The sequence below is a fragment of the Mauremys mutica genome, chromosome 3, assembly GCF_020497125.1.
Source record: "Mauremys mutica isolate MM-2020 ecotype Southern chromosome 3, ASM2049712v1, whole genome shotgun sequence".
Classification (NCBI taxonomy): domain Eukaryota; kingdom Metazoa; phylum Chordata; order Testudines; family Geoemydidae; genus Mauremys; species Mauremys mutica.
The window spans coordinates 89833911-89905999 of record NC_059074.1 but is presented as its reverse complement, the minus strand read 5'-3'; the positions used below and the strand labels follow the sequence as shown (position 1 = coordinate 89905999).

Below are 72089 nucleotides of genomic sequence, written 5' to 3'. Positions count from 1 at the left end.
GTTTAACAGGAAGGGGCAAAAGGGAATGAACAAAGGAAAATTCACACATCAAGGGCCTGATTCCTATTTCAATGTAAATCAGGAGTAACTCTATTAAGTCTATGGCGTTACCCAAGTATAAAATCTGTGTTAGCAAGAAGAGCATCAGGCCCTATTTTCCCTTCCCATTTGGGGGTCCATTTCTGTGTTCCTGGTGTTGACAAGCATCATACTCCATGAAAGGTCCCACTGAAGTCAATGGGGAGAAATAGCATCAGAACTGGGCCCAGAATTGGCAGCACTTTTGTTGAGTGGCATGAATCTGATTCCCTTTTCACCAAACTGTTGGGCATATTTATCACACTCATGTGGTATTAGAGCAGTACCTCATGGAGTGTGTATAATGTGAATGTAAATATCCTATGATATGACATGGCAGGTGCAGATACGACAAGATTGTAACATGAAGCAATTCTTTGCTGTACTGGCAACTTCTGCCTATTCTGGCTTCATATACAAGGCTATAGTAATAATCAAAAAGCTGGGTGCCTCTATGTGTATAATGTCCTCTGCAATTGATAAGGAAGATGTATGGTATGTATATTTGATAGTAAAGAACAAGACTATAGGTTCTCAGCTATTGAATTTAGCACTATCGTATCTGGACTAAACTCCTCTAGAATGTGTTGTTCAGGGTCCCTCTATACTGCTTTTTCTGGGGGAATGAAATACAATTCCTGCCGTTTAAAATAATTCCAAAAATTTTCCCCTCTCTTTCTTCCTATATCTTTTTTTTTTCCATCGGAATCCCTAGTATGAAATAAATCAGAACTTTCTTAATAGTCATTTTAATTCAAAATACCATGTTATGTTTTCTTTAATATAGCTAGAACTTTATCATATGATGAGTCTTAAAATACTTGCTAATTTCTCCTTCTTTAATAATTCCCAATTCCATTTGGGCCCTGATTATTATCTGAATGTCAAACCATCCTCAAATTGTATGCCCACAGTTCTGGAAGATGGAGTCCATTTTTTAGAAACCGGGCCTTAGCCTTTCTTTAAAATTACAATCTGGCTATTGCGCCTCACGTTTCAGTAAAGTCTCTCCATTTGCCTCAGGTTTGTTTGTTACCCTTTAGCTGCCATGCCTTGATACTAAAGCAGAGATGGTTAACAAATATAAACTGGGAAAAATCAGTTGATCGTCAGTTTGCTAAAGGCCTGATGGAGAGCTATAGCTGCAGTAGCTAATGCAAAGTTCTGGTTAAACATTGTCCTACCGTTTGCACTTTGCCGTCTGTTGTTTTTACACAAGAGCCTTAGCAGAGGTTGGAGGCAGTATTGACTTTGTAATTAAACTATTTTAACTTCAGGATTTTGTAATCGCCACATTTAAACCATCTGTTGTAGTACAAGGGTGATTTCCCCCACCCCCATCCCTTTTAAAGTACAAAAACTCCATAATGCTTTTAATTGCAAAGAAGTTGATTTCACAGCCTCTTGTTTCATGGGGCTAGTATGCCACCATCGATAGGGAAAATGAGGATAATTTCCTCTCTCTAGGACAACAAGCCAAAGCTCAAACAGTGTATCAGGAGACTTACAGTGGTGTTGAGGAAAATGCCTTTGGCTGGATTATGCTTATAACCACAAATCCTGGTTCCTGCTGCCCCCTAGTTTAAGGACAGTAATAAACTGTGCCAGCCCTTTTGTTGGCATGGGTTACTTCCCCCACTGCCTTGGTTCAGTTGTGCTGGCCAGCACACGGTGAGGGTGGGGATGAAAGCTTAGCTCCACCCACTCCTGTGCTTCCCCCTTGGCGCTGGCATGGTGTCTGGCAATGAGGGTAACCCTCACAGAGGAGTAAAGGACTCTGTATGCTTGGTAAAAGAATAGAGAAATTGAACCTGGGGTAAGAATGACAATAACAATAATAGTGTGCATATCTATCTGTCTGTCCAGCCAGTCAGCCCCATCACCTTACTGTCTGAGTAGTCTGTGCACTACCTTTCATCTTAGGCTCTCAACACTTCATAAACATTAACACCCCTGTGATTTCCTTGGACAAGTCATTTAGGGCTTGTCTACACATAAAAGTTGTGCTACACCAGTAAAGTTAAAGCAATACAACCCCCTATTGTAGACACATTTATTCAGTATAAAAGAGCTAGGCTGGTATCACTTATTCCTATATGGGAAAGGGAATAAACTACACCAGTCTATGCACTTTTATACCAATATAACCATGTTCACACTAGGGTTTTTTACCCGTGTAACTATTTCAGTAAAAAATCACACCCCTAACCAACATAGTTATACTGGTATAACTTTTAATTGTAGACCAGAGATTAAGATCTCTCTGAGCCTCTGTAAAATGGGTGTAGTAGTCTTTTCTTTCTCCCATTCTTTGACTTATTTGTTTAGATTGTACCCTCTTCAGGTCATGGGCTGCCTCTTATTGAGTATATGTTCTGAAATAAAGCTATTATTATTTCAAAGGGTAGGCCTGTGCATCATGTGTGATAACTAAATAATAATAATAATTACTAAAAGCAGGTAATATAAATATCCCCCCACTCTGTTTTACAGATTAGAAGATATCATCCAGAAGGCTGGAGTCTTGATTCCTAGTTCCCTGCTCTGACTGCTAATCACTACTGCTAGACCACACCATTAAATGTAAATAAATATTTTATATTCTTGCTTACAAATATTTGTCTTTATTATTTATTCATTCAAACAACTTTTTGGAGCCCTCCATTAGAAATTCTCTTTAGCCCTACTTTACTGTCCCTCATTTCAAACCCCAGGTCTTGTGTTTTACTAACCATCTTCCCACTTCCAGGAAGTTGGAGGGAGCTCCTTCAGCCCATATCCTGGCTACTCTGTCACCTCTCAATCATTAGTAAAGCAAAAATGTATTTTATAAATCAGAGCAAAGTTCAAAAGGAATTATTGTGGGGTTCCATGCTCTGTGCTACACAGGAAGCCAGACTAGATGATCACAGTGGTTCCCTCTGGCCTTGGAATCTATCAGGTGCAAATGTCCTGTGGTTTATAAAAATGGCAGAGTATCTTTAAAGTTGTACTTTAACAGTGCTCACTTTGTGCTGACGTTCTACATTGTCTGGTACAGAAGCAGTTGCTATCAGCACAGATAAAAGTGGTGATATCAGATATGTCACACGGTGTATGTACCTGAATATCAGGTATCCAATTGTTCTTCTGTATGACGTGCTGATCACACATGATGCACAGGCCTACGCTTTGATCTCAGCCCAGGTTTGTTTGGCATTTTTGTCTCAGGAGCTCTTCTTGAGGACAGCAGATAAAGTGGTGCTTAACAGAGACAGGTTTTTTTACTGTTAAACAATGCAACCATGCTAGAAGTTGTAAGTTTGTATTTGTGTGTGTGGAGACATAGAGCTGGTCAATCTCTCATCTATCTTCAGTTGCCTGGCCATAGATTCACTTCACAAAATCGCTCACCAAAAGTGGAAATGTCTCCACAATTCTTGGAGGCTGATGAAAAGTTGAACAGTGTGACTTGAATGCAAATATGTGAGAAATTCCATCTAAATTAATTTTTAAAAAGCCTCCAATCCCCACATAATTAGTTCTTTATGAGCCAGTTTTCTTCAGCTAACATTCAATATACTATGTATGTGACCTATTTAATGATACTGGGATTAAAATGCTGATACTGGGCTTTAATAATCCTTACTGCTTTTTAAATCAGTGGCAGTTTTTTGACTGATTGACTTTCACTGGGAGAAGGACTGAATCCAATGTGATGGTGGTGGTATTACTGTTGTCATGATGAAAATCAAATTAAAGCATTTTAACAATGATTATTATGAGAAAATGGTAAGTAATATGTGTGCAAATGAACATGTCATAACAATTATAAGGAAAATAACTGCTGTTTGTTTTGTTTATGGTCCATGTAGCCCTTCAGCATTTGCTACTTGATAGTCATTTGAGTAATAGAAGTCAGTGAGAAATGCTGGGTGCTCAGAACTTTAGAAAATCAGGTCATTTATGTAGGAAGTTAAATAGAGACTTAGGCACCTACTTTAGTGTCCTATTTTTGAAAATCTTGGCAATTGTCAATTCATTGAATCAAGGGAACCCTTTTCAGGCACTGAGCCCAGATTTGTAAAGATATTTAGATGTTTTTCTGCTCAGAATTGTAAGACCTCAATTACTTAGCTGGCTAAGTCCTATTTTCAAAAGAAACACAGGCATTTAGGAGCCTGAGTCCATGAGTCTGAGGCTGCTAAGTGCCTGAGTCACTGTTGAAAATTGAACTTAGCTGTCTAAATCACTTGGCAGAGCAGAGCAGTGCCTAAATACCTTTAAAAATCTAGGCCTTGGTACCTAGAGTTAGGCACCTAAATTCCTGTTTGCCCATAGAAATATATGATTTTCCATGATGCTGAATGCCTGTATCTCCGTTGACCTTATGAAGGTTGAGAGTGCTCAGCACCTCTGAAAGTCAAACCACTTATCTAATAGACTCACAGATTATAAAACCATAAGGGTCCATTAGATCATCTAGTTGACCTCATGTGGAACACAGGCCAGAGAATGACATCCAGTTACTCCTGTATTCTGCCCAGTAACTTGTGTTTCTTCTTCGAGTGCTTGCTCATATCGATTCCAATTAGGTGTGCGCGTGCCGCGTGCACATTCGTCGGAAGATTTTTACCCTAGCAACACTTGGTGGGTCGGCTGGGTGCCCCCTGGAGTGGCGCCGCCATGGCGCCTGCTATATACCCCTGCCGACCCAACCGCCCCTCAGTTCCTTCTTACCGCCCGTGTTGGTCGTTGGAACAGTGGAGCGCGGCTTAGCTGACCTGCACTTCCCTAGCTACTCGTAGTTTTCTCATTAATTCTTGTGTATATAGTTCAGATTTATATAGTTGTAGTTAACTTTATTCGTTTATAGTATAGTTAGTGTATATAGTTCAGAGGGGTTCGGGGATTATCCCCTTCCCCGCACCCGGTCCTGGGGCCTATGCCCGATTCACCGGGTTTCAAACCGTGCTTGGCCTGCCACAAGCCGATGCTGACAGGAGATCCCCACGACTCCTGTCTTAAGTGCCTCCGGGAATCTCACCTAACAGATAAGTGCCGCATTTGTAAGGCCTTTAAGCCGAGAACAAAAAAGGAGCGGGACTTTCGTCTCAAACAGCTCCTGATGGAGGCAGCTCTTACTCCTCCGCCCTCGGCACCGAGTGCTGGACAGTCTTCAAGAAGCGCTCCATCGGCACCGGATCGCGCCGGTACCGCCAAGGCCTCTTGGCACCGGCCATCGCTGGCACCGATGTCTGCTTGGCACCGATCCCTCTTCCCGAGGGCGAAGAGGCACAAGACTCCTGCTGCGTCCGCACCGCCTGCTTCGCAGCCCGAGCGCTCTACTAAGTCGGACCGCCCGGCACCGATACCTGCCATGGCACCGACAACATCGGCACCATCGATTCTGGCCACGCAAGAGCCGTCGAGTCCGGTGCCTGAAAGCTCCCCGGTGCGAGCCGTGGTTGAGCCCACTATTCCCTCCACGCCGGAGACATTTTCCACGGCGAGGGAGTTGATTGCAATGATGGAGTCTGCGCTGCCTCAACCCCTGGCACTGCCGGTGCGGGTTATACAGTCGATTGGCAAGCCTGCCTTGATCAGACCACCCTCCATCGGCACCGCAGAGCGGCACCGTTCACGATTGCGGTCCCGCAGACGTTCTCGGTCCCGTTGCCGATCCAGGTCCCGACGCCGCTCGCAGTACCGGCACCGTTCTCCATTTCAGTACTGGTCGTACTCGCGGCACCGGTCAGCGTCCCGTTCGCCGGCCTGGTACACTCTGCACCGCTCCAGCTCCCGGCACTGCTCCAGGCACTGTGACTCTTGTAGCCACTCCTGACGTTGAGCCTCGAGATCTCGGTCGACCTCCCGGCACCACTCCGGTTGCAGGTCCCGATCTCGCTCCCGGTACCGGTATGCCTCCCGGTACCAATCCCCAGTGCCACGTCGAGCGACGTCAGCTAGAGAGGGAGACTCTGCCCAGGACTTTTCAGCTCCTTCATGGCCATCCAGACATGCATCAGTGTCGTCCCACGTGGGCAGTTCATACGCGCAGGACCGTGATTCGGATGTGCCCACCAGAGTCTTCCAAGAGACCCAGGCTCAGGACCAAGGCCCCCATCAGTGGTCATTCTGGACACCTTGGGCTTACCACCAGGCACAAGGCGTACCAGTAGTGCCGTCCCGCTCTGTCCCATCAGAGCACAGAGTGCCAGAGGCGACGGTTAGCCGTCCCCCTCCGACTGCTACAGAGGAAGCCCCAGTTCACCCACCGGACTCCCAGGTTCCACTGGAGCAGGAGCTTGCCCAACAGCAAGATGCCGCACAGGACCCGCTCGTCCCCGGCATCTCCTCTTCCTCTTCTCCGGATGAGGCGGTGGCAGGAACATCCTCCTCAGGCCCTCCTCCAATAGACCTGAGAGCCCATCAGGACCTCCTCAGGAGGGTAGCACTCAATATGAACCTCCAGGTGGAGGAGGTCCTGGAGGTAGAGGACCCGGTAGTGGACATCGTATCAGCGGATGCCCCCACTAGAGTGGCCTTACCGTTTATTAGGACCATCGAGGCCAATGCCGATACTATATGGCAGTCTCCAGCCTCTATCCCTCCTGCGGCCAGGGGAGTCGAGCGCAAATATATGGTGCCCTCTAAAGGGTATGAGTACTTGTATATCCATCCTCCTCCCTGCTCACTAATCGTCCAGTCTGTTAATGAGAGGGAATGCCATGGCCAGCAGGCGCCAGCCCCGAAATCGAAGGAGGCTAGGCAAATGGACTTACTCGGCCGCAAAGTATACTCTGCAGGTGCCCTACAGCTCCGGGTGGCAAATCAACAAGCCCTGCTTAGCCACTATAATTATAACACCTGGGCAGGGGTGGGTAAGTTTACGGAGCTTCTCCCTCAAGACTCCCGCCAAGAGTTCGCTGCCCTCTTGGAGGATGGGAAAAAGGTGGCCAGAACTTCCCTCCAGGCTTCACTGGATGCAGCCAATTCAGCAGCCAGGACTCTGGCCTCGGGTGTTGCCATGAGGTGCATCTCATGGCTTCAGGTTTCAAGCCTCCCACCGGAGCTGCAGTATACCATCCAGGACTTGCCGTTTGATGGTAAAGGCCTCTTTTCGGAAAAAACTGACCCCAGGCTGCAAAGCCTGAAGGACAACAGGGTCATAATGTGCTCTCTGGGCATGCATACACCGGTGACCCAATGCAGGCCTTTCCGTCCCCAGCCTCACCGCCCATACTCTGCGCTTAGACAAAGACAGGACTTTGGCAGGCGGCGCGGCTGAGGTGGTCGCAGGTGACCTTCAGGAGCCCAAGGGGGCCAAAATCAAGGTCCCTCGGAACCACCACCGGGACCAAAGATGAACTTTTGAAGATGCGCCCGAGAGTGGCGTACCAGTTACAGGCCAGGATCCCTCCCTCCAACCCTGTCCCTCTTCAGGGACCCCTCTCATGAGCAATTCCTCTTACAAGAGGTGCGGACGCTCCTCGCCATGGGAGCTATAGAGGAGATACCAATAGTCGAAAGGGGCAAGGGGTTTTACTCCCGTTATTTCCTAATCCCCAAGTCGAAGGGAGGTCTCAGACCTATCCTAGACCTGCAAGGACTCAACCAGTTTATGATAAAGTTGAAGTTCTGCATGGTATCCCTGGGGACCATTATCCTGTCCTTAGATCCTGGAGACTGGTACGCCACCCTCGATATGAAGGACGCGTACTTTCACATCACCATTTTTCCTCCGCACAGGAGATTCCTCCGCTTCGTAGCCAACCGTCAGCACTTCCAGTTTCCGGTCCTGCCGTTTGGCCTTTCTACAGCCCCAAGGGTATTTACAAAGTGTATGGCCGTAGTCGCCGCCTACCTCCGCCGACGTCGGATACACGTTTTTCCGTATCTGGATGATTGGCTCATCCGAGGGGCCTCCGAGACTCAAGTCACTCAGCATGTGGGCATCGTCAAGGATCTATTCACCTGCCTAGGCCTGATGATCAATGTAAACAAATCCACTCTGGTTCCCACGCAGAGGTTAGACTTCATAGGAGCTATCCTGGACTCCAGTCTAGCCAGAGCCTGCTTACCACAGCCATGCTTTCAGACGATGGCAACAATCATCCAAGGTCTACACAATTTCCCGACAACTTCGGCTGGCACTTGTCTCGTTCTCCTGGGTCATATGGCGGCCTGCACGTTCGTAACCAAATACGCCAGGCTCCGCCTCCGCCCTCTCCAAGTTTGGCTCAAGTCGGTATACCGCCCGGGCAGGGACCCATTAGACATGATAGTCACCATTCCCCCGAGCACCCTAGGCTCCCTGGACTGGTGGCTAACTCCCTCCCTGGCGTGAACAGGGCTGCCGTTCCATCTACCCCAGCCCTCGATGTCCCTGGCGACGGACGCATCATCTCTCGGCTGCGGTGCTCACCTCGGACACATTCGTACTCAAGGCCTCTTGTCACCTGAGGAGCTGACATTACACATAAATGTCCGAGAACTGAGAGCAAGGCGTTCCAGCATCAGTTACAGGGCCGTTGTGTCTCAGTGTTTATAGACAACACAACGGCCATGTACTACATAAACAAACAGGGAGGGACACGATCCTCCCCCCTTTGTCAGGAGGCCATCCAACTCTGGGACTTTTGCATAGCCCACTCGATAGACCTGGTAGCGTCCTTTCTCCCAGGGGTTCGGAACACTCTGGTGAATCGACTCAGTAGGTCCTTCCTGTCTCACGAATGGTCGATCCGCCCAGACGTTATTCATTCTGTTTTCCAGAACTTATGTCTCCCCCATTTGAGCCGTTAGCAACCTGCTCGCTACTCTACCTGTCTTGGAAGACAGCTTTCCTTGTAGCCATTACATCGGCCAGATGAGTCTCCGAGCTTAGGGCTCTTACGGTAGACCCACCGTCCACTGTGTTCCACAAGGACAAGATGCAGTTGTGACCACACCTGGCATTCCTCCCTAGGGTGGTTTCAGCCTTGCATGTTAACCAGGACATATTTCTCCTGGTCTTCTTCCCGAAGCCACACTCAACGCGACGGGAGCAGCAATTGCACTCCCTGGACGTCTATAGAGTGCTCGCTTTTTATATCGATCGGACAAAATCCTTTCAGAAAATGCCCCAACTCTTTCTCGCGAGAGCAGACCGAATGAAAGGCCTACCTGTTTCCTCTCAGAGGATCTCATCTTGGGTGACGGCGTGCATCCGCACTTGCTATGATTTGGCTCATATTTCTCCAAGCCACATCACCTCGCATTCTACCAGGGCTCAGGCTTCATCTGCCGCCTTCCTGGCTCATGTACCTATCCAGGAGATATGTCACGCAGCTACCTGGTCTTCGGTCCACACCTTTGCCTCACATTATGCTCTCGTTTAACAGTCCAGAGATGATGCAGCCTTTGGCTCAGCAGTTTTACATTCTGCAACATCTCACTCCGACCCCACCGCCTAGGTAAGTCTTGGGAATCACCTAATTGGAATCGATATGAGCAAGCACTTGAAGAAGAAAAGACGGTTACTCACCTTTGTAACTGTTGTTCTTTGAGATGTGTTGCTCATATCCATTCCAAACCCGCCCTCCTTCCCCACTGTCGGAGTAACTGGCAAGAAGGAACTGAGGGGCAGTTGGGTCGGCAGGGGTATATATCTGGCGCCATGGTGGCGCCACTCCACGGGGTGCCCAGCCGACCCACCGAGTGTTGCTAGGGTAAAAATCTTCCGACGAACGTGCACGCGGCGCGCGCACACCTAATTGGAATGGATTTGAGCAACACATCTCGAAGAACAACAGTTACAAAGGTGAGTAACTGTCTTTTCATTAAAGCCTATCTTCCAGAAAGGCATCCAGTCTTGACCTGAAGACTTCAAGATATAGAAAATCCTCCACTTCCTTGATAGTTTGTTCCAATGATTAATCACCCTGACTGTTAAAAAAATATTGTGCCTCATTTCCTAACTGAATGTGTCTGCCTTCACTTTGCAGCCACTGGTTCTTGTTACACCTTTTGCTGCTAGATTGAAGAACTCTTTAGTGTGTGGTGTTTTCTCCGTGTGAAGGTACGTAAGTGCCTAAATACAGATTTACAATACATGAGTAAGTTAAAAAGTCACACCAAAGTTTGAACATTTGGCCAAATCCTGTAAATTCCTTTTTATATTAATAGTTGTTATTATTATTACACACCTACCTCGATATAATGCTGTCCTTGGGAGCCAAAAACTCTTACCGCGTTATAGGTGAAACTGTGTTATATCAAACTTGCTTTGATCCACCAGAGTGTGCAGCCCCGCCCCCCCGAAGCACTGCTTTACCACGTTATATCCAAATTTGTGTTATATCGGGTCGCGTTATATTGAGGTAGAGGTGTAGTTGTTTAGCAATCACCTACAATATATTATGCATTTAGGGTGGAAATTCACCTTTCAGATTAGGACTTTAGAGGGAGTTAAACACTGATGTTCTGCATAGAGGTGAATGTTCTGGAAAAATCATGGAAACGTGATTTAGCTTTGTTCACTATGTCAAACACTAATAATTGTCTCTAATAATGTTAAAAAAACACAGAGTCTTCTAATGGAAACTGAAAACAATTAACTTGGGCTTTTACAGGACTCCAATAATAAACATATTGGCAACTTCAAAAATAGATATGAAATAGAACTGTAATGACAATGGCACCCAAAGGAACACCATGTGAGCAGCTTTCCAGGATCATGAGGTCTGTACCTGTGGTGACTATGGTATAGGATGGACCAGCTCACTGCTAAAGCTATACTGGCATTAGAAGATATACTGGCATTGGAAAAGGTTCAGAGAAGGGCAACTAAAATGATTGGGGGTTTGGTCTCACCCAGTATGGCCATTCTTATGTTCTTAAAGCTAAAAGTATGAATATGAGCTCAAGATTTAGATCCAGTAGCTGAGGGCTAGAAAATCATATCCTCCATAGGTTGGCACAGTGGGGACCATGTTCTACACACTAGCCAGTGGGCTACATACCTACTCTATATAAAAAAGAGCAGATTCAATATGAAGATTCCACTAAAGGATGCTAAAAGTCTCAGCTAGTCTCTGAGACCTGCTCCTGCTCTATTAAAAATGAGAGCAGGTAGAGACTGTATTAGAGAGAACTACATTCTGGATTAGATAACTACATTTGCCATTTGTGTGGCAAGGGCTATGATTTGTCCACCTCTCTTTAACAGATTTTAATCGGACTGTTGATTGTCTAAAAGATGAAACTTTATACATTAGATTTAATTGTTTTTCTCTGCCAATTGATTCAAGAAGGTGACTGTCTTGTAGAATAAACCTTCCACACAAAGGTGAATGATAGGATGGGAGAAATATGCTATTAATTTACCATTATGAATGTACAGTAAGGAAAGAAACAAAAAAACATAGAATATCAATCTCTTTTTAAATGCAGAATTACACTGTATGTCTCTTTTTACTATAGCAACCAGGGCATAAGGGCAATGTGAACATGTGGCTCTTTATTTGATCAAGGATAATAATCAACTACGCCCAGAGAAAGGGAAGTAGATTTTCCTATTTCAATCGCTTAATATAATCTTTTATGTGTTTCCAAATAAGTGTCTATCTGTGTTCCCATTGTACGCGGGAAAAACCTGCACGTAACAAGAATCTGAATTTGATACACATGAAGGCTTTTAAACATATGAAATATTACTGAGCCTATTCAATAGCATTGCTTATTCTGCCTTTGGAAATGCACAATATGGGCCTGATTTTTCTGCCTCCTATCACCCTCATTCCCAGACCCGCTACTCACCCAGAAGTGAAAGGTGGGCTGAAGGCCCCACTTTTGATGATTCAATGCCTTTGGAGAAGCTGAACCTCGCAGATGCCCTAGCACCGTGGAGAGTGGCAGTGGGATTTGTGGGCAGGATCTCCCACCTGGATATGCAGCTTTCACCATTTCCATTTCCATTTCCATTATCATCATTATGTCAGTAATGTTGAGCTTTGAGCAGTTTCTCCTGCTGTATGCCAAGCTGTTAGAAGTGATCCACCCAAGCTTGCAGACATTTACCAACCTGGGACATCATGCCGATCCCGGGTGCAGACAATGCCTCTATTTCCCATTGAGATCTAGCCTTTCCAAGTGTATGTGGTACTAATGACCATTGAGACAGTGACCAGTTGCCTCCTTCGCCAATTCAAAGTCAATAATCAGCATAAGGGTATCTATGTACTGCTGCTTTGTGCACTGGACCGTCTCATCATTCTCCAATTGCATCTGCTGATCATGCGCTGCGCTATTGCGAAAGCAGGCAAAGACATTTTATTTATCTGGGATTCCAAAGGTACCAATCTTCGCAATAGGACAGAGACATCTTGCACAACTCACAATAGCATGGAGGCTTTTTATATAGTGCATCAGAGGTGCCGGAGTCCCAGTGGTCCCCTCAGAACTACATTCATTTGAATTTTGATTTTCTTCATGTCCATAGCTGATGTCCATCTTGGAAATTATGCCATTTTTGAGCAGCAGTATTCTCACTGATAAGTTTTCCTAGAAAGTGTCTGTCATCCACGAGTGGGCCAGAAATTTTAGGCTCAAGACCTGTTTGGAAATTTTTTTTCCACCAAAAATTTCCACTTTTCATTGGAAAACCAAAACCCCCAACCCCAACATTTTAGGGGTTTCAACCGAAAAAAAATTAAGTTTTTGGAAGTTTGTAGCCAAAATTGTTTGTCTGAAAACTGCCAAAAATAGAATATTGTATGTCTGGTGGTTTTGCAAAGAAAAGGACATGGGGCGGGGGGTGGGAGGAAAGGAGGGTAATGCCCCATTTTCTGGCCAGCTTTAGAATTTATATTTCTGGCTGACTCCAGGGTGGCAATAATAATATTTGAAGCCTTATCCAGGTTTAGATTCCATATTCTTCTGTGGGGGTATTTGAACCCAGGTTTTGGGCACATCGCTATAATTTTCCTTTTTGTGATGGTGATGCTCTGGGGGACAATGACAGGGCTCTATTTTTCTTAGGATAATTCAGCATAAGCAAAAAAGCCTGCTTCAAAATCCAGGAGGAATGTATCTGCCTGTAATACCTTGATGTATACAACCAGAAAGGATCTGACTCTTCTGTGGGGCAGGGTAGTTCAACGGAAAAGGGACCAACCAGGGAGTGACTGGTAGGTGTGCTTTTTCTAGTGCTAATGTTCTTCTGCTAATTGGTATGCAGAGTATTTCTTCATGTGAATGGTGAAGCAATAGGAAATATTGCTTATCATTTCCATGTATGTTAACCCCACAGAGGTAACAGTGTCTGTGTGTTCTGGTTTTGGCCTGCCCAGTCCTGTCAGCTCCCAGTTCCTGATAGTTCTCTACCCCTAGTCTGTCACTTTATTAACTGTATCCCAGGCATTCCTTTCTTTCCCACCCATTCATCAATGTTTTTGTATGTTTGCAGTCCTTATCATCCCTGTTTTGTTACAATGGCAGATCATGGGACTTGATATCTGTGAGTTGAATATTTATGCTGTCTGTCTGTGTCCTCTGTACTATCTCCCTCTCCAAGCTAGTTGCTGCTGTCTGCATGCATTTGTGTAGTGAAGGGGCTGTCTGGCTTGGCTTTCTTTGGCCTGCCTCCCAGCCATAACTGTTTTCTGGCTCTCTGTATTCTTGTTTGAGCGGGGACCATTTGTGTTGGCAATTGGTTGGCAGTGGCACTTGTCACACTTGTGACCAGATGTCCCGATTTTATAGGGACAGTCCCGATTTCTGGTTCTTTTTTTTATATAGGCTCCTATTACCCTCCACCCCCTGTCCTGATTTTTCACATTTGCTGTCTGGTCACCCTAGTCACACCCTTTGTGAAATTCCCCATCTGATGATAATGTCTATCATTCTATTTCCCAGGACCAGGCCAATGGTGACCCGAGTTGATGACTTTCTTTTTTCTCCCAGGTTCTTGCATTTCTCTGCCCCATCTTTAATTCTTTTCCTAACAGATTGTTGCTAGTGGTGCCAAATAGCTGTGACACGGAGAGGTGTTGGCTCTGCTGTACCTCCACCTTTCCATGAGGGTCTCTGACAGTGGTCTTGGCTTGTGAATTTGCAATTATGCCTGCTCTGGAGATGGATCAGTTTCTCCACAAGCCCATGGCCCACAAAGCCATAGAGACAGGCCCATTTCCTTGCAGTTCCATCTTCTTTTGTAGTTTCCCTTTAGTTTCCATAGTGCATTTGTAGTGAGGGGCAGACTCTGTTCACTGGTACTGAGAGTGGAGCAAAATCCCACAGTCAACTTATTTTCAGACTACAAGTAGTACACCTCTCTATCAGTTCTGGAGATACATTCTTTCCAGGCCCCCACACAATTAAGGACAGCATCAGGGCCCATATCTATGAACTCTCAGCTACTTATCTGGTATTAATATTGCTGCTTGGGTCTCTGTTACTTGTATTTTTATCTGTTTTATTGTTGAACAGAGAGCAGAATCGAGGAATTCATTCATCCACCCACTCGTATACTGCACAGTCCAAGTTCACTGTCATTTCTCAGCTCTCCTTTTTTGAGGAGTGGCTGTCAGATTTTGGTTTTTGGAATATTCTCATTTGCCAGTGAATAATTGTGTCACATGCAGTCTATACCTGCAAGTTTTTATCACTTTGAATTGACTTTCTGGAATATACATACTAGAAATGACACATGAATTTATATACAACATATGCTCATAATAAATTATACAGTATTTCCAAATGATCACTCTCCATTGAGTCTATTGTTTACTTGTTTAATGATGCTACAATACCAAAAATAAGAATGTTAAAAAGTTCTGAATGATATGAATTCACATAAGCAAACTTTAGATTGATATTAGAAGGAAATTCACATTAAGTGATGTAGCATTAAATATACCAAACCACACTTTTGATTAGTCTATAAGGCCATAAAGGCACCAATTGCTCATTTGAATTGCTAGGATATCGAATCCAATGCAATTTGCCCTGTTTTTAATTAAATAACAAACTCTGAGTCTTCTGACCAGATAAAGGTCCTCTTGATTGGTTGAGCCATTTAGATGATTATTTAAATATTAGAGGCTTGTTTTTTTACTGCTTCTGCTGTCGGTAATGAATTACACCTTACAATAGTTTAATATTTTAGCTGGCCTGCATCCAGTGTCCATTATAATGTTAATATTTGCTGATGGGTATTGGGATATTGAGTCTTGTCTTATCCAAAGATGAATGGTTTAGATGAAGCACTTTATGACAAAACCTTTAATTAGCATCCGGATGTGAGGGGGCCGGTATGAGAAAATGAATGTGACAAGAAGTTATGCATGTAAATCATAACACGCTCAAATGAGACACTGGGTACCACTGCCTGCCTAATAAGAGCCAATTCCTACCATTATGGGCATGCACATGCAGCATATGTAAGCCCCAGTCACCAAGAGCACAACCATCAAAGAGACATCTTGCCTTTTGAAGAGAGGATGTCCCAAGCTGTGCTGTCATGTCATAGGGTAAGACATTGTTTACCACTTTCCTGACATATACTATTTATCATTGCTGGCTAGTTGCACCAACCAGCTGCTGATAGCAATACATGTGCTCATTAGATTGTGGACTACGCATATCCTTTTTCTGGATAACATTCCCCCACTTGGGTAAATATAGTCTCTAGACATTAGAGCAAGTGGGTAGAGACACTCTCTCTCTTATTTGGCCAATCCCCCCTGTGGTGCCGCCTCATGAGACTTTTACCTTTGTTGCACCATATATTGAGCTCGAAATCTGTGTTTAAGTACTTCCCCTTAACTGCTCACTGCCTCCTGTATGAAAGGAAAGAAACCTAATATAAAATACCAATTTATAAACTATAGTAAATCAGCACAATGATGGGGCAATACCATAGATGAGATTGCAGCTCTACTTTCTTTGTTACATGTTCATAGTCTCATAGATTTTTATGGCCAGAAAGGACCATTATAGCCATCTAATCTGATCTGCTGTTTAACAAAGGTCAGAGAATTTCACCCAGTAATTCCATAGCTTCTGGTTGAACTAGAGCATATATTTTAGAAAGACATCCAAACTTGAGTTAAGTTTTTCAGCATGGTGTGACATCATTTCAAGTCTCTCATCTGTCTTACAACATTTGTATAGTGCAGTGGTTCTCAGCCTATTTATCATTGTGGGGGTGTTACCTGGGCCATCAGTTGAGAACCACGGCACCCCCCCCAATTGCCCTATGCCTAGCACCCCAGCCCCCACCCAGAGAACCCCTCCACAGAGTGGGGCCAGGAGTGGATCCCACTGTGGGGGTTGGGTGGCAGAACAGCCCTGAACCCTGTGGCATAGCAAGGCAGGGCAGCCTCAGATCCTGCCATGTGGGGCAGTGCAGCCCTGGCAGACCTGGACCCTGCTGCACCTGCGGGGCAGCCTGGCATCCTGGACCTTGCCATGTGGGCCCTGACACCTTTAGCACCCAGCTGGGCAACAGCTGAATGCTAATTGGGCCACATGAGGCCCATGGGTTGAGAACCACTGGTATAGTGAGACTAGCATCGCTACCATTAGCAGAGATGACTTGAAGCCATAGCACGATATTTTTCTCATTTATTGCAGCCAATACATGTATAATCCTGTCTCAGCTTGTCTAGCTCAGTTGCCATTATGGAATCCGGTGCTGGAGGGGGGTGTGCTAAGTAGTACTACGACTTGTTCCGGAGGCTTATATTTTATGCACTTCTTTTTTGCAGTGTTTAAAATGCGAGGTGAGTGTTACTTTGCTCCATGATAGTTAAATGGATGTTTTTCACAAGGGTTATTTTCTATGCTGTGAAACCATAGCAGATAAATGTGCAATCACATTGACTATATTATTGCCTTTCTGCTGCAATCAGGCTTCTATGACAGAAGATATGGTTAAAAAAAAAAAGGAAATACAGTTATGCATGAGATGGAAGTAAACTGAATACTGCATCATAATCCCATTTCACCCCCACACCACCATAAAAACCCAGTGGCTTCAGCACATGAGGAAGTTCTAATCCTCAGCTGAGTTGTGTATAATGGGTTGAACTGGACCAATAAAACCAAACAGCCCCTTAAATCTGGGAAATTTGCATTTACATCCAAATCTGAATGCTGTGGCTTGAGACCCTTTCTGTAGGCTACTGTCTAGTGTTGCCAACTTTCCAGGATTGTCCTGTAGTCTCCGGGAATTAAAGGTTAATCTTTAATTAAAGATTATGTCATGTGATGAACCCTCACGGATTTCATCTAGCCAAAATGGGGGACTTTAATACTGTCTCCTCTTAAATTTATATGATGACAGGTTAGTGTTATGTGTTTATTCCCACCAGGGCCAGCCCCAGACCTAATGGTGCCCCAGGAGAGGACCGTCTTTGGCACCTCTCCTCCATTTGTTAAACATTTTAATACCTTATTTTTCATTGCATTTGTAGCCCATTTCAGGACTGATATGTGGTTTGCCTGCGTCTGCATCTGTTCTTTGCTCTGTTCATGTGTAGGAACAGATGTTCCAATAAATCCCTTCCTCCACTCACCGTTGAGCCCCCTTTCTATAGAATTTTTGAAAATGCTGTATGTAGAGGCTCATGGGCTGGGCCAACCCTAGACCAAATGGCGCCCCCCCCCAACCCCCCCAAGCCTGGCGTCCCAGGTCGCTTGCCACTAAATCCGGCTCTGCTGCCTGCCCCCTCCACAAACACTCCTACAGAATTGTGACCTTTTTAAAGGGAGAGTTATTAAAGCATAACTGGAGTTTTGCAATGTTTTGATCATCTCCACTACATTCATGTTGGGTACACAGAGCCCTAGCCAAATGCCCACTGAAGACAATGACAGTAATTCCATTGACTTCAATCAGCACTGGATTGAACCCATACAACACAAAAATTTTCAGAATTCCAGGAGATTTTGTGGCACAGTTTCCATTTAATTTCAGTTATCTGGCAACAATATCAGGCAGTGGTATGAAATATTTAGAGGATAATGTTTGCAGTCTCTAAAGGTGGGATTTAAATAGGAAAGGTGTTTAAAGTTTTATTATTACACCTCTACCCTGATATAACGCTGTCCTCGGGCGCCAAAAAATCTTGCCGCGTTATATCGAACTTGCTTTGATCTGCTGGAGCATGCAGCCCCCACCCCCAGAGCACTGCTTTACCGCATTATATCCGAATTCATGTTATATCGGGTCATGTTATATTGGGGTAGAGGTGTATTATTTTAAAAGAAAAACCTTCCCTATAACATGGCTAATTCTTGTGGACTCTAACTTTAACATAAGTAGGAGCATAAGGCACTAAGCATTTGAAATTGACATTTTAATGCACAACAGTAGAAAACTTAAGAATTTTTGATTTAGATTGATTTGAAGCAGTAAAAAATTGACCTTGTAAACATTTCCATAGGAGGTAGAAAACATACATTTGACTATTTGTCAAACAAGAGAAAGTAAACAGTGACTCTGCAATCCTAATAAATAACAAGCATCACAGGCATTAAATAAACAATTTTTATACAAAAAAGGTTTACGTGAAAGACTGAAGCGGTGTATTTAATAAATTAAAAATGGGAATAATTGTTTCTTCACAGCTGAGATGTGTTTGCAAGAATCATTGGTTCCTTCTGCTCACTTTGAAGTTATGACTTCAGAACCGCATTGATGATGACAATTTCTGAGCAATTCATGTGCAGGACACAATCTGAATACAATTTGTTTTCTGTTTGGGTGTTAATATCTTCAGGATGGGTTCCTTAAGACCAATTTTTAATACTTTTTCATCCCAGTCATTGATGGGATTTGACAACTAACAAAACCATCAGAGGCTAGAACTGGAAAAATGTAAAAAAATAAAATGCCACTCCTAATTCAAGTGCCTCCAGCAGCAGCTCCCATGAAGACAGTGTTGATTGGTGGTAAAGATGACACCATCTCTCTATTGGGCTGTCCGTGGGAGTCCAGGGTTTCCTGAGAAGGATACTGGTTAGATGTTCCGTACATGCACTGGGAGGAGGATGTAGATATTGCAGTTTGCATATCTGAAGCTATGAAAAGAAAGGTAACTGTCACTGCACATTTTCTGTTTGATTCTCTCTATCTTATTATACAGTTTACTTTAATTAGATAAAAGCTTAAAGTATTCAGACATGCCACTTCCCTAAACATGGGTAACGGGGGAAAGGAGGGAGGCTGAAATCTGAAACCACTCTGGATTCAGATATGAATTTCCCAAATGGCTCCTCTCTTTGTAAAGGGATAACCTAAAATCCCAGATCTGAAGGAACATCCCTGAATTTTTAGGATGTTACAAATCCAGCTGAACTTCACAGCAGGAGCCCATCTCTAACACAAGGCATGTAAAATGAAGCATGTTTGCTATTCCTCTTCCTCCCCCATCTAGCATCATTCATTCCAGTATTGACTCTTAAAGGCTTGTCTACACTTACAGCACTGCACCAGTGCAGCTATGCCGCTGTAACGCTTAGTGAAGATGCTACCTGCACCAATGGAAAAGGTTCTCCCGTCAGGGGAGGTACTCTGCCTCCCCAAGAGGCAGTAGCTAAGTTGACTGGAGAAGTCTCCCTGTCGACATAGCATGTCTACACCAGGAGTCTGGTTAGTACAACTGCATCGTGGAAAAGCCACACCCCGAGCAACATAGTTATACCAACATAAGGTGATAGCGTTGACCAAACCTCAGACTTCGTCACTGCCTCTAGATGTAAAAAAATCAAACCTTCCAGCTGGCAAATATCACAGGACACAAAAGGCTCTTGATGAGGACAATCCCTGGAGTGTTTTTTCCACGCTGAAATTTCTCTTAAAGAAGCCAGCCAGCAGTGGAAGTCTCCAGAAGAACCATAGTTCAGCTCTGTTTTGGGATTGCTTTGTGACTGGCACAGGTAATACAGCTCTTTAAGAAGTTATTGCAAGGAAAAGAACAAGGGCACAGTTAAGTGGCAGCTGCCCATTCCTAGATTTGGGGAATCATTTTTAGTCTGACTGTCTTGGCCAAATTGTTGCTCACGCTTATTACCATGATTGTTCTCACAATCAGGAGACTGTATGTGCCAATAGCAAATTCAGTGTTTTCAGATTTGCCGACAGGGATATCTGACTAGCATGTGCATCCACAGAATTAGTGCACAGTTCCACAAAATTTTTTGCATATTTCAAAATCATGGCCCTTTTAGTCAAAACTAGTTTAACTAGCAGACAGACGCAGCTCTCCCAGAGAAAGCGGGCAAGGAGGAGCCAGAACGAGAGATGGGGCAGTCATAGTCATATTCAACCACGTGTGGAGGACAGCCATGAGCATTTCAATAGTGTTTAGTCTTGAATATTGCTAACCATTAAAACAGGGAACATCACCAATAAAAATTATCAAGACTCAGGCTGCAATGGTTTTGGAAACTTCAAGAAAAGGCATGATCTAGTATAGAGTGCAAGTGACATGTGATTAGGGCTAAACAGGAAACAAATTTCCTGAGAGCATCTTTGAGATTTAGAAAAAAATTCCCATCCTAATCATGACAAAAAATCAAAATCTCCTCAGAAATTTTCAAGAACTGTCAGAAATATTTTTCAGTTTGGGTCAATGAAAAGATTTCATCATGATAACGTCAAAATATTTTGTCTGAATGTCAGTCTTCCCCCACCCACATTTTAAACCTTTTTAAAGTCTAAATGACTAACATTTCTAAATGAAAAGTTATTTCGACTGAGAAATCTGAAACTTTTTGTTTCGAATGTCAAAACTGGATATTTTGGCAATTTAGAAACTTTTCCCCCAAAATGTTTGTGTTGTTGTCATATGAATTCATAAATTCATAGATTCCAACGCCAGAAGGGGCTACTATGATCATTAAGTCTGCCCTCCTGTACAACGCAGGCCATAGAACTTCCACAAAATAATTCCTAATGAACATTTTTTAGAAAAACATCCAATCTTGATTTAAACATTGTCAGTGAGAATCCATCACAACCCTGGGTAAATTGTTCTAGTGGTTAATGACTCTCATCACCAAAAATTTACACTTTATTTCCAGTCTGAATTTGTCTAGATTCAACTTCCAGCCGTTGGATTGTGTTATACCTTTCTCTGCTAGATTGAGGAGTCCATTATTCAATATTTATTCCCCTTGTAGATACTTATAGATTGTAATCAAGCCACTCCTTAACCTTCTCCTTTTGAGTTGGGAGATTCATTGAAGCTTGAACAGTTTCATTTTCACCCAATTCGCATTTTTGAACCAAAAAAAGTTTTGTTGAAAAATTCCTGACCAACTATACACATGATCTGTCTAAAATAGAAGACATTATTCTTGCATCTGTTGCAGTTTATTGCACAAGATATGCAGAAAAGTGGGGAAAGGAAATCAAATAGCTGGGGTCTAGAAGCAAATACATATCATATATAGAGTATAATTATGCTGTGATTTACATCCTCCTTGCAGTTCTTCTGACCTCATTAATAATATTGAATCAAAATAAGGCCTTGTATAATGCAGCTGGCTTCCATGAAGTTAAAGGGGGATGAACTAGTCCTTTATTCTTAATATTTACCTTTCCAAACGCCTTGGGATCACACAGTTCGCACTCTGGAAAAACTCATTGACATCCGTGGATGTTTTGCCTTAAGTGAGGCCTACAGGATTTGGCGAAGGTGTACAGATTACACTGTATTAAGGTGTTACCAGGTTCATAGTGTTTGCTTGATCATCAGAGGTACTTACTTATGGGGGTCCGACAGACTATTGAAGATGAGGAATCTGTATAGTATGAGCCTGCCTGTTTTCTTCCGTTGTCATCTAAGATGTTGAGTGGGTCATGAATGTCATTGTATGGCGGCAGTGGTCGAATGCTGCTTACACTACTGATTACAGAAACATGCTGATCCACCATTGAGCCAAGTCTGTGGGATTCTGGGTAGTTTATGTTGTTTCCATAGTATCCTATTGACAGGAAAAAACAAAAAGTAAAATAAAATAACTGCATAAAAAAGAGAGGTTGTTTAACTGCATGACTGGGAGTCAGAAGATCTGGGTTCTACAGCCATCTCTGTTAGTGCCTATCAGCACGACCCTGGGCAATCCATTACCCCTCTGTGCCTCCGTTTCCCTGTCTGTCAAGTGGAAGTAATAGTACTTCCCAGGAGTACTGTGAGATTTCAATTAATTAATGCTAGTAAAGTGCTTTGAGAACTGCTGACAGTTCATGCTCTTGAAATGCAAAAATAGAGATGGGTTAAAACCAAATGCTTGCAACTGAACCCATTGAATTTTAGGTGGTCTAGGATTAGCATCTCCAAGTTGAAATACATTGTTCCAGGTCAGCTCCAAAACCAGAAGGGGCCAATTTTCTGGTTCCGGTCAGGCTGTAGAGAAAAGCTAACTAGGACAGCTGCTCTTACAAGGATTTGGTACCGTGGAATGCAAACCAAACCAGTAACTTTTATATGGCCTTGAAATCAAACTTCAAACCCTAGCTCAAATATCTGGATCTAGTTCCAAACACCACATCTTAATTTTCTACTTATCCTTGTTTTGTTCTCATGAATATGTATATGAAAAACTAAACAAGGATTATTTATAGAACTAATATAAATTAGTATTAAGTGACTGGTTGTAGTCATTATGCTACAATAAATCCATTATGTAAAATCCACTTCTTTTAAGTTTTCCCTAACTAGCTACAGTAGCTTAGTGAATTCCTTGGCACACATCTTATTAAACATTAAGGCATTATCAATGCACAATGAAGAGAGAAGAGAATCTAAGAACTTGCCCAAGGTTTTGGCACAAAGTGAATCTTTCACTGTAAAGTCAGACCTATCTCATCCACAATTAAGTAGTCAGAGGAGCAACTACTCAGCTTCATATCCCTAATTCAGTTATGCCCCTTTGAAAATTTGATCCATAATAGTAAATAGATTTTGAAATGGATGGCCAAGAAAAAATACAAGGAAAGAAAATTCTAATTATAATGGTATTGCATATGTGCTGTGCCTTTCATCCTGAAGGACCCAAAATCACTTCATAAACTGATCTACAAGTCACAGTCCCAACAGGAATCATTTCACTGACCACATCTCTGGGGTGGGATATGGCCACTGTTTTAAGTTCACAGCAATCCACACTAGGACCAAAATCCTGAATTGAATCCTTAAAGCTGTGCTTTAAGCCACTTTTGTTTTGCTACCTTTGCCTGGGGGCTGGCTGCACACTGGACTTGACCTGGTATAAAGAAGAGCAACTTGATGGTTGCTCCGTTTGATACCAGCTGCGTAAGGGGCTCTTCCAGCAGTGGAGATTGCTGAAGCACAGAGACATGGACCATGCCCCCTTTACACTCGACAGGCCAACTCTGCTCGAGGGAGGTTAGCACAGGAGCTGCGAATGCACTCTGTGCCACCCGGGGATCCCCTGGGCAGTAGGAATCGGGAAATTAATCCTCAAGTAGTTAGTTACACTGGCTTTACAGCTGCGTTGTGTCATCAAAGCAGTGACAACCAGCCAGGGTGCACAGGAGGATAGAAGTTGTGAACAGGAACTGAAGAACACCTTATAAGCAAGTATTATGATCAAGTATTGCCTCTGGATATGAATAGATAGTCCAAGATAAAGGAAGATGCTTATAAAGATTAATACCATTGGAAGCATTAGGGGGATATGTGGCTCCTGGACAGGCAGCAGACACTGAATTGCTCAGGAAATTGAAGCTCCCAGTGTTCAAAAACTGCATATTGTGTGTGTCCTGTGTAGTCGAGGAGGGACCGTAGTTGGAGGGAGACCTGGGATTGTATGGAGACACAGCACAACTGCTACTGAAGTAGTCTCTGGAGAATTGCTGCTCACTCAAGGCTGAAAATCGACTGTGCTCTGCCCTGTGGTGATAAACTCCTGAAGGGGTAGAGGTCTGGGGCCTGAACATGGCCTGGTAGTTGGAATTGCTTCCATAATAGCTCTGATTGGTTTGTGACAATGTCTGGTAAAGGGGCTCTGAATAGGAAGAGCAGTGTGAATGTGTGGATAACACTGGGCCTACACTTGGCGGTCTCCCAGCCATTGGGCCCTGGTTGATAACACTTCCTCGATTGGCCATGGTTGGGGAAATTGGTGGCGTCATCAGATGACCAGTGCTTTGAGAGAGCTCCAGCTGACCTGAAAGAAACAAGCATTTATGTTAGGTAGCGTTCATGCTGTGATATTCTCAGATGCTGACTAGAGTGGGCTTTTCTAAAACTGTAAATATAACACAGTGGTGAGTGTGTTATGGGCTCTCCACTATGCTGCTCTGCAGAGGATCTGGAGGCCCTCAGTTCAATCCCTGGTGTGTTGGCCAACATGGCAGTCATCACATTAAATGGTGAGGGGGGGCACCTCCGGTATTCAAACTGCTGTGGACCTCAAATGTTTGAAACAATGATGCTTCTATCCACTGCTCAAAGGAAGCTCCTCTTGAGCATCTGAGGTCCACAGTGGTGCCTCCACTTAATGTGACAGCCATCCCCTACTGACTAACATACCAGGACTGAACTGGGGAACTCTAGAGCTAAAAGCATGAGCTGCTCCAGCCCCAGCTCCAGAGCAAATGCACTGCAGCTAGTGACTATAACAACTCATATTCTCTGTGAACTGGCTTAGAGGGGGACCCATAATACAATCACCAGTTGATTACATAAAGTTTACACAGTATTCTTCTCCCTTTAGTAACTATAGACTCAAAGAGCAATGGTATCAGTAAAGAGAAGAGCCTGATGCATAGAATCACAGAAACGTAGGGCTGGAAGAAACCTTGAGAGGTTATCTGACCCAGCACCCAGAGCTGAGGCAGGACCAGTGTACAAGACAATCCCTCACAGGCATTTGTCTCACCTGTTTTTAAAAACCTCCAGTAAAAACCTCCTCACCCTCCCTTGGAAGCCTGTTCCAATGTTTACCCATCCCTATAGTTAGAAAGTTTTTCCTACTATCTTACCTAAATCTCTCGTGCTGCAGCTCAAGCCCATTATTTTTTCTCCTACCTTCAGTGGACATGGAGAACAATTGATCACCATCCTCTTTATAATAGCCCTTCACAGTTTTGAAGACGGTTCTCAGGTCACTCCTCAGTCTACTTTTTTTTCAAGACTAAAACATGCCTGATTTTTTTAACCTTTCCTCAAAATTCAGGTTTTCTAAACTCTTAATCATTTTGTAGTTTTCTTCTGGATTCTCACCAACTTGTCCACATCTTTCTTGAAGTGTGGTGCTCAGAACTGGACACATTACTCCAGCTGAGGCCTCACCAGTACTGAATAGAGCAGAACATCCTGTGTCTTATATATGACACTCCTGTCACCCCAGAATATTAGACTTTTTTTTGCAATGGAATCATATTGTTGAGTCATATTCAATTTGTGATCCATTATAACCCTAGATAATTTTAAGTTATTTGAGTTATTCCCCATTTTGTAGTTGTGTGATTGATTTTTTTCTTCCTCTGTGAAGTACTTTGCACTTGTCTCTATTGAATTTCACATTGGTGAAGTCAGACCAATTCTCCAATTTGTCAAGGTCATTTTGAATTGTAATCCTGTCTTCCAAAATGCTAGCAACCCCTCCTAGCTAGCTGTAATTCACTAATTTTATAAGCGTACTATCTACTTCACTAGCCAAGTCATTAATGAAAATATTGAATAGTACTGGATCCAGGAAAGACCCTTGCAGGAACCCACTTGATAAGTCCTCTGATAACTACTCTTTGAGCAAAGGTGCCAACTCTATGGGTGCTCTGGGGCTCAAGCACACACACAAAAAATATCAGAGCGGTAGCCGTGTTAGTCTGGTTCTGTAGAAGCAGCAAAGAATCCTGTGGCACCTTATAGACTAACAGACGTTTTGCAGCATGACCTTTCGTGGGTGAATGCCCACTTCGTCGGATGCATCATGACACAAAAAATAGGGGGTGCTCATCACTCACCAGCCATAGTGGCTCTGCGGCCCCAGAGCTGGCCATCGATCAGCTGTTCGTCAGGTGCCAGGGCTGGGCACCAATCAGCTGTTCGGTGGGCCCCAGGGCTGGCTGTCAATGGGGGAGCGGCTGGTGGGAGGTGCTTGGGGAGAGGCTGGAGATGAGCGAATGGTGGGCAGGGGGATGTCAGGGGAGGAGGCAGAGCAGGGGAGGGAAGAGACGGAGTGAGGATGGGACCTCAGGGGAAGAGGCCTAGCAGGAGCGGGACCTTGGGGCAGAGTAGGGGTGGAGCACCCAGCAGGAAAAACAAAAGCCAGCACTTGTGTCTTTGAGTAAGGTCTTTCAAACACCTCATAGTAATTTCATATAGACCACATGTGCTTATGAGAATGTCATACGGGAATGTGTCAAAAGCCTTACTAAAATCAAGATATATAATGGCTACAGATTTCCTCTTATTAATAACCCTGTCAAAGCCAATAACCCTATAGAAGGAGGAAATTAGGTTGGTTTGCAATGAATTGTTCTTGACAAATCCATGTTGGCTATTCCTTATTACCCTATTATTTTCTGTGTGCTTAAAAATTGATTAATACCTGTTAGCTGCATATTTTCACTGTCCCCAGTGGAGAAGGGGTTCAAACCAGAATATAAACTGCTGTGCTGGTTGGCTGACAATGACACATACGTTTGCTCTGCAAGGCACTCATTTTTGACTGACGTGTCACTAGGAAGGGTAGCAGCTTTGTTGCGGTTTGCTAGGAAGCAAGAGCTTGGTGATGCGGTAAAGGCAGCTTTACTTGCATCTGGAAAAGTATAAGAAAATTCTTGATTGTTGTTGTATACATACATAGCACGTAAACTCACTGTCCATGTACATCAGCATGTGAGAACACAAGGGGCCTGTTAGTGATTCATTAACATTGTTTGGTCACTTATTTTAAAACAAAAATCCTACAAAGCCTCCAAATTTTACATCATGGGTCGGCAACCTTTCAGAAGTGGTGTGCCGAGTCTTCATTTATTCACTCTAGTTTAAGGTTTCGCGTGCCAGTCATACATTTTAACGTTTTTAGAAGGTCTCTTTCTATAAGTCTATAATATATAACTAAACTATTGTTGTATGTAAAGTAAATACAGTTTTTAAAATGTTTAAGAAGCTTCATTTAAAATGCAGAGTCCCCAGACCAGTGGCCAGGACCCGGGCAGCGTGAGTGCCACTGAAAATCAGCTCGCGTGCCGCCTTCGGCACGCGTGCCATAGGTTGCCTACCCCTGTTTTACATGGTCAATATATGCAACTTTATTAGTGTCACCCTAGTTTTCCCCTTCCCTGCTCAAACGCCTTCCATTGTGTTCTATGTCCATAGCCCTACATCATAACAGAAGAACTGCTCTTAAATGAAGCAATACCGGTAATTATTTGGGTCAAATTCATCCCTCTGGAAATGTCATTGAAGTAAGTGGAAACACTCCAGCCATTAAGTCAATTGAGTTACACCAGGAATGAATTAGGCTCATAACATTTAATCCTTAATCATATGGCAGGGTGGAGAAGGGGAGTTCAAAAGCCCATAAAGCTCAGACATTTTATAGTGTTGCCTGGCAAAAAGTACTTGTTCTCTTCAGTACTTTTCAAGTTCATTGCACACCATGGGAAAAGCCTGGCGCCAGTGAAGTCAATGGGAGTTTTGCCTTTGTCTTCAATGAAGCCAGGATTTCACTTCAGGTCCTCAAGTCCCACCCAAGTCCCCAAGTTGAATGCAAATTTTGCATAGCACAGAACTCAGTAAAGCTGAATAATAATCATTTTAAAAGGCCAATTCTCCCCTCATATTAAATCAATGGGAACCGCTTGTATCAAAGAGCAGAATTTGACCGTCAAGAAACAAAAAGCTGAAGACTGATTTCATTTAGACTGGTGTAAATCCAAAGCAACTCCATTGAGCCCAGGACTCGGGATTTATATGGTGTAAATGAGACCTGAATTTGGTCCAAATGCAATTTCTTGAGCTTTACTCAGCTTTATTCACCTCACAGCAAACTGCCTGGAGTGTGATAAAAGTGTCAGTGTTGAAGTAGAATGATAGCTGGGAATGTTTAAAATGCTCTTTTAAAATTCCTTTTGTGCCTTTGCTCATGTTAATACTTCACCAGGGGTACATTTACACTGAAATAAAAGACCTGCAACATGGCCGCAGCTGGCCTGAGTCAGCTGACTCGGGCTTGTGGGGCTCGGGCTGTGGAGCTAAAAATTGCTGAGTAGACATTTTAGGCTTGGGCTGGAGCCTGGGTTCTGGGACCCTCCCCCCTTGCGGGGAGTTTGAGCTCCAGTCTGAGCCCAAATGTCTACATAGCAATTTTCCAGCCCCACAGCTGGAGCCCTGCAAGCCCGAGTCAGCTGACCCGGGCCAGCTATCAGGGGCTGCTCTAGACATTTCGCCGCCCCAAGCAGGGCGGCATGCTGCGGGGGGCGCTTTGCCGGTCGCCGGGAGGGCAGCAGGCGGCTCCGGTGGACCTCCCGCTTGGCGTGCTGGGGCCTGGAGCCGCCCCTGCCAGCTATGGGTGTTTAATAGCTGTGTACATGTACCCTAAAGGTGAAATAAGGCTCCAGTCCTGTAAAGACCTTACCTTTAAGCATATGGGGAGTCCAGCTGGAGTCAGCAAGACAACTCGTTTACTTAAAAGTTAAGTATGTGCATAAGTCTTTTCACGGGCAGGACTTAAATAAATAAAAACAAAAGGAATCAAACGTAACAATCAAGTTACCCAAATTCTTCATATACTTGTCCAACAGATTCTGGAGTTCTTGTTCTTTGTCATTGTTGAACTGGGTCTCCATGGCTAGCAGGATGTACTCATCTAGTAGCATACGGATCAAATGAAAGGAACCTTGTGGGGGAGGGAGAGAAGAGAGAGTGTAGCAAAATTATCTTTGTGACCATCTCTCAACACTTTACAAGAAGCAAGTGAAACAAACAAATAATTGTTGGACTTTAAATGACCTGCCAAGACCAACAAGGAATAGTGCCTAACTTCTCGCTCTAATCTCTGTTTGCACTGGCCCACCTAGCTCAATATGTTTACTGTCCTGTAGGCTATTTGGCCACTAATTACATCAAAGAAAAATACTGATGAAAGTGAGACATGCTTTATACATGAAGAGGGCACACACTGGAGGGAGATAAGGCTGCACTCCGCTAGAATGAGCCTGACTCTGCTCTATTTCTGTTTGTCTTGTACTAAATAACCAGACAATGGTCGACAGAGTCTTGGAGCTGATTTCAAGGAAACATCACATTTAAAACAGATCTCCCACTACAGCCTTTTCAAATATCCTTTGAATGAAAGATAAAAATGTAACACCCAATACAGAGATCAGTTGAGAAATGATGTGCTAACTGTAATGTGATTTTTCACTTCATGCTGAAAAAAAATCTAATTTGGAAATAGCCATTTTGAAGGACGCTAAAATGTTAAAAGCTTCAAAGTATATGAAGTGTGAACTTGAGATCTTAAAGCAAATAGGAGCAAGATGTTGTGTTTGATGTCTATTATCCCAGAGCTAAGCCCTAAATATATTTTGCTAAATTCTTTGTAAAATGGCTTGATGTGAAAAACAATTATTTTTGCCAAACTGATTCAGATGTATTATTCTCATTTAAAATCACTTATCTGGACCTCTTATCTTGGGAAATATGATTGTGTAGTTTATTGCCGAGTTAAATAATCATAATATTACCTTGTTCTTACATAGCACCTTTAATCATTATTATTAGTGGTATTATTATTGTTATTTAGATCTCAGTACTTTACAAAGGAGGTCAGTATCATTATCCCCAGTTTACATATTGGGAAATTAACTCCTAGCACTAGCTCAAAAATGACAAAGAAATATCAAACCTTTAAAAATTGACATTAATCCTAGGGTACCAACTAATTACTGCTAAGAACGCTCTCTAAAAATGCAGTTGGCAATGTGTATAGCATAATCGTTTGGGCTCTGGTCAGAGAAACATTAGCCAGAAGACAATTCCACATGCTTGGGAAGTCTGGATAGAATGCCAAGCAGGTAGTTCATAAAGGAAGGGTTTAATAAAACCCAGAGTACCAAAACTTGATGCGTTGTTTAGGGTGAGATTATGCATGACTCGGGCACCAAAAAAGCTCCATTTGAGAAGGAAATCTTGAGCTCTCTTCTTCAGTGACCTCCCATTTTGTTTGCTTGCCTAAAAGAGAAAGGAAGAAAGAGGACTCTATAAGTAAACTATGTTGACTCCGACTCACAGGGAATCTTATTCAGCTTCTGCATGGGGCCACACGACACAGCGGGGGAGACAGGAAAGTGGTGTGTGCTTGGCAGTTCACAGGATATCTTGGCCAGTGTGGCAGGACAGTTTGGCTGCATGAGACACGCTCTGCAGTGCACATACTTAGAACTTCAGAAAAGAGCAGCGTGCGCTCTCTCTAGTGCAAGTGGGCTGGGAACCCGGCCATGCCTCCCTTTGGGCTGTGATATGCTGGATGGTGTTTCTGTTGGGCTCCTGTCCTAGCACTCATGATAGTAATACCACTCTGCACATGTATAGATAGAGAGGAAAAAACTCTTTGCACTGTATTATGCCACATACAAACAAAGAGCTGGAATTGGTCCCTGTACTTTAACTTCATCTGTATACTATTCAGTGGGCCTCCTCTCTTGCCAAACAACAAAATGGTATATCTAGTATCCTAACTCTGGGACTTTTAATACTAGCGGCTCATTGTTGTCACTTCACCCTCTCAGGGCTTTGCTCCATGTGCTACCATTATAACCTGTCACTTTTGCAAACAGAAAGAAGCGGTGTTGTGAATTTGACAGTGACTGCACTTTAACATGAACAGAAGGTAGAGGGCAATGGGAGGATTACGTGTCCTGTAAATGATTAGCTCTGACTCAACTAATCTCAACTCCTACAGAGGACTGTTGGTTGGGTTTGTTTTTTCCTAACCCTGGGAAAACAACCCTGGAAGCCATACCTGTTTGCCTTTGTATCATATTACATAATAGATGCTAAAGGGGGGATGATCTCCTATCTTTTCTGCCTTCCTTGTTTATCACTGATTGTCTAAAAGAAAATCCCGCACCACATTTTAGATTGTAACAGTCAAATTCTGCCTTCGGATAAGAGGGCTCAAACTTCACTTAAATCAGTGGGAGTTGTGCATTTGTGTATATAAGACAGTAAATATCATAATGCTACTCTATAAATCCATGGTACACCCACATCTTGATTACTGGGTGTAGTTCTGGTCGCTCTGTCTCAAAAAATATATTAGAATTGGAAAAGGTACAGAGAAGGGAAAGAAAAATGATTAGGGGAATGGAACAGCTTCCATATGAGGAGAGATTAAAAAGACTGGGACTGTTCAGCTTGGAAAAGAGATGACTTGAGGGTATACCATAGTGATCTCTAAAATCATGACTGGTGTGGAGAATGTGCATAAGGAAGTGTTATTTACCCCTTCACATAACACAAGAATCTGGGGGTCACTCAATAAAATTAACAGGCAGGAGGTTTAAAACAAACAAAAAGGAAGTACTTCTTCACACAATGCACAGTCAACCTGTGGGCATTGTTGCCAGGGTATGTTGTGAAGGTAAAAACTATAACTGAGTTCAAAAAAGAATTAGCTAAGTTCATGGAGATAGAACCATCAATGGCTATTAGCTAAGATGGTCATGGTTGCAACCGCATGCTCTGGGTGTCCCTCAACCTCTGACTGCCAGAAACTGGGAGTGGACGACAAGGGATGGATCACTGTTCTGTTCATTCCCTCTGAAGCATCTGGCATTGGTGACTGTCAGAAGACAGAATAGTGGGCTAGCGGCACCATTGATCAGACCCAGTATGGCTGTTATATTATCTGAGGGCTGAATTAATCTCTAAGGGCTCTATTCAGCATTGTACTTAATAATAATAATGCCTAGTTCTTATATAATGCTTTTTATCAGTAGCTCTCAAAGTAGGTCAATATCATTATCCCCATTTTACAGATGGGAAAACTGCGGCACAGAGAAGGGAGATGACTTGCCCAAGGTCAACCCACAGGTCAGAGTCAGGAATCGACCCCAGGTCTCCTGAGTCCAAGTCCAGTGCTCTAGCTACTAGGTCACACTACCTTCCCTTAATGTACCCACTTCCATTAAGGAGCTCAGTATGATGACAGAAGATGTTAGCATTACAAACCATTATATTTTCAAACTAAAATAACTGAAAAAAGTTCCTCTCTCACTGAAAAGGCTTGATTTGGTGTTTGATTTGAGATCACTGATCTCACTATCACCTGAAGCACTGAATTTTCCTCATCTCTCTGTTCTTCTAGATGCTTACGAGTCACAAGCTAGGATGTCATTTATTATTTGAGATATAACCTGGAACTCTGAATGCAGGTCTTGACAGGTAAGGAAGACCCAGATTTAAACTATTTTGTTTTGAAAATGTAGGTGTGTTTGGTAACAGACAAGCATACCGATCTTAATTTAACTGTACACAAACCTTGACTCTTCTTCAGGGCTGGCTCCAGGCACCAGCAAAGGAAGCAAGTGCTTGGGGCAGCCAATGGAAAGGGGCGGCAAGTCCAGGTCTTCGGTGGCGGGTCCCTCAGTCCCTCTTTTCCTCTTTGAGCTGCTGTGCCGAAGTGCCGCGGAAGAGAGAGGGGGCAAAGGACCCGCTGCCAAATTGCCACCAAAAAATGAAGCAACGCGATTGAGCTACCGCCAAAGTGCTGCCAATCAGCTGTATCTATTTTTTTTTCTCGCTTCGCCGCTTGGGGCAGCAAAAAAGCTGGAGCCAGCCCTGCTTTTATTATTTTAAATTTGCTTTGCAAAAGTTTTTTAATTCACTCTAAAAAATAATTCCCATCAAAATCTTGAGTAATACTAGTGCACTCAGCCTAAAATCACAGTGAAGCACTTTCCATGCGGTCGTTCTTTTCATACAAGAAATTCTTCTGCAGATTAGCCACTGCTGATTCCATCTATTACTTTATCTTACACCACACTTAATGTCACACAAATATCATTTAAAAAGAAACAGATATCTGCATCTCGGAGGGCCAAATCTTGCTCACACTCATTTGAGCAGTCACACTGATGTCATATATACAAAGGTAAGGGGTGTATCTCTTGTTTATTTTTACATCATTATGGAAATGCTGATTTCAATGTCAGAGTCATATATAATTGAGGTTTTCATATATAAAACACTTGAGGTGGGATTTTCAGAAGCACTGGCTTAACTCTGACTTTATTGGAGCAGATCCTCAGCTGGAGTAAATTATCATAGCTCCATTGACTTCCATGGATTGATGACAATTTACACCAGCTGAGGATATGTCTCACTGAAAAGTCATTGTCTTCAGGGAGAGCAGAGTTAGCCCAATGCTGAGTGCTTTTGAAAATCCCATCCTTGAAGTCAGTGGGACTTTGCTTACATGATTAAGGGGAGCAGGATTTGGCCTTGAATCAGACAGAGCAGTTGAAAGGTACCTTGATAACCCTTTGCTCAACCACAGTATCCAACCATTCAATAAATGATTCCACAGTGGCATTCTTCTTTAGCAGGTCCTTCAGTTCTTGGAACACTGTAATAGAGTCATCTACCATGTAAAAAGGAAAACACATCGTTGCTCGCTCCTCTGAATATGAGAGAAAGCCACTCACCAGTCATTGACAATTTTGTAGCATGGAAAGGAAAGGAAAGAATTAGAGCATTGAAAGAATGGAAAATTCACCAAGGAAGCAAACATTCTCGTTTGTTAGCTTTTTGTTTTTGTTTGTTTGCTTGTTTTGTTTTCCACATTGCATATTATGGGAGACTTTAAGAAAATAGAGAATTTTCCCATAAAATAAAATTACACATTGAGATACTGACATTTGTCATGATCTGTTCAGGATCTGTTCTTGGAACTATGTCTCATTCTAAATTTAACAGGACAAAGAACAGCTTTATCATACTGTAATATGGATGATTGAAACAATGGATGACTTTCACTGTGTCTTAGGTTTCTCTGACTTCTTAGGTTCTCAACAGCAAAACTAAGCTACTAGCCCTTCCAAGGTTCTCCTTTTCTAGAAAGTGTCTCTTTACCTGTCCAGTGAATTCCCAGCTAATCTCTCTTTTCACTCTGCTAGTAGAGCAAGAACAGAAAGGAAAATAATAAATAAATAAATAAAAAGAGAACAAGAGAACAAAAGAGCAACTAAAGTGAAAATATGACTAGATTGTGAGGCTTTTTTTAATAAAAGAAAGAACAACATATACTTCGTTCAACCTTTCAGGACCAAAGTAACAAAATGTAGAAGAACACAGATGCTGGTGCTCTCAGTTCTGCCAGTTTTTGACCAACATGTTCCTTAAGTGATTAAAAAGTATCTTTTTGTCACCACATAGTATATTCAGGCACTGAGAAGGTGGCTAAATCCCTTTATTCTGAGCCAGTAGCTATAAGAACAGGTAAAAAAAATAGAAAAATGATTTTGTGAAAAAATTCAAAATGTTGTAGCTGTTTCCATTATCTAGTTTTTGTGACATTGTCTAGGATATATTTACTGACATTTTTTATTTTAGAAAAAAGGCCATTTTCAACAACAACAATGTAATCTAGCTCTAGTAGCTATTAAATAAAGCTACAATTAAGTATTAAATATGCTTTTAGATGTGTTTCTTTAGAACCCTTATGCCCTATCTTCACAATCAAATGAGCTGTTAAAGAGACATTTTTTCAGAAACTAATCAGCTGTGTTGACCTGTGCAGATGGTGGCTAACTTTTAAAAAGAGTTCTGACAATTATCAGATAACATAGATATAATTTTCTCAACAACCATTTTAAAAATGCCCAGTTGGGATGCCAATAGCTGACACAACTGTGTTAAACCATTTTCAAGACTGAGATTTGCATGCAGAATTTGGTAAAAGCTTCTCCTTTTGTTGGACACATTGGGACCATTTAATGGCTTTTTTTTAAATTCTGGAGGTGAATCCTGAATTAGCATAGACATTTTCCTCAGTCCATCTTCACACTAATTAAGCATAAAATGCAGATTTTTTTTACAAAATATCTTACCACAGACTTACATTCAGTGTAGACTTCCCCATCAGATTCCATGCTGCCTGAGACTGTGAGAAGAGCTTGAGACCCAATGCTATTCAAATCTACCTTCTCAATATCAGCCACCATGGAATTCACCACATGCTGATCAAAGAGGGCTGGTCGGGCAATCTGCAAGAGACCATAGGGTTAAATACTAAAATCTGCACCAGTGGAAAGAACTGAATAATTTGTGGAAGAGGAAGGATCGTGAGCTCTTTCCTTCCTTTTTTCAAGGCTGAGGAATGATGTGGCTTTTTCATAATTAGATACCGCCACAAGAATACAATTATTTCAACGTTGACCAAATAGAACTGCCATGACTGAGTGAGAATTGATTCAAACTCCATATTAACTAACTCTTAGCCTTCCCTTTTCTTAGTTACATATACATTATAATACTTTGTTCTACTGAAGTGTCTTCCATCAGAGACTCTCAGAACTTTTACAACTCCACTGTGATGTTTCTATTGTCTTCATTTTACATATGGGAAACTGGGGCACAGAGAAATTATATGACATGTCCAAGGTTACACAGGAAGTCTGTGGCAGAGGCAGGAATAGAATCCTTTGTCTTAACCACAAGACAATATTTCCTCTGATATAATACACCAGATAATAAGATGATGGTATTTCATAATTGTGAATGACTGCATGTTACTGGTACAGAGCTAGCACCACTTACATGGGTAAATCACAAGTTAATCCAAAAGGTGATGAACTCACTAACCATTGCACGGAGGAAGTCATCATGGGGAGAAAGATCATTTGATATTTTCCACTTTGGGAATAAACAAATACCCTTTTATTGCACTTCATAATGTGCTTGCCAAAGCATGGAAGGATTTGCAAAGAAAAATCCTGTGCGGATTACAGTGTTGGTACCTGAAATGGTAGCAGACTCATGGGTCCAATGACTATAGCTGGTCAAAAAATGGGAAGATTTTTCATTAACCTTTCACTCTACAGTGTTTTGTAGTGATTCAAATTCTCATTCTGGTCTCCAGAGCTCACCTGAGCTAGGTGTAAGAATGATGTCTGTCGTTTCAGAGCGGAAACAAATCTTCGTGCAATAGGCAGTTTCTTATCTGCCAGAGCTTCTGGTAGATTTTCTAGAGATGAAACAACCCACTGTTCCCAGTTTTTAGCAAAAGTTCTTATATCTGCCAATAAACTACAATAAAAACAATATATTAAAGAAAGGCCAACATTATGATAAAACATTGCATTGCATCAGTTTAAGGGGAACAGCTTGAATAACGAAGGCCATCAGAGATAGCAGCAGCACAAAGACCTAGACAGACAAATAATCTCCAACAATTTTTCCCCCGGGGGAAAAAACCAGAGAGGATCTACATATAACAGATACTAGTCACATTCTTAAGGCATTGTTGGCAGGTACTTAGATATCATGGTGATGGGTGTGATGCAAGAACCATGATAGTATTCTGAAAATAGTGGAAATTAAGCTTTTGTCTCACATAACTAGTATGTTCTAGTCTCCTTTGTCTTCAAAGAACCTTCACTCAACCTATCTCCCTCTCCAGCGACTGCCTCATCTACCTTCATCCCCTTCCCTTCCCCTTCAGATTCTCTTCCCCAAACTGGCTTCTTTGTGCCACTCAGGTAGTATGAAGGAGCTGGAAACTGGCCTTAGCTGGCCAGCTGAGAGCACCTCTTTCAGCTAGATGGTCTAGCTAACTCTTGGGATATAGGCCATGGCAGGAGAATGGCAGAGACATACAAACTGCTGCCTTTAGTGCATTAACTCGAGCAGAGCTAGCGGGAGTCTGTCTACCCACACTGGGAATCACACTTCCCAGATGCAGTGTAGACGTACCCAGAGGGATCATACTCAACTGGTATAAATTAGAGTAGGCCTGAGACTGCCATAATTAAGGCTGGCACTGGAGGTGGTAGAAATTGGACCTAGAATAAGGGCCATAACTGGCTCCTTGACAGCTCTCTCCTCACCACTCTCCTAGGAGCTTGGTGCAAGAGAAGATCTGTCCCACGGTGGCAATAGTGATTATGGGCCTAACCCTGAAACCCTCAGTCATCTGAGTAGCCCCACTGATTTAATAGGGCCATCACACAAATAAGGGTTTGCAAGGCTGGGCCCCGTAATTGGAAATTTTAAAATGGCATCATCATTCAGTCTACTTTGATTACAGCTGTAATGTGAAAAACAGCAGCAGGAACAGTGAACAACATAACCATAGAGTCAGATTTGAAAATATTTTGAAAAAAATAGACACAAGTCTACATCTATACATTCCATCAGTTCAGGTTGTATTTTGTCCTGTACTGCACCATTTTAGAAAGGTCCTTAAAATTAATGTTGTAACTGAGTAAAAGTCTTCTAAGCTTAGAATTCTATCGTAACATTGACTGTTTACTCCATCTCTCTTTGGAGCATTTGATTGCCTAACAATTACCCAGACTATAGCAGTATTAGTAACTGTCAAGTACCCACCTTTCTGGCATTTCTTGCATTGTTGCAGGGATGAGTACATCTGTGAGGACCTGGAACAAGGTAATAGAAAATTATTTTACACCTCCATGGTCAACACATTCATACAAAGAAATTTAACTTCTGGGAAATTTAATTCCTATTGTAAGTTCCTGGAGGACTCTTCCATTTACACCTCTTTGAATCTTTCCTCATGACTCTTAAGAAAAAAAATCCAGGTAACGAGAAAAGAACTGGACATTAAAATAGGGGTCTCTTTGCTTTGTTAGTTTTGGATATTTTAACGTAAAAGTTGAAGCTCAAGGCATTTTCATGTTTTCTTATCTGCTGCCTTTATTCTGATCAAGGGAGGCACACCCGGTTAGTTATAATAATGCATTTCATAGAGGTCTGCTCCAGAAATGTCTCAAAAATTCCCCTGTTTTTGTCACACCCGAGATTATTGTTATGGAACCAGCTGGTAGTGTTAAATTCAGCAATGATAACACTATGGACAGGAAGTGTGGTTTGGGAGTTACAGGAAAGCTGGGTTCAATTTCTGGCTGTCACAGACTCTCTCCATGGCCTAGGACAAGTCAATTTGCCTCAGTGAAATGGGGCCACTCAGGGGCGGCTCTAGACATTTTGCCGCCCCAAGCACGGAGGGTCCGCTGGTCCCGCGGCTTCGGCGGACCTCCCGCAGGTCCGCCGAAGCTGCAGGACCAGCAGACCCTCCGCAGGCAAGCCGCCGAAGGCACCCTGCCTGCCGCCCGAGCGGCGACCGGCAGAGCGCCCCCCCAGGCTTGCCACCCCACTTGGAGCGCTGGTGCCTGGAGCCGCCCCTGGGGCCACTGATACTTCCTTTCCCTGCCCTTTGCCTCTCTTGGCTATTTAGATTCTTTGGGGAAGGGATTCTCTCTCACAATTTGTCTGTAGAGCACAGAGCCCTGCTTCTATCTTAGAAATATCTTAGGTACGTATATGGCCCCCATCACCGCAGTATCTGACATGACTCTGTAGACACTGTAACTCAGGCTGGGCCTCAGGCTCTGAAGCTGAGGGAGAGATGCTGGCTCAGACTTCCTGCATAGAAGTACTCTAAATGACTTGCCTACAGTCACACAGGAAGTCTGTACTGGGGAAAAGACTTGAACTCAGGTCTCCCAAGCCCTAGGCTAGTGCCCCTAAGCATTGGACCATCCTTCCTCTTGTACGGGTGGAGCCAAGAGGATTTTCAGGGTCTGGTGCGGGTCCCGGGACTCAACCTCAAGTAGGGGCTTGGTAGGGGGCGGGATTCTAGTCCCTTGGTGGAACAATTGGGGTGAAACAGCACTGAATGTCATCTTCACTGATGGGTTTTAATTATCTGGCTCAACACAGGGTTTCTTATATGTCATATAATAAAACAAAATTTGTTTCTACTAATAATTTTAATGGTATAATAATACAATAAAATGCTAGTTTATATTTGACAATTGTAATGCCAAGAGCACCTTTAATGCTTGAAAGTGAGAACTAGAGAAAATGACATAGAAGGAATAGCAAATTCTTTGATGTGATGAAATTTTGGGGAATTCCACTATTCCAGATTTTGAATTCTGCCCTTTGTAGTATTTTTTTCCCTTTTAGCTCAATCTTAGTTTAATTTGTAACCAATACTTATGGAGATACTGTGATTTTAAGCAGAAAACCCATGATAAACTCAAGGCACAACATGTTCTATATCTGGGACTGATGTTAAGTGGCACAGTCATAGAATCATAGAATCTCAGGGTTGGAAGGGACCTCAGGAGGTCATCTAGTCCAACCCCCTGCTCAAAGCAGGACCAAACCCAACTAAATCATCCCAGCCAGGGCTTTGTCAAGCCTGACCTTAAAAACCTCTAAGGAAGGAGATTCCACTACCTCCCTAGGTAACCCATTCCAGTTCTTCACCACCCTACTAGTGAAAAAGTTTTTCCTAATGTCCAACGTAAACCTCCCCCTCTGCAACTTGAGACCATTACTCTTTGTTCTGTCATCTTCTACCACTGAGAACAGTCTAGATCCATCCTCTTTGGAACCCCCTTTCAGGTAGTTGAAAGCAGCTATCAAATCCCCCCTCATTCTTCTCTTCTGCAGACTAAACAATCCCAGTTCCCTCAGCCTCTCCTCATAAGTCATGTGCTCCAGCCTCCTAATCATTTTTGTTGCCCTCCGCTGGACTCTCTCCAATTTGTCCACATCCTTCTTTTAGTGTGGAGCCCAAAACTGGACACAGTACTCCAAATGAGGCCTCACCAGTGCTGAATAGAGGGGAATGATCACATCCCTCGATCTGCTGGAAATGCCCCTACTTATACAACCCAAAATGTCATTAGCCTTCCTGGCAATAAGGGCACACTGTTGACTCATATTCAGCTTTTCGTCCACCGTAACCCCTAGGTCCTTTTCTGCAGAACTGCTGTCCAGCCATTCGGTCCCTAGTCTGTAGCAGTGCATGGGATTCTTCCGTCCTAAGTGCAGGACTCTGCACTTGTCCTTGTTGAACCTCCTCATATTTCTTTTGGCCCAATCCTCTAATTTGTCTAGGTCCCTCTGTATCCTAGCCCTACCCTCCAGCGTATCAACCACTCCTCCCAGTTTAGTGTCATCGGCAAACTTGCTAAGGGTGCAGTCCACACCATCCTCCAGATCGTTAATGAAGATATTGAATAAAACCGGCCCCAGCACCGACCCTTTGGGGCACTCCACTTGATACTGGCTGCCAGCTAGACATGGAACCATTGATCACTACCCGCTGAGCCCGACCATCTAGCCAGTTTTCTATCCACCTTACCGTCCATTCATCCAGCCCATACTTCTTTAACTTGCTGGCAAGAATACTGTGGGAGACTGTATCAAAAGCTTTGCTAAAGTCCAGAAATAGCACATCCACTGCTTTCCCCTCATCCACAGAGCCGGTTATCTCATCATAGAAGGCAATTAGGTTAGTCAGGCATGACTTGCCCTTGGTGAATCCATGCTGACTGTTCCTGATCACTTTCCCCTCCTTTAAGTGGTTCAGGATTGATTCCTTGAGGACCTGCTCCATGATTTTTCCAGGGACTGAGGTGAGACTGACTGGCCTGTAGTTCCCTGGATCTTCCTTCTTCCCTTTTTTAAAGATGGGCACTACATTAGCTTTTTTCCAGTCATCCAAACAGTAATTCATATCTTCATACTAACCTCCTACACTTTTTATTGATTTCATCAATTGACATGAATCTAAAATTTGCTGCTCTGTTTGCTGCTTGATATGTTTCTATGAAATGCTTTCCCTGCATCTTGTAGATTTTTTTCATATTTTTATCCAGTCAAGAAATGAAAATAAATGATAATAAAAGACCCAGTGCTAACTAGGCCCGAACCTCTCCATTCGCCACAAACACTACTTCTGATGTTTTCTGATTTCCAGTAGCAACTGTGAAACCTATCAGGAAGATAATGATAATCCTTTGTACTTATGTGATGTCTCTTATCTGAGGATCTCAAAGAGCTTTACAGCTATTAATTAAGGAAAAGCCAGATTTTCAAAAGAGCTCAGCACCCAACAGCTCCCACACAGGTGTATGAAAGAGGCTATTTCCATTTTACAGGTGCTAAAAAGTTGAATCAAAGAGAAATAAAATACCAAATGCTAAGGGCTTCCCTCAGGCCTGGTCTGCACAAAGTTTTTAGACTGATTTAACTATGTCGATCAGGGGAGTGATTTTTTCCCCCAAAAAACAATGAAATAAATACAATTCCTAATATGGATATCAAAATACTGGTATAAAAGTTGTTATCCATGTCCTACTCAGACAATGAAGTTACTGTGTATTTCCTTGAGTAAAACCTAAGTAAGAACCTCAGGATTTGGTCCTAAGGGACCTACTCAAGATCACACCGCAAGTAGGTAGCAGAAGAGGGAATGAAGTCAGTACAAATTCTGCTCTGACACCAGGTTTATGCTAATGATTATAGTGAAGTTGCTGCTGATGTACAGAGGGAGGGGAGTCAGGCCTCAGGAATCTTGTTGTTCTAACTTCTGCACTGTATTTTTACTCAAACACCTCCTGTTAAATAGCTGTAGGTTGATCCAGATTATCCACAAAACCAAATGCTTAACTCACCTTGTAGAGTATTGAGTCACAAACACAGAAGATGTCAATGATAACAGGATTTTCAAGCAGGGGAAGAAGATGGTCAGGCATTCCTTGCCAAAAATGTAGTAAGAAATGCTGAATCTGGGGAGAGGAAACAAAACACAGAGACAAAAAATGTCTTTTCTGCTACCTATGCATATATAACCAAGAATGTGTATTCAAACAGCCTCACCTCTTCAAAGTTCCCATTAATTGCATTGTCAAGGACACACTGACAGTGTGTTTTGTACATCATGATAAGGGTATCTACCTGTTTTGGAAGACAGAAAGATTAAATAGGATCTCTTACCACTCTCCTTTAGTGCTGTGACGAAGTAGGTTTCTGCTGTCTTTTGCTAGCATTGAAGTACAGTATATCAACCTTCTAGCATAAAAGGAATGAAAGTGCATGACCTTCAGAAAACTGTAGGTACAGCTCTAGAACTGATAACAATGAAAGAGGCACCCATTTCTAATTCTGCATCAACAATTTTAAGGCCCAATCCTGTATCAGATGTGCAGAATATATTTTGAAAGTTTACATAGGCAGCGGCCAGTTTACCCAAGTTAGGGGTGAAGTATACCCACATATTTGAAAGTAGGATTAATTCCCAAGAGTAGTACAAGTTAATCATTAGGCTACTATAGGCGTCTAGGAGTGTTTTGAAACATCATTGGGTGGACAAATGGGGAAAAAAGCTGTCAGTCACTGGGTCAAAGTTTAATCATCACCTTTCAAGAGCAAAGCTTTAAAGAGCAGAATTTTCCTTTCATCTCATGCAGCTGATTCATCTCTAGTGTATTGCTCCTTGATTTTAATGGGATTGCGGAGGTGTGACTGACAAAGGAATTTGTCCCAGTGTCTGAAAAATGGGTAATATTTGTAACTAGAGTTGTGCAAAACATTTCCAAAGAAGCCTGACCTTACACAAAGCTTACCTGATCATCCAGATTCAGAGAAAGTTTGCTATGGTTTGTGAAACTTTCCAACATACCAAGGCCGAGATTCAACTCAGGTTTGCATGGTTTCAGTTAATCGCAGTTAACTCATGTGATTAACTCAAAAAAATTAATCACAATTAAAAAAATTAATCGTGATTAATCGCATTGTTACACAATACCAATTGAAATTTATTAAATATTTTGGATGATTTTCTACATTTTCAAATATATAAATTTCAGTTACAACACAGAATACAAAGTGTACAGTGCTCACTTTGTATTATTTTTATTATAAATATTTGCACTGAAAAAATGATGAAAGAAATAGTATTTTTCAATTCACCTCATACTAGTACTGTAGTGCAATTTCTTTATTGTGAAAGTGTTACTAACATATGTAGGTTATCTTGTTACATAAATTTACTTAAAAACAAAACAATGTAAAACTTTAGAGCCTACAAGTCTGCTCAGTCTTACTTCTTGTTCAGCCAATCGCTAAGAGAAACAAGTTTGTTTACATTTACAGGAGATAATGCTGCCCACTTCTTAATTACAATGTCACCTGAAAGTGAGAACAGGAGTTCACATGGCACTATTGTAGCTGGCATTGCAAAATATTTATGTGCCAGATGCATTAAAGATTCATATGCCTCTTCATTCTTCAGCCGTCATTACAGAGGACATGCTTCCACGCTAATGAAGCTTGTTAAAAAAATAATGCACTAATTAAATTTGTGACTGAACACTTTGGGGGAGAATTGTATGTCTCTGTTTTACCCACATTCTGCCATATATTTCATATTATATCAGTCTCGGATGATGACCCAATATATGTTGTTTGATTTAAGAACACTTTCACAGCAGATTTGACAAAACTCAGAGAAAGTACCAATGTGAGATTTCTAAAGACAGCTACAGCACTCGACCCAAGGTTTAAGAATCTGAAGTGCTTTCCAAAATCTGAAAGGGATGAGGTGTGGAGCATACTTTCAGAAGTCTTAAAAGAGCAACATTTTGATGCGGAAACTACAGAACCCGAACCACCAAAAAAGAAAATCAACCTTCTGCTGGTGGCATCTGACTCAGATTGTGAAAATGAACATGCTTGGTCCGCACTGCTTTGGATTGTTATTAAGCAGAACTCATCATCAGCATGGATGCATGTCCTCTGGAATGGTGGTTGAAGCATTGAGGGACATATGAATCTTTAGCGCATCTGGCACGTAAATATCTTGCAATGCCAGTTACAACACTATTGTGCAAATGCCTGTTCTCACTTTCAGGTGACATTGGAAACAAGAAGTGTGCCGCATTATCTCCTGCAAATGTAACGAAACTTGTTTGTCTGAGCGATTGGCTGAAGTAGGACCGAGTGGACTTGTAGACTCTAAAGTTTTACATTGTTTTATTTTTGAATGAATTTATTTTTTGTACATAATTCTACATTTGTAAGTTCAACTTTCATGATAAAGAGATTGCACTACAGGACTTATATTAGGTGAATTGAAATATACTGTTCCTTTTGTTTTTACAGTGCAAATATTTGTAATAAAAATTAAATGTAAAGTGAGCACTGTACACTTTGTATTATGTGTTGTAATTGAAATCGATATATTTGAAAATGTAGAAAACATCCAAAAATATTTAAATAAATGGTATTCTATTATTGTTTAATAGCAAGATTAATTGTGATTAATTTTTTCTATCACGTGATTAATCATGATTAATTTTTTAATCGCTTGACAGCCCTAGTTTCTGCACATTTTTGGTGTAGGGAAAAGAGGGGAATGTGCCAAGAGAAACAAAAATAAAAGATGTGTACCGATCACTGTGTGAAATTAACCTGCTGACTTTCACACAGCTACAATTGTAACTACAACTGTATGGAAAACGGAGGATGAAAGGGAGTCTCAACAATGTATTCATGAAATTTTGTGTAGAAATTTATAATTTTGACAATTTTTCATCAAAAAAATCAAACTTTGAAAATTTCAACCCAGTTTAGTTGTAACACCTAATGCCAGCTTCTACACCTTCAGAACCTCCACTCACTTAAGTTTCTTAGCATTTTAACTATCTATCTGTGTAGGTTTTTATAGCAGCTCCCATCACCATGGTATCTGAGGAGCTTCTGGGCATTTCCTTCACTTAAAAAACCTAGAAAGGGTGATCCTATTCTATCCTTTTCAGATACTATTTGAGCTCTGTTCTGAACCTGTAAACATTTTCATAGCTCTCCAGCTGTCTTGGATGCAATATTTATTTCCTCCCTGTCTCCAAGAGTCAGACTATGATGCAGCAGTCAGTAAGATTCTGTCAATACAGCCAAAACAGTGCCCATGGCTTCAGCACAGGTTTTGATGTGGTTATTACCTGGCTAGCTCCATCTGCAGAGGCTGAACTAGGCTGTATTACAGCTCATTTTAACCACAATTGAGAGCCTGTCTACATAAGAAGTTTTCACTGGTTTAACTTAAATTGATTTAAACTCTTAATACCATGGGTGGCAGGTATCATAGGCTGTGGGAGGATGTGCCTACCCAAACAGCCAGGCATAGCCCCGCCCACGCTCTGCCCCCAGTTTCCCTCCTGCTTCTCGCTCTGCAAATCGGCTCTTCCCATGCGCAGTGGGGCTGGCACTGGGGCCATGCCTCCCACGTTCCCAGCACTCCGGGGCTGAAGCTGCACTGCCAGCTCTATGGGCACTCCAAGGGCTGGGGACGCTCTGGGGCTGGGTGCACTAGCCTGGGGAGGGGGCCAGTGGTGGCGGTGGGGGCTCTGGGCTCCAGTGGGGGGAGGGGTGTGGAAGGGGCAGGGCGGGGGCTAGCATCCCCGGCCAGCGGTTCACATGCTGCCCATGCTCAATACAACTTCCCAACTGTAGCAAATATATTTTTCTTTAGCCAAAAAAGCAGCTTGGGAGCTTCTGCTTTGTTGTTGCCCTGAAAGGAGTCAAAGTGGGGCAGCAACAGCAGGTCAGAGGGAGCAGGCCAGTTGAGTATGCCAGGCGCCCCCTGCTGCCCTCAGACACTGCTGTTACAAGAGTGGTCTATAAATGAGAGACATCTATTCATATGTAAATAATTAGCTAATGGATTATATGCTAGTAGGTGGCGCTCAACAATATATAGCATAGGTCTTGGATTTTGTAGAGGACCAATGAAACTTATTGTGCACTGCAAATGGCTTCTTACATGTTGCTCTTCATAACAAAGGCACAAGGTCTTTCAAGGCCTCCACTCCTTTCCCTCTTCCAGAACAAGTAGGCATGAGCCTACCAGCTCCTCCCCTGAGGGAATGGCTCAGAAGGGGGATGGGCAGCACTGCAACAGCCAGTCAGTGGCCATTAGGGTCTCAGAAAGCCTTTGGAGACCCCTAATCTTAGTACAGCAGCCACCAACTTGGCCAACATTGAACCAGCAACTTTCAGAGTTTACAGCTTGCGCTAAAGATCTATGCTCTGCAATTTAGGGTCCTTTTAACAGATTCATATCCTACATGGATCAGACACATCATACATGTGCTGTAGCCCACAAAAGCTTATGCTCAAATAAATTTGTTAGTCTCTAAGGTGCCACAAGTACTCCTGTTCTTTTTGTGGATACAGGCTAACACAGCTGCTACTCTGAAACCTATCATACATGTACTAACCCCTGGGCTATGTATGCAGAACTGTTTATTGGATGGTTAAAGTGCACGTGGGAATGGGGTAATATTGTGTATTGACTTGTAAAATTCACAATTTCTAATGTACACTGTGTTGTTCCATTACATACATCATCCATTCAGGAAACAGCAACAATACCATCAGACTTCTGTAACTGAGCAACACAGCACAGACTTCCAAAGCTACAGTCAAATGTGCAGTTCAAACAATATTGTGACCAAGAATTATTTGCTACAAAATTCATGAATAATTTCAAATAATCAGCACACATGCCATTTTGTGATTTGTTCATAGACAGTTGATGAGGGGAGGTGGGGAAAGGTAAATTTCACCTAATTATTTGTTGTGAATTATTTGCTCCAATCTAATCAGTTAAAATTGACTTTCAAATCCAAAGGCATTTGGAATGAATACAGCTCCCAACTATTTGTTTGTTTTTCCCTCCCCTTGTTACATACCATCAGTTTGTAAAATACTAGGTCAGTTAATAGGTAAATAATTCAACCACCTTTCCAATGGTGAGCCAGTTAATCGACATTCGTAAAGGTTTGCCCCTTCTATAAATCAGTCAACTCTGTTTGATTGTGGACATTTCTGGCTCTTTCATGTCAATACTGTGATCCTCAAAGGCTGAGTGAGATATGGAGAAAAGTTCTCTGACAGTTTTTTGACTTACAATCTTTTGACTTACATTCTTACACTGATCTGTCAAGAAAGAAGCATCTCCCATTTTACCTTTTCTTTAGAAATGCACCCTTGAAGCACAAGGTGTTGAGCACTGGGGAACTCTGGAAGGAGTGTTCCAGTTTTGGAACTAAGAGAATATTTCCTAGTGAAGCCACCCTGAAATGTGTAAAAATACAGTAAAATTAGAAATATGTAATACTACCACCACCACCAATTAGTATTTAACTGATGTTATATCTCATGAGACTCCCAAAGGTTCCAAAACTTTGGTTAAAGTCAGATAATTCTTTCAAAGTTCCAAAGTCAGATAATTCTTTTCAAAACTTGAGTTACTGTTCAGTAAGATACTTAAGCATGTGCCTAACTTTAATCACCATCCAATTTTGCTTTCACAGTTGTACAAACCTGGAATCACTCCACTGACTTCATGGAATTCTACTGGCTTCAAAGAATTGACTCCTGATTTACAAGTGAAAGCAGACCATAATCTCTTGTGTTTAAACGGACATACATAAAACATACACAAAGCTTTGTAAGACCAGGTGATCACACTGGGCCAAATTAATCTTTGGTGCAACTCCATTGACTTTAACTGAGTTATATCAGAGATTAATTAGACACATTTTTTTTTCTGGAAGGGACCCTTTAGAGAGTGTGGGTTCAGTCCAGTGCTTAATTTGTGCCATGGCTTGCCAGGATGGAGCCCCAGCACCCCTAGGTTTGGCACTTCATAGCCCTGGCACTTCTGGGCTTGCTGCATCAGTTATGAATGCAAAAAAAATGTCTCTCTTTCGTTACAAATTAAGCACGGGCCCAATCCTATTCCATTTAAATGAGTGGGAGTTTTCACAGTGAGACTTGAATTGCCTCTTGAAACACTTACGAGACTGTAAATACCAAGACGTTTTCTTCTGTTCACACCGGCTGGATAAGTGAAAAAGCAGCTCTGCTTCTTGCTCATTTCGGAGGTAAGCGCCTATTCATTTATAAAGGTTCCCAGAACAGTCTAACCTGCATACATGTGATTCCCATTCATTCATTCTCAGGAATTGAACTAAGCTCTGTGCCTTGCTGCTTTCTCACATCTGAAGGAGTTCTCCTTCTGTCAAATGGCAGTGGCCTGTGGTTTGGTTCAATCCCTGCTGAAGACAGTGTTGTCTGGAGGGGTGTGTGACCATAGTTCATTACAAATGTACTGAAATACTACGCCACAATTCAAGAGCCCAGCACTGAAGTCCCTAGTTTTGCTTGACTGAGGTCTCCTGGACTGCGTGTAAGGGCAGGAAGTGAAGAATAAATTCATGCAGGAGATAGTACAGAGAGGCAAAACACACTTAACCAAGCTGCAGTTTGGCCAGGACACTAAGGTCAATTCTCTCTTACCAAAAAAAAAGAAATGCTGTGGGATTGTTAACTAGCACAAGGGGTCGTGACATCAGGCTTACATCTCCTTGGAGGATAGTATTCTCAGAACACTATGCTGCCAATTACCCTGCAGGGGCACTGGTTCAGTACTAACTCAGAGGGGGAAATGCCTCCCTTCTGGGCTATCAGTACCACTTTCTTCAGTTCCTAGATGTTCCCTACAGGGCTCCCATTCAAGCAGTGACCTAACTGAATCCTGTAAGCCCCGGCAGGATCACAGCCAAAGGTAGCACAGGTGCTGGCTATACCTCGAGAGGAAAGCTTTCAGGGCTAGAACTGTGGCCCCGAATGCTGATGCTAGCCTTTCCCTTTCAGAGCGACAGCAGGTGCAGATGATGAAACAACGACAAGCCTGCAGGTTCAGATACTGACTACGATAAAACATGACAAATCTACACTTCACTAGTTTGCTGACTTTCTAATTCCCACAAAAACCCGGCTGCCTCAGCCCACTTCTCAGCAAAGACTGAACAGTAGCACCCTGTATTATGTAAAGTATGACATTACTAAGACTTCCTAAGCTTTACAATATATACCACAGTACACTTAGTGCTGCATTATGAAATACCGTGAGGAAAATGAAATGATAGTGGTCAAGATAAATGGACAGAGTACATTCTGTGATGCTCTCCTGGCTTATTGAATAGTGTTTGCTCACATAGGATTACATTTACCCCCGGTCAGGCTGCCTGCCCAAGTCCCTGTGTTCCCTCTCTGCCTCACTTAGTCCTCAGTGCACAGAGCCTTGCACAGTCTTCTGCAATGAGAGGAATTTCACCTTTAGGAATCCACTCATTCTGAATGGGTTCCCTCAGTCACTACTGGGTGGGATTCAGCCCAGGTACTGGGCCAGCACATTTAAACCCTGATTTGAGAATGTAAGTGGTACTTAAATTGGCCTTGTTCTAGCCCTCTGCATATGGGTGAGTTTCACCCTAGCGTGAATTAGCAAGTTTAATGGGTGTACATAAATATTGAGCAAAGAAATATAAAAAAGTGTGTAATTCTGTGACCACTGAAGCAGATGTAAAGATTTCAACGATCTGAGTCAGTCTCAAATTAAATGAATTCAGAATACCAAGAACTGAAGCTAGGTGTTGTCCACCACTTATTTGCCCTGTTTTTTAATCTTTTGACTTACATTCTTACACTGATCTGTTTCATTTGAGGCTATGCATTTGCATTTGGGATACCTTAAATTCAGATTTGAATGAACACTTCAGACTTCCAAACAATCTTTACTTTATCATTAAAAAAAACAAAACAGAAAGCAAGGAATGACAGACATATGTTATTTGAACAGCACCTTGCCTGTCCCATCAACCTATTCAAACACAGATAAAGAGCTAAATGAAAGAAATGATAGAAGTTTAAATTATGTATTGACTTAAACATTAGACAGTTAAAACACTGTTTTGAGTCAATATTTCTGCAGTTTTCCAATTGCCTATCAGCATCAAGATTTTTTTTTAAATTGATAACAGGAGCAATCTGGGTGGCCTTTATTATGCAATTACCCATTAAATGTATTAAAAGCTTTGATTAAAAGAAATTAGTGCATAAAAGTTTTTTTTAAAGAAAAAACATTTGCACCATTTCATTGTGCTAATGGATTTATATGACTGTATCCCACTTCTAGGTTTGATATTTTAACCCATTGCCACCTGCCCTTTCATTCTAATACCATCTGTTTCTAATGGCTATTTAACATTAAGATAATGACAGCAATATTATCAGCCTAATTAACCATGCAGACTCTAATGGCACACTAACTGGTTTAGATAAAAGAGTTTTCTGATATCTGCTCATACAGAAAAAATACTAAAAAATGTGATAAAACATACCAGAGGTAAACAATGTGCCTGGCACTCAATGTTCATCCAAGTTTCATTTAGTCTGTACCTATAAGATTTTAAAATCTTTTCAATGTTTCTGTGTTGCTGGTGAGAGTGACATCTCATGCAATCTTTGTAAATCCTTTCTGCAAAAACTAATTGGACAAATTGCCTAGGGAGGTTATAGAATCTCCATTGTTGGAGATTTTTAAGAATAGGTTAGCCAAATACCTGCCAGCGATGGTCTAGTTATTACTTAGTCCTGCCTCAGTACAGGGGACTGGACTAGATGAGCTCCCAAGGTCCCTACCAGTCCTACATTTCTATGATTCTATGATATTTTCAAGACAGTGAGCAGGTATATAGTTTAATGGAAGGAGGGTTGCAAAATTTTCACTAAATCCTGTCTGATCACATTCATTTTAGTTTTGTTTTGAAACTTGACTGCATGGTCTCAGACACCCAGGGCTCGACTATACAACCCTGACATTGAGAACCCTTATTCACAAGTGTAATCCCATTGACTTCATTTGGATTATTCTTGGGAGCACATGCTTAGCAGCATGACTAAAGGTCGCACAATCTACCCTATAATGCACTGTTGTAATTTTCAAGCAAACTGGGGCTGGGGGGAACCACTCCCTATTCAATAGTTCTACTATGAATAATGGCACTACAAGTAAGAGAAAACAGGGCACAGTGCTTACCTCATTCTTCAACTTGCTTCCAGAAAACCTTTTAAAAAAATAGATTGTATTAATACATCAAAATTGAGCATTGTGGTTATTTTAATTAAACAACAACAACTCCTCCCCACACTGCACTGGATGGAAAAATGATCATGGTAAGCCTGAAAAATAAACATATCTGGACAATTAGCTCCATTCCTTAACTTCTACTGGTCTCCAAGCTCCTAAGAACATCATTAAAGCCATGGGAGACAGTCTTTTAAAAGTGAAGAATTTAGGGCAGTGACCAATCAGAAAAGCCTAAGGCCCAGGTTCCATTCAGACTTCAAACCTGTGTCAGAACCTCACAAAAGTTTGTAAGTCAGGAAAGCTTTTAGCCCCAAATCTAGAATATTTTAGAACTGCCCTAGCAGAGAATAAGAGTAATAAAAAATAAATGAAAGAAAAAAGAGTTTAGACTTTTCCCTTTGAGAAGAACGATAATAGCATAAAATAGTGTTTGCCAGAAACTAGCTACTTTCCTAGAACTCAGAATGGTTTCAATCCAAGAGGGATGTATCTCTGATAGAAAAAAAATTATTAATAACTGTCAGGAATATGTAACAGTATAGATACCATTCTGTGTACTATGGGCCTGGTCCAATGGCCACAGAAGTCAGTGGAAAGACTCCCATTGGCTTCATTGGGTGTTGAAGCAAGCCCTAGGTGCAGTCATTAGAAAACTCAGTTGAATTATTTCGACTACGTTAGGGAATCCCGGGTTGCAAGGTTTTACAAGGATCTGCACAATGATGAAAACAAGTCAGTTGTGGTTTGTATAACTAATAGAATTCCCCCTTATTTTAGCTGCAAGGTGGTAAGATTACAATGACAACATGAAGTTTTATAGTGACATGGGAAGGTATTGTGGTTTCAAGCCATTGAGATGCGCCGGGGACAGGGAGTGGAGCTGACATGGCCAGAGGTGACCCAAGGCATTCTGCCTGCATAGGCCAGACACAGGGGAAACGGCTCAGGGGAGTGGCAGTGAGTGTCTTGGAAAGGGGAAATGTGTGTTCCTTCCAAATCTCATGTCTGATGCCAGATACCAGAAGGCAAGTAGGGAGGGTGGGTGGGCAGAAGAACTCCATGGCCTACAGAGATAGAGCTAAGTGGCCTCACAGCTAGATGTGTATTGTGGACAGAGCAACAAGGGGACACCACCAATTCAGCACATAACTTGGGCAGCTTTTGCTGGGTGTGTTCCTCCAAAGCCCCAGTCACAAGCTAAAGCTGCTCTTCCCACAGTGCTATTGGTAGGAGTGTGCTACGCTTGCTCCTTTGAAGGACGGGGGTGCAAGGACAGATATTTAAAGGTATTTAAGCACCTAAAGATGCAGAAAGGTGCTTAGTGAGGTTTTCAAAAGCACCAAGGCACTTCAGTCTCATACTGAAATCAATAGTTGTTAGATGCCTGGTAGTGCTGGAAAATCCCACTAGGTCCTTATCTGCACCGTTAGACACCTAAACTCCTTTGAAAATCTGGCCCTGGGTTCTTTTGCATTAACTCCACTTTCTTTCACTCAGCAGCAATGGAGCTTGCAAGGCTACAGGCTTGAACCTAATGGTGCATGGCTCTGGCTGAGATACTGCCCAGGGCCATTAGTGATATGGTCCCCTTTGTGCCTCTCACTCAATTAAATGAGCAATTTGTTCAAGATAATTCTGCATTACAAAATAACCTCATCTACAAATGTGCCAAAAACACCCCCGCAATCCTTGATAAATGCTGGATAAGGAAATGGCAGGTTCAGATTTATTATACCCAGCAACTGCAGGATCCTCCTTTCTTTAGATGACCAATGCCAACATTAGCCTTATGTTTTCTTTTGAGCCCTATTTCTTATGCCAGGGACTCTGGGCGATAACCTGAAGCTGCCATGGCTGAATTTTCTATATATGCCCATGAACTCATTTTTCCCTTTCCTTTAACACAATCCCAATCATGCCTGTATTTGCATCGACAATGAAAGCCTTCATTCAAGCCATATGTGAACTGAGACATTTGTTTTAGGAACTATTAATCTTTGTTTGGTAAACCAACATGCAGCTATCATAATTTATTGATCTTGCTAGCTGTCCCTTAAATAAATATAATTAGAGCTTCTGGTTTAGGTTTCAGCTTGATATTTGCCAGTAAAAGAACCAGTAAATATTAATCTACACTGAAACCCGCCTTCCTGCCCACAGGTGCCAACTTCACACCATTCCCTGGCAGTGTCACAATGGTGAGCTGCATTGGGTGGCCCACTGTGTCCAAAAATTTAACCCTGGATTTTTGGGAGTAAATTACTTCCCCAAACCAGGGATATTAAAAACATGAGAGAACAATATTACTGGTGCCTCTATACTACAGTGATAGGTGTCCTGTGACTACCTTACATAGATAGATAAGATTAAAATTAGATCATTGCTGAACATCAATCCAAAATACAGTGGCAGAGATTTAGTCTCAGAAGTCACGTTACTGTACCTTGTCAACCCTTTTCCAGAATACACAGAGTGGTAATATGCACTGCTTTCTTTAATGCCGATTCCATAATAATGATACCTGTGAAAAAGAAAAGGGCTACTTACGTTTGTGGAGGACACACATAAAGGTCTACAGGGAACTAAACTGGTGCTTAATTCAACTTTTCCTTAGAATCTATTTTAATTAAAATTATTTGTCATGTCACTGGGACAGATCCTGGTCCCACTGAAGGCAATGAGAATATTACCATTGTATTCACGATTTGGCCCAAAGACCACAGCTAACCTACTTCCTTCACTTAGCAGGAACCACTCAAAACCCACTAAGAATTTCAACTGGTGCAGAATGCAACTCCCCACTTATTAAATGTTATGTCCTGCCAGGTTATATCTCAGCTCTGCTCCATAGTCAGCAGTGGCTTTCAGTTTGCTTCCCGGTGAAGGTTAAAGTGTCAGGTTTGATCCATCTATCTAGATTTTTACATCATACTCATCACTGTAGTATCTGAGTCCCTGGAAAGTTCGAAATGGTTTATAATCAGTTTACCTTTCAGACTACTTCTTTCCTGATGTGATGCTGCAGCATCTTCAATCAGATGAGGTGCTTGAAACAACCATCGTGCTTCTTGTCTACCCTGTGAGTTTTCAGCCTCCTGCCCATATCTAGAAATACTATCCTGGAATCCTCACATTGGCTGGATTCTCCTCTTAGGCCTTGCCCACCCACAGTGCATGCACTGATTCACTAGTTAAATCAGTGCAACTCCCCTCACTTGGACATTCTTGACATAACACACAGTTGCACTGGTTTAACTAAATTGGTTTAGAATCACAACTTTTAGTTAAACTGGTCAACTTTGTGTGTAGACCAGTCCTAAACTGCATTGGCGTAACCCTCCAAACTCAGTGGAGTTGCATCAGCTTAACTGAGGGGAAAATTTAGATTGACTCCCCTTTGTATATGTCAAGTATAAACAATAAAAGTAGTAATGCGTTTAAAATGACTCATTAGTGTCACATTAGTATCACTTCCATCAACATCATTTCCTCATCTATAAAAGCTAATAGCTTAAATTTATATAGCACCGTTCATCCAGAAGGATCTCAAAGTTATAACTTGGTTTACAAACTATATTAACCCCTTCATCCCTGATGTTTTAAAAAATGTTCAGTAAGGAAGGAGATACCTGGAGGGAGGGACAATTAGATGGAGAAATTCTTAAGGACCAGAGTTGGTGGGCAATTGCAAGATCCCTGATGGGCAGAAGAGATGGAGTGGAGGGAGGAAGAATAACCACCTCAGGGTGATTAGTCCCATCATGTGGCACATTGATAACTAGACTGGACAAAACTCTAGTAAATGTCTGAGACGAAACAATCCTGCACTGGCAGGAAGGCTAGATGGTCTCACAGATGTCTAGATTTAATGGCCCTGATTCTGGGTGGTGGTATAAAATGGGGTTGTGTCTTCTGATTCTCCAATGTCCCTATGCTCTGGTAGAATCTGGAGAGTCACTGGGTAAGCGGTGGTGAGAAAGGGTTGGAGCTGGAGGCCATACCCCACTTTTCCCTATAGTCTTGCCAGTCTTCCTGTAGCTTAGCTCAATCTGAAGGGTTTAGCTCAGTCTGAGACCACGTAGGCTCCTGGAAACTTCTACTTTATATGTACTCAGAAGCTTAAGAGAGGTAATAGCACAGTGTTTCCATATCAGCATTACAGAATTTCATTTACCCAATACTTCCACCTTAGTAACAGGATCCCTATACATACACTTTTTAAAGTACTAACGTCACTTTTAAAGTAAGAAGTAAAAGCACCATAAACTATCATATGGAGGAGAAGAGGAAGAAGACCATGTGCTTTGGAAGTGATCCAGCATTGCATTATTAGTCCTGGAAGGTGAAAGAGACCCTAATTTTATGGCATCACAGAGGTTTTAAACGAAACCTTTTCAAGAAAAGGGTTGACCTTTCAGTCTGTGCATCAGAGCTAGACCATAATTTCTCAGTGTAACAAAAGAACTCAATGTACACAATATCATGTTGAAAACCATTGTTGAACCTGTTGCTACCAATATAAACCTCAATGTGTTGGAATAGATAGAATTACTAATGAAATACTTGATCCCTGTGATGCTACAGATGATCCTAATCTACCAGTGGACAGTATATCTATACCAAACTGCTATGCTCTGCAATGTAATTTGAGCCCTGATCTAGTATGATACTTAAGCACATGCTTATTTTAAGCACATGAGTAGTCCTGCTGACTTCAATGAGACTAAGCACATGCTTAAGTCTTTTGTAGAGGAGCCATCTCCGCAAAGTGGTACTTCTTTGATGATGTCTCTGAATAAGTTGATAAGCATTCCCAACTCAGCACCGTTGCTCCTTTTAGCATAAAATTGTATTCTCACTGTTTGCTCTCCTGAGGGAAGAGGAAGGCTAGGAGCAGTAAAAGATGAAGGTTTTATATTTTCAAAGCTGACGTCGGGATTTAGATACAACTCCCATGAAAGGCAATTTTGATTAGAGTTATGTGTCTAAATTATCTAGTTGGCTTTGCAAATCCCAGCTGAAGTACTACTTCTACTGATGGCCAGCTTTGCTGTCAGCAGTCAAGCTTTTATAACTAAGGAAATGTGATGCTAAATGGTCATTGCTAAACACATTACTGCTTTCATTGTTTACCTGAAATTTGTGAGTAAAGGTAACTCCACCAAAACACCATGGTACCCATTGACCCTTGAGAAGGGCAAGATTTTGTCACCAACCTTATCACCATGTCCCTTGGTTCTTTGCCATGAGTATATTAGTTTGAGGATCGGTGACTAAGTACATGTGAGCAGGCCAATTTTAAAGATGCATTAACATAGCTCAGAACTATGTTCACCTGCTTGAATCATTCCATTATTTTTGACCAATAGTTGCTATGTAAAATCATATCAACGGGTGGTTTAGGCCCTAATAACACCAGTCAATGTCATAATGCTAAGGATCTTACCTCCATAGCATAAACTTCTGTATCTGATCTTTCTTATGGCTAGAAGTCATGAAATTTCTTTCAGCTATTGTATTCCATATATTCTATATTAAAGAGATGGGCCTGAACCAGATTTCTAGATCTCAACATTCCTGACATTCGGCAAAGTTCAGATGCAAACTTTTCACTCTGGGCTCATGGACATTTTTCTCCCATTGAATTGAAACAATTTTAGATGAGATTTAAGAGTTGGGAGTGTTTGATATGAAATGTTCTAAAAAATCAAACTTTTATCATTTAGCAATTAAATAACAAGAGTTGCATATTGGATTAGAGAAAATGTTATACAGAGATATCACCCGTATTTTAAAAATGTTAAGTGCATTATAATATATGCACCATTGGCTTGCTCATTTGCACTCTGTCACTAAAGCAACTTCTCAGATCTTAGTCTAATATCCGAAATCTCTCAGCAACTTCAAACACTTGCCATTTTTTATTTTCAAACTAACCTCCTACAAAAATAGTCCTTCTTTCCCAACAAATGTGGAATTCTCATTCATTATATAAAATATACAACTGCATAGCTATATATTTACAATATTGTATATGATGTATTAGGAATAAAATAAGATCTATGATGGTGAAGGATTTATTTCTTGATTTTCTCAACAGAACTATAAAAAGAAACAGACTAAACTGCTTTCCTTTTTTATTTCATAGGTCTGCTGGAACATATGTTCCCGTGCAACAAGTAGCCCTGATTTTAGCGTACACTGACACAAATGATGGCTGATAAGGAAATGATAGGATTAAGCTGTTCAGGGACTTGCAATAACTTGTTATCACGAGGCCAGCTGCCATATCAGTTTTATTAACCCACTAAATCACTCCTAATAAATAAGATAATAGTTTTCAGACATGATGGATAAAAGCTAAGATTTAACATCGATCAAAGTCTACAAAGAAATTAAAATGTAACTTGAGCTCAAACACAATCTCCTGTGTGTCTCCTCTACACAGTATGTACATTTTCCTGAGTAGCTGTCACAGGTAATTCACATATCATGGTGATTATTGTTTATTATTTCTATTCTGGGAGCAGCCACATTATGGTTGGCATTGCCCAAACACACAAAAGGACATAGACCCTGCCCCAAAGCACTTACAGACTATTATATACTAATCTGAGACAGTGTTGTCATTCTTGTCATTTTACAATAGAAATTTAGGTCTTGTCTACCTTATTTTTCCTAGAAAACTCTACGGACCATTGGAAAACTGGTAGGATTATGACATGAGAGAAATGAGGCCAGTGTAGTAGAGTTGGTAGAGATGGGAAGTGATTTTTATTCAGACTTTGATTCATTTTGGTTTTGTTAATGCTTATTTAACTTCAATGCCTGAGAAACACTCAAGAGAGAAAAAATATGTTGTTAACAACTATTTGAAATTGAAATTCATTCCCACCTTTGTTTAAACCCTAAAGCTAAATTCCATATATGACATCTCCAGTGAGCTCTCCAAAAACCCAGGGAACCAACTTGCCATTCCTGATATTTCTAAGATAAAGTCTAAAGTAAAAAAATGAGCAGCAGGGGGAAAAAATCCTTAAAAAATCAACCAGCCAAACATCCTTCAGGCCATATAGTATAAATAATTCAAGAAGAACACAACCTTATGTTTTTCTTTTGCAAATCACCTTTATTTCCCATGCTTTGTTTCACGGGTTACTAAATAGGAAGGTAAGAATTTTTCATACGGAGTCTTTTCCCAAGAGTTTTCTTATCAGTATTATTGTTATGGTTTTCCATCTTTGTTAATTTTTTCCTTGTTACTTTTCTCTGTTTTTCAGTCTTGCCTCAATAAACCATCAATTTACTGTGATCTCTTCTTTGAGTCAAGTCTATTTTCCTATACCCTGATCCAGGAAGGCCCTTAAACACATGCCTAACTTTAAGCATGAGAGTAATCCTGGGACAACGCCTGTATTTGAAGGCACATGCATTCTTAAGCACTTGCTTGAATAAGGGCCTGAATAACTATGGACTAGTGCAGATAGATATATTCACAGAAACATGGATACCATTTATATCCCATAACGTTCCTCATAGCAACATGGGCATTCTTAGGGAAAACTTCTTCTGAAGCCAAAAGAAATTCACAGATAAGAACTTGACTAAATTGGACTGAAGGTTGAGGATTGCTAACTTTTTTGAACAATGCCTTCAGAGAACAATAAAGTTTAACCAAACCCCCTCTCCCCAGAAAAGTGTCCCCCTCACTTTTGAAATCCCCAAAATTCTAATTTAAGTGTAAACTTTACAAAACCCAAATATTGGTAAGTATGGAAGTTAGTTTTTAAGGTCACTTTAACAATCTCAAGTCTTCCCCGGTAGCACAGCCTCACAGACAGCTTCAGACAACACAGAATGTTGCATCATTAACTTCCCACTGTTGTACAGCCTATACTCTACATGGATGCCTGGATAATTGTGCCTTACTTTGAATGGAAGAGAGTTCATTGAAATACCTGATTCCTGGTTATTCACTGATTGTGCATCATGGAATCATTTAGACCACCCTACATCTGTCCAATTTGCTTTTTCATCATGTATTAGAGTATCCGTTCACTACATAGCTCATTACATCCTTAAGAACATACACAATCCATGGAAAGACATACTTTTTACATTCTTGAACCAAAATCACATTGGGGAAACTCAATCACACTTCCTCAAAGCTCTTGGGATATTCAAAAGGAAAAGGTGTTGTCATACCATGAGATTCACCATAATATTATACCTGTTCTGCCTAGGGCTAAACATGTAAGTCCAGGACGAACACTGACATCATTTACACACTAGGCATCTTACTTACTTATCATAGACACACATGTAAAAACCCAACATGCTGTGCTCCTGAAGCACAACAGTCCACACACCAGCTATACAAATCAACTGGTTGATTAGACTGAAGAAGTCTGCAGCTACAATTGTGAACTTCTCAAACTCCTTCTAAAACTGTCCTTAACAAGGGTCATTTGTATATTTTCTTCTAGGTTTAGCACTAAATGCCTGTCTCTAGTAGTTTCAGCTGAAGCTTTACTGTCATTTGGAAATGGGAGTGAAAAGCTGCCAGGTTTGCAAACTGGAATAATAACAAGCATAATTCAGTGATGCAATTTTCCTAGCAAAAATTAGCAAGTATAACAAATATTGACAAAAGTTTGGAAACACCACAAAAGATCCACAACATTATAAAGATAATGGAAAATCTGGGGAAAAGCAATTAATCATGTTTAAAAATCATGCATGCAATAATTTTACTAAAATTCAGACTGTTTTTAGTTCCATCTCTCTCTCACACACATACACACACAAAATGTCATCAGTAGCCCTAGCAATTTGAATGCAGATTTTGTGGCTTAATGCATACAATATAGACACAGAAGTATTGCATGTTGTACAGCCTATACGCTATGTGGATACATGGATAATTGTGCCTTACTTTGAATGGCCTCTTGTCCCAAGCCGCCGTGTGGTAAGCAGGGGGAATTTCTGGCGAATGGTCTAATAAGAAAGTCAGGCATATTAGTTTCTCGCAAGGGCATGTTTCTTTTGTCAGCAGCTCTGAAAAGTTTGTCTTGAAAAAGCAAATGTTGAACAGTGGATAAATATTTACTCCTGAACATATTAAAAATAAAGGGTAGACTTGTAGTATAAGAGGAGACTGCAGAGACCAAAAACTGTTACATTTGTGATTCATGGATAAGAAGTGTTATTTCAATGCTATCAAGATCCTCAAACAATCAGACAAACTGCTTATGTTTTCTAGAGCCCAGAGTAGAGATGACTTGAAAGATTAGGGAGTTTAATACCCTAGGTCATCCCACTTTGTAACTCTAGAACTCCCCATAAGCGTTTACGTGCGTGTGCACACACACACACACACACACAATCTCCTTCCCAGTCTCACTCTTACATGTAACCACAAAAACTAGTTGTCTTCAGGAGAAACCCATTCAATGGGTTCCACTTAAGCTGCTCTGGATCCTTTGCCCCAAGCCTTTAGGGAGGCTGTCAAGTGGAACGAAAGGACCAGTAGCAGGGACTCTACTCTGGCAGGTACTGTGTGGTGTGTCTGGGCTCTAGAAGAGAAAGGAAGGCACCAGGCCTATGTGGGCTGGAAGGTATTTAGGCTCTGGGGAAGAAAGGTAGGTACCAGGTGTCTGCACTGGAAATGGAAAGAGGAGAGGCCAGGCCAGGGAGCGCACCAGGGGACTGAAAGTACTTGAGAGTAATTCTAGACTGGGGAGGAGAGAGGGAAGCAGCAGTTCTGGGGAGTGAGTCAAGGCTGTGTAGAGGGGATGACAGAATTGGGGACCATGGGAAATAGGGAAGGGGCAAATAGCTCCTTGTGATGGCTCCTCTCACTCCCCCAGCTCCAAGCTGCAATACTGCAAAGGCTGGAGAAAGCCAGCTCAGAGAGAACTACCCCACCTCAGTGCAGCAGCAGGCCAGGACTCTAAAATCCTGTCTGTCCCACCTGAGCAGTTCAGGGTGGGAGGAAACTGCTGGGGTGATCTAATAACACCCACATGAGAAATGACATCACACTGTGCTAAAATGTTTCAGCAGGTGGGGGTAGCTTTTAACACCCACCCCTATCCCTTCTGCATCTGCTGAGGCCTCGGTGTCAGATCTAGAGACTGACTCAAGCCAGCAGCAGGCAGGGGCAGCTCTAGACATTTCGCCGCCCCAAGCACGGCGGCACGCCGCGGGGGGCGCTCTGCCGGTCGCCGGTCCTGCGGCTCCAGTGGACCTCCCGCAGGCATGCCACCGAAGGCAGCCTGCCTGCTGCCCTCCTGGCGACCGGCAGAGCGCCCCCCGCGGCATGCCGCCCCAAGCATGTGCTTGGCGTGCTGGGGCCTGGAGCCGCCCCTGGCAGCAGGACAGCTCTGTTACCTGAGAAGAGGATGCAGTAGGTGCTTCTTTCCCTGGCAGGCCAGCTTTGCTGGCTGGTATATATGGGGGAGGAGAGGGGGAGAAGAGATATGTCCTCACCCCCACCTACTCCCTTTCAGAGAGATAGTGCCAAATGGGGGTTCTAACAGGGAGCAGAGCCTATGCTTCCCAATGGGATTGTGGCCAGGAATGGGAGTGAGGTGCTCCTTATTGGTTGTAATCTCTGCCTGAATAAAATACAGTGACAGAAGGATTCCCATTGACAGTAGGATAGAATGACTGAATGCTTTCCATCCCTCTGACAGATCCACAGGGTGTGCTATGCCACTCTCTGCAGGTGAGTACTTGAATTTAGATAGAACCTAGGATCTCAAAGCACGTTGAGGACAGATTGGTTTAGTTTTTCACTCAGTGGGAAGTAGTGTTATTACAAATCTGAGGCACAGAAGGGCAAATAATTTTTCTAAGTTTGCACAGAGAGTCAGAGACAAAGCTAGAAATAAGATTCAGGTGGCCTGGCTCCAATTCCCTTTCATTGACGACTCAAACACAATCGCTCTGGATTCACCTTGATGCATACTATACAATACTACTGCAAACCTGACAAGACAATGGTTAAAAAAAAAAGGCCCAAACAAAACTGCCATTAATCCTAAATAAGGATGACAAGATTTGGCCCTTAGAGATTTTGTTTCGTAATGGATTGATTTTTCATCTTAAATGTGCAATCTGAAGGCTAAGGCATACAAATCTCTCTCTCTCATACTTAAATGACCCGCCCCCCCCCATTGCCACAGTATCAGAGTGCCTCACAATTTTAATGTATTTATCCTCACAACTCTCCTCTGAAGGAGAGAAGTGCTATTATCCCCATTTTGTAGCTCAGGAATTGAGGCACAGAGGGACTAAGTGGCTTGCCCAAGGTCACACAGGAAGTCTGTGGCACAGCGGGAACTTAAACCCTGTCTCCCAAATCCTAGACTAGTGCCCTAATCATCTTTCCTCCCCAATAATTGTTTCAATGAGGCTTAAGGCAGTAGATGTACAAAATGAAAAGTCCTTTGATCCCATAAGATGAGGAAATACAATTCACAATAAAAGTGCTATTTAAGTGGAAAGTAGTTGTTTCCCCCCAATAATACTGAAGTCATTTAATCAGTGTGAGATGGGAACTCCTCAACTACATCCAATGCAGATAACAAAATGTGAGGAGTGAACATTTTATGATCTGGAGTTGATTTCCATTACCGTTATTTCATTAGACTAATGCATTTCTGTAAGCAAACTGAATGGATCAGTGATGTTTTACAAAACTGATCTGTGATGCCTTCTTGGTTTTCTATTTCACTATCTGTATGGGATTTAATTTGGAAAGTCCATATCTCTGATTCTGATTAAATGATTTTAGGACTAATTGGGTGGGTGAGGTTGAAGGGGGGGTTTCAATAGTTTCCCTCTTAGAAACTCATTCTGCTCTTAACTGTTCTCCTACTGAACCTCACAGCATTTCTCTCTTTAACTGCACTAAAGGCTGCCAAGTATAAAGCCGTGTACTCTATACCAGATCCCACAGGCTGCACCTTTTATATGAAGAACCACATCCATCCCATTGCAAAGCAAAGGCCACGAGAGAGAACGTCTCTTCCCGATTTCACAGTGCAAATCAAGAAGAATCTTAATTTCATCCCTTTGAAGTTGTCTAAGTACCTGTTCAGAGGGAGCAATGTAGGTTTAGTTGGACCCAATTTAATTCAAAGACGCAGGGGCTGTAGAAAGCATAAGGATTTGTTCATTTCTGAGACCCATGATAACATGGGAGGAGTTAAACACGATTTTGTAGAGGAATTAATCTAACAAACAATGGACAGTCAGTTGCTCTTTACCTTCCCAAACGTTGCAGCACAGGCAGGTTCTAGCTTCTCTTTCCTGCAGAAGTCTAAATAATGTGCATAAAGGATGCACCTCGGTAAACAAACTCCTTCACACACGATGTAGTTTTCTTCCAGCCTGCAGAGTAAAAACAATAAGCAGAATGAAAAGCCACACCCTTATGTTTCCCCATTTCGTTTCCCCTCCATTCTTCTCCACTGCCCTTTCTGCAAAATTTACTGAGATCTCTCACGACAGCTGACTAGTCAGTAACTTACTGTACAGCACCTTCGGCAAGATGGAGGAGTGGAAAGGCTTATTCTGAACTGCTGTGCTTTATGTATGACAACGAGCCCTGCAGCTTTCTTCTCCAGCAAGAAAGAAAATTAAATCACCACTGCAAAATAATGGGAAGAATCCCTCCTTGGTGTTACTCACTGAAATGCAATAGATGATTTACCCCCAAGGATCATTTTAACCTAATCACTCTTGACTGATCCAGAGCTTAAATCTAGATCCTGATTCCCTGTCTGGACTAGTTCAATATGCAACTTCTGTCTAAAAATCCAGCGTTAGGAGAAACTGGAAATGGGGCTGAACTGGATTTCAGGCACAACCTCATCTAGAAGTTATTTTTGTTTCCCAGACTCGTATTTGAACGGGTGTGAGCCTGCATCTCTTAATAGCTTGCCACTTCGTTTAAAAGTGACACAGAGGCTAGCAGTGATGACACCAAGGTGGTACTCCAAGGAATGAAACGAAGCCTGGTCCTTTCGTCTTTGTACTAGGTGAATATGGCGTGTGGGGATACCTGTGAGCTCGCCATCTGGGAGGTATTTCACCCCTGGCCCATTTCCACCCTTCATAGTATCAGTACCATTCCCGCATAACAGCTTCCTCTTCGCTCAAATTACATACATGCATAAAATGACTTTCTGTAGAAACTTCTATTGAATCGGTTTACATCTCACTCCCTAGGTTAAACTAGCCTGAGAAATCTGCGGTAGCAATGCAGTCCCGTTTACTTTATATGATTTTCACTGTTAGAGAAAGTAATCTAGGGCTAGATCTGCAGTTTGTAACAAAGACCTCGATGGCTTCAGTGGGAGATTTCCCTGACTTCAACAATGCTCTGAAAGGAATATTTCCCAAATAAGGGCTGTTACGTGGGTGTTCTCTTTAGCCAAATAAAACACAGTAACATCAGGATTCCCCATCTGGGAACAATGACCAGCTGCATTACAATTCAGTTAAACTACCAAAGGCATGACAATTAACCCCTCCTTTCACAAATGTATGTCTTAATTAATCACTCGTCTTCGTGTTTTTCAAGGTTATCGGCTATTTATTTTTAGAAGGAGGGATAACAGTACCGTATTGAAATAAACTGGTGCTCGGCAGCTGTAAAGCAGACGCTGGTTAATATTGAATTATTGGGTAACCAGAAGAGAATATTTCTGTTGGAATCTTTATGCTTCCAATTGATTTCTATTTCGGAGTTTTGGATCAGACTGTATGTTCAGCTGCGATAAATTAGTAGCATTGAAAGTATTCGTGAACAGGTTTACACTTCCAGAGACAGGGTCGGTCCTAAAATGAGTCCCACCACGTTGTACTGCAGTCTGCATTAAAGCTGATAAAAGCCACCTATATTCTTCCTAGCAAATCTACTTCAGATATCTTGTGAGCTATGTTTTTAGATCGTTTTTCCTCCCTCAAAACAGCACCAGATTAAATGGCAAATATTGTGAAAATGGGCTACAGAGACCAATTTCATTATTGGATTAACAAATACATAAATTCCCTTTGTGGCTCGAAATCTTAATTGTGGATTCATTTTACCAATATACAGCAATAGAAGCATTTTCTGCAAGTAGTAAAGTAACTTCCTTTGGGAAAGCATTTCTTACACCGATTTTACCACCCTAATGCACTCAGACTTTGTAAATAATTATTAGCTTTCCCCTCAAGAAAGAAAGAAACTCCCTGTAGTCCAAGTGTGTTCTGTGTGTAGATGGGTAAGAGCCTTACCACTGAAGGGTGAGCTGGGTCTGTTTCTTTTTATCCTTCATAATCTGCGTGATGGTTTTCTTCGGAGACAGGTTTTTGTCGAAGGGTTTTATTTTACTGTCATGAATATCTGTATCCTCCTCTTCCGAGGAAAGGGCTTCACTGTTAAAATGTATTTCTGAGTGTCCGGGGGAAAAGAAAATAAACCCAAGTGCATCATTACATTTGTTGATCACATTTCCATTTTATAGCGTATTTTCGATTTCCCTGGTTCAATCCTGAATTCCCTTCTTTTGATTTTATATCTCTGTGTGTACGTTGATCTAGATGTCCGCACACGGGTGTATTACACAGATATAATCTTTACTCTGAGATGAATTAGGTTAGGTAGATAGATCTATCGAGGTCACCTAATTTATCTATACAATCCCCAAGTACGAACGATATCTGTGCAATGTGACCGGTTGTGTATGCCAGGAATGGTATAGCACGGGCACTACACTCCTGGCCTTGAGATGACACAGACAATCTCAGATCCAGGACTACACCTTTCCAGCTAAGACTCCTGGGGCGCAGGGAACCCGGCGTTCGCACCCGCCCTATGGAGACACTGACTAGACCCTCTGCCTGCAGGTGGGAGCGGAGAGCGGATAGACAGAGGCACGATCCGATGCTCTTCAGAGGACGTGTACACAGCAGTTCCCCTGCGGGGGCAGCGCTCTTACCTGACTTGATCCCAATGGGCAGCCCAGGCTCCAGGTCGCCCTGCTCTCGGCTGTCCAGCGAACTGGCTCGCTGCAGCGCCGGGGCGCAGAGTCCCTGGTCGGGATAGGAGAGCAAGGCCTTCCCCAGCAGGCCCGCATAGCAATCCTCCTGGAGCCCGGGAGACCCCTTCTGAGAGGGCTGCAGGAAGGCTTCCTCTTCTCCCTCCGGCGCCTTAGCCATGCTCTTCATTGGCACATCGCCCCAGCCGCCTCCATGCGAGTGGCAGCCCCCTCCCGGGGACAGGCAGGCGTCTCACGCCTTCAGCGGGGCTGGGGGCGCAGGGGACAGGGACAAGGACATCAGCCCCGGGCCAGCCCTCCTCCTCCTCCTCCCCCTCCAAGCAGCCTGGTGCCCTGGAGGAGTCTGTCTCTGGTTGCCGCTCTTGCAGATCAACCACCCCAGCCCCCCGCCACGGAGCAGTGGCCGCCGCAGGAGAGGGACGGCGGGGGCAGTTTGCTTTAAGCTGTAGTCCCAGGAGGCTGCATGGCTTCCCTGTCCCAGTGAGATCGGCCCCGTTCACAGCGCCGCGCCGCCACACGCCCAGCTGCCTGCACGCCCTTTATGCTGGCCGGCAGCCCCGGGAGCGCGGCTCTGCCCCCATCCCTCCCTGCAGAGGGCCAGGAGCCGCCGGGTGAACTACACGGGCTCCCACGTCACTGACGGGACTGAACGCGGTTCAGTTCTGGCCCCGGGGGAGTGAGGAGGGGCGGGGGGGCCGGCGGAGAGCAGAGCTGGAGCAGGGTTAATGGTTAACCCCGCAGAACAATTATTTCTGATTGTGTTTCTAGTCCGCCTTTCATATCTCCAGCGGGGAGGGCTGTGGTCCCCGCAGCACCCGGGGGCTGGAGAAGACGCACCAGTGCCCGCGGTCACGCAGGTGGAGGCAAAGAAACTTACAACCAGGCTGGCAAACAGGTGGCACTGGGGCGCGGGCAGGGCAGGGCAGGGCAGGCTGCCGAGCTGTCCAGGGTCAGATCCTTCCTCCCAGAGGGCCAACTGAACAGGGGCTCTGCATCTGACTGAACAGGGCCAGGGATCAGGGAAAGAGGCCCCCCCACACACACACACCATTCCCTAAAGGTCGGGCTCTGACCCCACCCTACTGTTACCGGCGCATTCATTGTGGGTCTTTAAAATGACTTGCATTTGCATTGCTTTTTAAGGGAGAGCATAGAGCTGGGTGGGAATTTTGTGTCGGGAGGGTTTTCCATCGGAAAATGCCAACTGGCTGCAAGCAAGGGAAACGTTCTGGAGAAATGTGTTGATTTCAACAACATTACATTTGGGGACGAGGGGGCGGAAGAGCCGGGGGCGGGAAGCATTCGGACACAATCAAACGTTCCCTTTGGCTGGTTCTGGAACTCAGTGTTTCGATTTTTCATTTCAAAATGACTTTTCGTTTTGAGGTTTCTTTTATTTTAAATTATAATTTAAAAAAAATCAAATTGTCAAAATCGGAATGAAATATTTTTATTTTATTGAAATGAAATATTTCCATCCATCCAAAATTATTTTATTAATTTATTGATGAGAATTTCGTTTCACAGGAAATTTCTGATTTTTTTATGTTCAGGTTCCATTTCTGAATCGGACAAATGTTAAAATCATGGAATTTCCTGTGCAATGGGAAATCCACTTCCTGCCCACCTCTGGAGAGCAGCGCTCTTACAGGAATGCAAACTTACCGTGAGCTGAGCACTAGATAGTTTCCTAGCTCTGGGCTGATGTGCCAGAAAGGGAAGAGGGACAAAGAGTTTTGCTTTGCCGAGGCCTTGTTCCTGCACAAGGTAAAACTTTGCTCATCATACTTCTGGTGTACCGGGGCTAAGGGACGTTAGCATTGACAGTGGTAAGGACAAGGAAGCGGAAGTGTGAAGGCAGAGCCAGGGCCCCGCCCCTTCACTGGCACCAGCTTGCAGTGTTGGACCATCACTGGGTATGTGATTCATGGAGCAGCTGCAGTGTGTATTGTCCCATCTCCATTACTTTGCAATTCATGGCATCATTCACGCTTGCCAAGTGGCAGAACACGACCATTCTAACTTCAGTGGTTTCTACCCACTCTGCACAGGTGTCAGATGACACAAGGTGTCCAGTGAAGTTGATGTTCAGCCTTTCCTCCTGACCACAGTATCAGCCCACCACAGGTGGTATTGCCAAACAAGCCCCATCTGCGCTCATCTATGCCAAAAGGATCAGAGCTACAATGTGGAATATGAATGACAGAATTTAGAAATGGAAAAGACCTATGAGGTCATCCCAGTTATTCCTCTGCCAGGGCAGGATTGTTCCCACTAATACATTTCTTAGTGATTAGTTCATTCTACTTCTAAGTGTCCCAAGTGAGGGTGTTTTCCCTGTTTCCCTTTGGATATTATTCCATGGCCTACTAGATCTCACCATCAGGAAATCATATTCAGCCAAAATCTTCCCTTATTTACTTTCATCTTGTTAACTCTTTCTGTGACCCTCTAAAATTTCTCTGATCCTAATAGTCACATGGTTCATACATCTGTAAACTGCTACCATGTCCCCTTCCCCTCAGTCTTTACTCAGCAGTTATCACTCAGCATTCAAACTACATACACAAGACCAAATCCTGACATCCTGACTCAGGGTATGTCTACACTACCTGCCAGATAGGCGGGTAGTGATTCATCTATCGGGGATAGATTTATCGCGTCTAGTGTAGACGCGATAAATCAATCCCCGATTGCTCTCCATCGACTCCTGTACTCCACCCTGACAAGAGGCAGAAGTGGAGTCAACGGGAGAGTGGTGGCAGTCGACCCCGTGCCGTGAGGACGCAAGGTAAGTCGACCTAAGATACGTCAATTTCAGCTATGCTATTCTCATAGCTGAAGTTGCGTATCTTAGGTTGATCCCGCCCCACCCCCCAGCGTAGACCAGGCCTCAGTTTATACTTCAATTCTTGCTCAAGTGTGGTCTACATGGAGGGGTCGGGGGGGAGAATTGACCTAAGATATGCAACTTCAGCTACGAGAATAGTGTAGCTGAAGTCAACGTATCTTAGGTCAACTTACCTCGCGTCCTCAGGGCGCGGGGTCGACTGCCGCCGCTCTCCTGTCGACTCCACTTCTGCCTCTCAACAGGGTGGAGTACAGGAGTGGATGGCAGACTGATTGGGGATTGATTTATCGTGTCTACACTAGACATGATAAATCAATCCCCGATAGAGCACTACCCACCAATCTGGCTGGTAGTGTAGACGTACCCTCAGTCAAAGTGCTCATCAGGCCAAATTCAACTCCTAATTTCACTGCATTGCCTGGTGTAACTGAGAACTGAATGGGGCTCTTTGACTTCACTAAGAATTCACATCACTGAGACAATACTTCGGGATTTGGTCCACAGTAATTAGCTCTTTCAACATTTCCTCTAAAGTAAATCTTTCCAGTCCCTAATTATTTGTATCCATCTTCTCTGAGCACACTCTAGTGTGTTGTGTCTTTCTGGTAATGAGGTGCCCAAAATTGAATGTACTATTCCTTGTGCAGGAACCTGATTCTCCCTTGGGAGTAACTCCACTGAAATCAACAAGATTACGGCAGTGTAAAAATGGATTGAGACAGTGGTGAATCAGGCCTAGAGGCCAGCTGGCTCCCATCCTTGTGCAGTCAGACAATTATGACTACCTCTTGTGCAGAGTGTCCTCTTCCTTTAATACACCTGCTCCAGTTCAGTCATGATTTGGCCTATTGAGAGAGAGAGAGAGAGAGAGAGAGAGCACTGAAAAGAGCCAGTGCTTCGATTAACTTTACCTAAAGTCTGCAATGACTTTTAAGAGCTATTTAAGCGAATCTAAATGCTCCATGGATTTAGTAACCTTGGTCTAGCTCATATAAACAGCTATTTACTTGTCCTTTCAAAGTCAGTAAAAGATTGTCCTGTGGTTTTTGCCAGCTTAATATAAAACTAAGCATATGTTTGCAATACTAAAGAAAGAAAATAGGATAGACTACAGCACCTAATTAAACACACACTGAGTGTATGAGAACTAGTATCTTTTCCAGTGCCACATTATGTGAGCAAACATGTCTAATCTATAATTAATAGAAATAAAATAAGGGATAGGTTTTATAAATACAGGTAGTAGTTAACTGTCAGTTATTCTTTGCTGATGCTAGGTAGACAGTGCACTTTAATAAGCCTAAAATAGTTCCAGCAGGTTTTTTTGAAAAATACATGTTGATATACCAATCTATGGAAGGAAAAATTATCCTGGGGTATTGTGTTACAGTGTGTAGAAATAGCTTGCTTGAAAGCATTTGGCATTTATAACTTCATCAAAATCCAATCCCCTCATGTTATTCCTGGGGCTAAAACCCTTGTTCTTGCCTTTGTCTCCATCTTGTTCTTTGACTACTCCAGCCTGAACTGCCTTGTCTCAGGCCAGGCTGCTTCCTTCCAGGCTAGCCAGCGTGCTGAAGCAAAACTTGTTACTTTCTCATTGCTTAAACCAGTGGCTCTCAAACTTTTTTTTTTCGCGGACCACTTGAAAATTGATGAGGGTCTCGGCAGACCATTTAATGATCTTTCCAAATGTTGTTTGTACTGTTAGCTGACTATTGTAAAGCGCTTTGGATAAAAGCTCTATATAAAAAATCCTTAATAATAATTAACTTTTTTTGTTCTACAGATAAAAGCACACAACTCATATTTTAATATCACTAGTCTTACCTTGCTAATGCAAAGGATGTGCCCTCTCTCCCCCAGCTACGGCAGTCCCTGAACTGTGGCTGGGAAAGAGGGCTGTCTCTCCCTGGCAGCCACAGCCCTGGAGCTGGGGAAAGTTGCCTCTTTCCCTGGCCGCTACAGCCCTGCACATCCCAAATTCCCCCCACCCCATCTACTCAGCCCATTGCCCCCTCCCATGTACCCCTTATTTTCCCCAAGGCCACCACCTCACCTTACATGTGCGTCTTCTCCAGGGTCCAGGCACCTAATTAGTGGAGCCACACCTGGTGGCCCTTCATTCTGTCGTGTGCAGCCGCCCAGGCATGCACCTTAGAGGGAACTATCTGCGGACCACCTAAATGGAGCTCGCGGACTATTGGTTGTCCACGGACCACACTTTGAGAACCTCTGGCTTAAACTATGTTGCTCCCATATTATTGTTATTTTTCTTCAGTATTACATCATGGGGATTTCTTTTTTAAAAATAGCCTTCACAACTTCCAAGAACTTTATGCATAAAAAGGGGAAAGCTACTATCTAAAATTTGTCCCCATGAGTCACCAATAGCACCTGACCTTGAATCAACCCCTTAGATTTGGGGAGTCAGAAGTGTTATTAAACCCTATGCAGAATTCCTGCGTTTTAGGTGCTCAAATACATTCATTCTCCTTTGACTTTCCTTAAAGTTCTCACAATGTCTAACAGGGCTGTCTTCTGGAGGACACCGATAGTGATGTCTTGTATTCTTAACATGTCCTTGAGCTGCTCCTCATACCTTTTGGGATCACTCTACGAGCTCCAACAATCACAGGGATCGTCTGTGTTCTAGTTTTCTGTAATGGTTCACTTTGTGGCAGCATTCTTCATACCTCACTGTCTCCTGTTGTTTCTTTTTTATGTTTCTGTCTGCTGGCACATCACTATCAGTTAATATGGGCTTGTTTGTCTTTTTTTCTACAACCACTATGTCTGGCCTGTGATGCCTGCACTATTTGGTCTGTGACAATTACCAGATCCTACAAAATCTTAGCCTCTTCATTCTCTAGAGCGCTTTCAATTTGGTGCTTGTAGTTCTGCATGGCTCATTTGAATCTGTACTTGCCACAGAAGCTCCAGTGAAGACACTTGTTTAACCTCATTGTACCTGTCCATTTACTCTGTCCCAGCCAGGCTCCTGCAAGCACTCAGTATGTGCGCCACCATCCCTTCCTTTTTGGAACACATTCTGCAGTTCAGGGAGCAGTTCTGTTGGTCAGTTTTGTTGTGAATATAAT

General features: G+C 42.6%; 1 protein-coding gene across 2 annotated transcripts; it reads right to left on the bottom strand.

Annotated features, from left to right (window-relative positions):
- Positions 1-18055: 18055 nt before the first annotated feature.
- RFX6 (regulatory factor X6) lies at positions 18056-66306 on the bottom strand. Of its 2 annotated transcripts, none has more exons than XM_045010721.1 (19): positions 66078-66306; positions 65374-65530; positions 63357-63480; positions 60017-60078; positions 53525-53602; positions 51031-51058; positions 47112-47219; positions 41961-42038; positions 41756-41869; positions 37647-37696; positions 36185-36344; positions 35158-35302; positions 33569-33678; positions 30149-30266; positions 28807-28929; positions 26635-26844; positions 23734-24246; positions 21820-22038; positions 18056-19128 (listed from the first exon to the last, which is right to left on the bottom strand). In XM_045010721.1, the coding sequence occupies exons 1-19, from the start codon at positions 66304-66306 to the stop codon at positions 18953-18955; spliced, it is 2802 nt and encodes a 933-aa protein (XP_044866656.1). In that variant the 3' UTR covers positions 18056-18952. The 2 variants fall into 2 exon arrangements, with proteins under 2 accessions (XP_044866656.1, XP_044866657.1); XM_045010722.1 differs by having other exon boundaries at positions 33569-33663.
- Positions 66307-72089: the final 5783 nt, after the last annotated feature.

Coding starts and splice junctions, on each gene's coding strand:
- RFX6 (XM_045010721.1), bottom strand. CDS start 66,306: ATGAAGAGCATGGCTAAGGCGCCGGAGGGAGAAGAGGAAGCCTTCCTG. Junction 65,531..66,077: donor GCCCATTGGGATCAAGTCAG/GTAAGAGCGCTG, acceptor CCGGACACTCAG/AAATACATTTTAACAGTGAA. Junction 30,267..33,568: donor TTGAGCAAAGGGTTATCAAG/GTACCTTTCAAC, acceptor TTTCTCTTTTAG/GCAAGCAAACAAAATGGGAG.